Raw genomic sequence first — 72,089 nt, forward strand, 5'->3', positions numbered from 1 at the left:
CCACACATACATTATTTCCATATAATTTGCACTAGGCACAGCATTAATTGAAAAATTAGCTGTTTCTGCCAAACAAGTGTAATTTTTAAGCGTATTTATAAGGGAAATGTTTGCGTAAAATGTGTTGAAGATAAACTAATTTGTTGGCAAGCAGATACAAAAATTTAAATATAAAAATCTTGTTGATGGTAAATCATGATTTTCACTACAAAAACAAAAGAAATTTTGTTGTAAGTATAAAATATATAGATATACCGAATGACAACACACGATTTATTTTCACAATATTCAGCAATATTAGTGATGAATAAACTATTAGATTTGTTAACCAGTGTATAACACTTAGAATTTTACTTTAGAGATCCCATAAAGTATTTTTTATATATGTTGGGTCCTTATTAGCCCTTATCTCCCCCTTGTGTGGGAAACCACACAAAATTAATCTTGTTTTTGTAGATTTTTAATGAAATTTTATAAGCAATCTTAATGAAACATCTCTTAAGCTCAAAAAACTCATTAATTTATTAAAAAAAAAATCGAGATATTTAAAAAGTGACATTGCTTACCCTCTTGTGTGGTTTTCCACACATACGTAATTTCCATATATTTTGCACTAGGAACAACATTATTTGTGGACAAATGAGTTGTTTCTGCCGAAAAGGTGGAAAATATGCTAAATATAAACCAATTTGATGACAAATGAGCTGTTTCCACTCATAAATTTATCATCAAATGTTTGTCATCAACATTTGATTTATTATTGATGGTAGATCATGATTTTGACTACAAAAAAAAAAGAAATTATATTTGTAGTACCGTATGTGTGGAAAACAACACACGAGGGTAACGAAGAACAATTGGGTTTTTTGGTATATAGGCGAGATAGTTTCAGGCTCTGATAATTAGTTTCGGAGTTATAATAACAAATTGAAGCAAAAAATTTATATTTTTTCGTGTTTTAAAAAAGTCATGAAAATTCAAAAACGGTTCAAAAAACTAAAATTTTGTAAAAATGAGCAAATTCACTTAATTGTGAATAAATTGGAAAAGAATCAATCGTTTTTTATGATCGATATCATGTTTTGTTCCAATTACATGTGGCTTTACGATAAAGTAATAAATCTGAACCATTTCTGCCGTTTTCGATTTTTCATGATTTTTTTAAAACAAAAAAATTTGCTATTTTCACTTAAAAAATATATTTTTTGCTTCAATTTGTTATTAAACTCTGAATCTACTGAGCCGATTGAAACACAATATATATGTGAAAATTTGTACATAGCATGGGGAAAATGTTTTCAAAATTCAATCAATCGAAAGAAGAGCATTAACTACTCAATTTTATGTATATCAAACAAAAAACTAAAATATTGTGAAAATGAGCTAATTCACTTAATTGTGAATAAATTGGAAAAGAATCAATCGTTTTTTATGATCGATATCTTATTTTGTTTCTATTACATGTGGTTTTACGATAAAGCAATAAATCTGAACCTTTCCTGCCACTTTAGAATTTTTATAATTTTTTTAAAACAAAAAAAATAGCTATTTTCACTTAAAAAATGTATTTTTTGCTTCAATTTGTTATTGTAGCTCTGAATATACTGAGCCCATTGAAACACAATATATATGTGAAAATTTGTACATAACATGGGAAAAATGTTTTCAAATTTCAATCAATTGAAAGAAGAACATTAACTACTCAATTTTATGTATATCAAACAAAAAACTAAAATTTTGTAAAAATGAGCGAATTCACTTAATTGTGAATAAGTTCGAAAAGAATCATTCGATTTATATTATTGATATATCATTTTGTTCCTATTACATGTGGCTTTGCGATAAAGCAATAAATCTGACGTTTTCGATTTTTCATGATTTTTTTAAAACAAAAAAATTAGCTATTTTCACTTAAAAAATATATTTTTTGCTTCAATTTGTTATTATAACTCCGAAATTACTGAGCCGATTGAAAATCAATATATATGTGAAAATATGTACATAGCATGAGGAAAATGTTTTCAAAATTCAATTAATCGAAAGAAGAACATTAACTACTCAATTTTATGTATTTCAAACAAAAAACCAAAAATTTTGTGAAAATGAGTGAATTCACTTAATTGTGAATAAGTTCGAAAAGAATCAATCGATTTTTATGATCGATATCTTGTTTTGTTCCTATTACATGTGGTTTTCCGATGATGCAATAAATATGAACAATTTCTGCCGCTTTCAATTTTTCATGATTTTTTAAAAACAAAAAAATTTGCTATTTCCATGTAAAAAATATATTTTTGGCTTAAATTTGTTATTATAACTCCGAAACTACTGAGCCGATTGAAATGAAATATATAAAAAGATTAAAGGCTTTGTAAATCTAAACTTTAAGTTTATTTTAATAATAGTGGGTTAATACTTTTTGAGTTATCATTAATTATGTGGAGAAACGTCTAAAAAAACTATAATTTTACTTAAAAATTTAAAAAAAAAATGTCCATAGAATTTAAATTTTGGACTATATTTGTACTATTGGAACCACAATTAAAGTTTTTAATTTCCCGACCTTTTTTGATTCCCGGGAATCGGGAAATTTTTTTCTACATTCCCGGGTTCCCGGCTATTCCCGAAATATATAATGATACTGTAAATTAGGAATATAAAAACTTAGTGTTATAATTATTAAATATCAGAGCTTCGAATTAATTAATAAAATTTGAGCTTAATTCACTAAAATCTTAATCCGCAATTAAAGAATGTCAGCCTTTCATTCCATAAATCCATTCCTAATATTTAATTTAATTAATTTTAAAGTTAATTAACAATAGAATTTAATCAAACTTTGAATGATTAAATTTTTGTTAAATCAAATCATTTACAAAATTAATTGAACAAATTGTCTTAAGCCTTTTTGTACTAGATTTGAATTGAAGGAAAATTTTATCATTTAATACATTTTTGAAGCTATTTTGTTATGGATTTGAAAAAGAAATTAGAATGATTCAATAAGAAATAAATTCTATAAATAATGAATTCTCTTTTTAAATTTTCATACGAAAAACCCCAAATAAATAATAATAATAAGCGGTCTATTATTGCCGAGATATAAGCAAAAAATTGTAGAAAACTTTTCACTGTTTTTTGGTGACAAAAAATAGAGTTCTAACTTGTTTTCTATGTATTTTCGTCAATTTTTAATTCCCGAATCGGGTAGTGAAAAATTGGAAAAATTCCCGGGAAATTTGTACCGGGAATTCCCGGGATAAAAACCCTAACCACAATACATCAAAATTGTGTAGTGGCTTAAAAAGCCTTTAAAATTTTTTCGATTTTTTTGCCTTGAGTAATTATGAACAACAACAACATTTTTAATTGAAACTTTTTTAACATATAATTTTTATTTTAAATATTGCTACTTTGTCCCACACACCTCTAAATGTTAACCGATTTTGCTAAAATTTCCAGCATTTGGATTTTAGATGCTGGAGAATGATATTAGACCCTGGGAGCATCGAAAATCCATTATAAGAGCCACCCTATTGTACAAGCTCTTAACTCCCCCTTTAATAACTTTGTTTTTTAACATGAAGTATTTTTATTTCTGTTTTATTTCCATTTATAACATTTTAATTATTTATTTTTACAATTGAATTAATTTAAATTAAGTTTTTGTTTGCTATAAATAACAGTTGTTTTTGTTAGATTTTACTTTGATTTTTATTATAATTCCAATAAAATTTTTTAAAATTTGTTCATTTGTTGTTGTTACGAGAGAATTTTCACCGGTCTATTTGTTTTAAGCAGCCAGCACAAATTAGTGTTTATTTGTTGCCACAGTTCTTTTTTTATTTGGTTTTAACTTTGATGGCCAATTAAGTAAAAATAATTTAATTTTAAGCAGAGTGTTTCCAGCAAATGTTTTGCTCTCTATTAATTAAAATACTTAAATGTGTACATATATTTATATGTATCTATGTAAATATATAAATGTATATATAAATGCTTTGTTTATTATTATTTTCCTTAGTATTTGAGTGTGTGTGAAATTATGTTTGTGTTTGTTTTTATGTTTTCAATTAAAATTTATTAAAATTTAATTTCAATTTATGCATTTTATGGTTTTTATAATGACATAAACATACTACAAATTAAATAATACGTTTCCCCTTAGCAGCCAGCCAGCCAGCACACAGCTACATTTTGAACTAAATGGACTCTCCATCTAGTGTTTAAAAAAAACTTTTTGCCGTTTTACTCTGTTTCGTTGAAAGTGTATAAAAATCAGCTGGATGTGTTGAGTCTTCTTGTATTTTTAGCTGGAGTGTGTATTTTTTTATTTGTTTTTTTTTCTATATATTTTTTTGTCAATCCATCTATAACAACATGAAAATTCAATAAACATAAGAATTGTAAAATTATGACAAAATTTACAATAATGTCACTCTGTATGGCAGATTGGCATGCTTATGCAGCCGAAACTTCGTTTAGAATCCAAGTTCAAGTTTGAGTTGTTAAGATGTTTTTTGGAGTCTACAGTGAGTCTAATATGTTTGAGATACCCTACGGCATATCGCAAATTGATTTTAGGCGATTTTTTTAAAAAAATGTCCCGAGGTGTTCAAATTTAAGGAGCCACCCATTGGTCCGCATTCCGCCTTGGAAGCTGAACAACTGTAAATCAACTCGAATATCTCCAACAGTTCCCGAGATACCGAACGAATTATTTCCTAAAAAAAAAGTTTCAAAAACCACTGTACACCGTCTCACAGTGGTTTAGAAACAGTTTTTTTTGGAAATAATTCGGTATCTCGAGAACTATTGGATATATTGTTACGAAATTTCACATGGTTGGAGCTGAGGTGTTTTTGGCTTTCTAGCAATATATAAAAAACTTTAAAATTTTTGAAAGAGCTACAGGGTTGTGGTGCCTCTGAAGAGTAAATATGGGCTTTTTATATAAGTAATTGGTATCGGTGAAAACGTTAGGACTAGGAGATTGATATTTTAGTAAAATTAAATAATTTTATGAATTTTTCGGACGTCATTTACCATAAAAACTAAAAAAATTTTAATATGGTGATTTTTCATTTTCGAAGAAAAATATAAAATTTGAATTTATGTAAAATTTTAACGGTTAAAGATATCATAACAAAATTTGGAACTAATGTAGATCCAAGTGTATTTAAATCAATGGCATTTTAGCTTTTGACATTTTTTATTTTTACATACCGAAATTCCTAAAACGGGGAAAATATGTTCAAAAAACTGAGTTTTTTTTAGAAAATATCCTACTGTGAGGTTATTTACTGTGTGATAGTAAAAAAAAATTTGTAAGCATTTAAGAAACATATGGGGTTATACAAATATGGAGCTTTTTCGAGTATCGGTGCTTTGCCTTTTTAGAATTTTTTATTCAAACCTAAATTTTTTTTTTTAAATTGGTCATGTTTGGTGGGGACTAAGTCCCCTTAAGGGAGCCAAATTTAACTTTACACGCTTTTGCATTAAGTTCTCTTTCCGGATCATATAAAAATTGTATATAGTCCCGAAGAAAATTTGTTTCTACAAAAGAAAAAATATAAAAATACGGCCCTTTTTACATGTTCTAACTTTGGATGTGTGTAACTTTATATACGGACGAGATAACTGTTAGCAAGTTGTTTTCATTATATTTAGAATTCTATAGCCAATATAGCTGATATATTTAAAAATAAATTCACTGCCCCGCCATATATAAAAAACCATAAAAACATCAAGCAAAATTAAAAAAAAAATAAATCAATAAACCTAAATATATATTCAACTAATAGAGATGACATACACATGCAAATGGGTTTTTTGTAGATCTTCTCAATGACTATATATATATATTAAGTTTCAGCTCATTCGGATAATAAATGGATTTTTGGCGATTTTTATACCCTTCACCTTCGTGAGAAGGGTATATATAAGTTTGTCATTCCGTTTGTAATTCCTACATTTTTCATTTCCGACCCTATGAAGTATATATATTCTGGATCCTTGTAGATAGCGGAGTCGATTAAGCCATGTCCGTCTGTCTGTTAAAATCAATTTTCTGAAGACCCCAGATATCTTCGGGATCCAAATCTTCAATAATTCTGTCAGGCATGCTTTCGAGAAGTTTGCCATTTAAAATCAGCAAAATCGGTCCATAAATAACGGAGATATGAGCAAAAAACCGGGACAACCTCGATTTTTGACCTATTTTTGATCTATATCTGGATTACTAAGTCATTAATATAGACAATATGGATATCTAATGATAGATATTTCAAAGCCCATTGCAACGATGTAGATAAGGCTATAGTAAAATGGACCTAGAATGGGTCAAAATCGGGAAAAATATTTTTCGGGAAAAATATTTTTTTTAAATTTAAGACCCAAGGTGACCAACTTCGAGGGGACACGCACTGGCCCCCATTAGCGCTAGAGAGCTGAACAAACGTAAGTCAAATCGAGAACAGCTCAGCTCCAATCATGTTAAATTTCTTAACAATATATCCAATAATTCCCGAGATACCGAATTATTTCCAAAAAAAACAAATTTCTTAACCACTGTGCGTTTGGTTGAAAGCAAAAGTCGTTCACATCTCTGTTATCATGTCGCAAATTCCAGTAAATTTGAATCTTGTTAGAATGATATGACACATGCGATTATAAGAAATACTAGGTAGTCATTACTAAACAACTTCTAAGTAATGCAGACGGTATATAGTAGTCATTGACATGTAGGTGAGTCGGTAATTGCATGTCATTACCAACTGTTTTCTGGAAATTGTTTTGAAATTATAAATATTTAAAATATTGTAGGGTATCACTAAATCATAACAATTAGTACCTACTAGTTTTCTTTACTTTTTTCTTTCAAAACCCCTGTCAAAGTTGCCACATGCTGTTGATGTTGCATTAAGTCCGTATACAGTCTCCTGACAACTTGCTGCTGTTGCTGTTATTAGTATCGTACAATATATGTATGAACATTTGTGTATGTTGCCTTGAATGCTCAAACATTAATGCGTTTCTTTAATAAATTCCCATAAAAATTTGTCTTCTCCTGTGGGAAATGAGCCTGAGACTCATGAACTGTTGCAAACGCGGCACAAAAAAAAAAGCGGCAGTAATTTGTAGTGAAACCAAAGACAATAATGACGCTTCATTTTAAGTAATTTTTTTATTATTTTAGTTTCAAAACTGTGATCTTTACATGATGATTTTTATGAGTTCATATTTAAGATTATGAGGAAATTTTGTTTAAGATCGTGTTAAAACAAAATTCACAATTTAATGGTTTTTCAAATTAATATTACCAAATTTAAGGCTTTTTAGCTATATTTTGAAACTTTTTATCTAAATCTATTTAATAAACATACCTTTTTTTTAATATTTTGTGGACGTGGGTTTAAATTCTGGTTGCTGAAATTAAAAGAAAAATTAAAATTTTTATTAAATTTATTAAATAAAAATAAACTTTTATTTATAAAAATTATTTGCTAAATGTCATTATTAAAAGGAAATCATGAAATTGTGTTCATCTTGCTTTTTATTTCTTTATTTTGTTTTTTTTTTAAGATAAAAATCATCATAATTTTTTAAATTTATTTTATACCTGTTCCTTAACCAGTTGCTGCTGCTGCTGTCTTTGTATAATTTAGATACTGCTATCGTTTCGTTAATTAACTTAATATTTAATAAAATTAAAAATTATATGCATTTTTCTTGCCACCTTTTCTTCGTTTTTTTGCAGTGACTGTCTGTGTGCTGCCTCTTTTAAATTTATGGCTAAAGAAGTGCAAAATGTTTATTTCATTCTATGGCTCAGTTTGATTGCGGCATCTGTGTAATGTAATTTGAATGGTTTTAGAAGTTATGTGACAGTTATGGCCAAATATAGTTTACAATCAGTTTAGTTATTGAATGCAGTCATGCTTAATGGTAACTCTTTCCGGTGGACAGGTATATATGGCAAAGAGTAGAAATATTATAAATTGGTAACATTACGTTGGAATTGTTAATAGTTTTTCTGGCTGATTTTAACTGATATCCATATAACAGCATTTTGTAATAGATAAATACATAAAAAAGACTTGGTAATATTATGTTATTGCTGTTTACCCTAATTTCTAATGACTACTACATACCGTTTGCATTACTTAGAAGTAGTTTGGTAATGTCTGTCTCGTAATTTAATATAAAAGTATGTAGTTATTTATATGAGTATAATCGATAGATAATTCACAGTCTCAAGTCTTATTAAAAAGCATTACAAAAGTTTACAATAAAGGGTGGACCAACATTGATGCAGTATTTATAAAAAAACAGCTAAAACATATTTACTTTAGAAATTTATTTTTTGTGATTTCATTAATGCAGATTTGATTATCCTTCTTTAATGCACGGACTTGACTTCAAATAAGCCCATGAAAATATATCCAATAGTGTTAAATCACACGATCTAGGGGGCAAATACTGATCACAGAAACCTCTTTAAAGCTTATAACCAGGGCAACCAAAAATATGCTCTAAAAAATGAGTTTTATGCGCATAAAATATGCACTTAAAAACGAAAAATATGCTCTTAAAATATAAAAAATATGCACTTAAAAATAGTTGGTTATTGTTTGATTTCAAAATTTCATTAAAAATATATATATGAAGTAAATAAAATATTGAGCTCATAAATTAAAATTGGTTATTATAGGATTAAATATCGATTTTAGGGAATTTGGCACTACATGAAAATAGTTATATTGAATTCATTTTATTATATTTAGAAATAAATTACTTTGTGTTTACTTAAGTTCTAAAATTTTTTAACTAAATCTTTGTTTTAGATTTCCGAGTTTCTTAGACAATCATAATCAATTGATTTGTCTCATCTTTTAAACTGCTTAATACTTCAAACTTTTTTTTAGTAATTAGTGGCATAATATTTTACATTCTCAATCCATTCCCAATGTTTATAGGATCCCTACTGAGGATGTACCCAATAAGTTTCTCCAAATGCTTCTATTCTATATGAAGCTTTAAAAGCTTTTTTATCATTTGAATAATGTTTCAAAAACTCTGTGAATAGCGTGTAATTTTTTGGTAAAAAATTGCAAAGGATTTTGGAGCATTCATCATGTATCTAGATTAACATCTGAATTCGGCTTCTAAAATTTAAATAGAATTATAAAAGAGCCTTACAATAGTGGAATGATTAATTCTATTTAACACTGCGGCAATTAAAAAAACTTTTTGTTCAAGTTTTATCACTGGGACTCAAAATACCGTGACATTTCCTATGTTTCTTCCTTTCTCATCCATTGCATCGTTTATCGATATCCACGTATATTCTTTTTTAACGATTTCTTAATAATTTTTTTTACAAGTTGTGTAAATATATCAACGGGTTTTGAACGCGAGATTTTCGATAGATCTTAATATTCTCAACGTCTGTTGAATACTTGTTTTTTTTACATTAGTGGTAAACTATTAATGCCCAAACTGTCTCAAGCTGACTAAAATTCCTTCTTTTAAATGTATCCAACAATTTTTTAAGAAGTTGCCCATAATAACATACAATTTTGGAATTTTCTTTTAATTTTTTACGTATTTTTACTATTTGTTAAATTTTAATATTTGTGTATATATTTTTAATTTAATTGAAATATATGAAAACTAAGCTCCCTTAAATCAACGAAAACTCTGTGAATATAAGCGATTATGGGTACTCTATTTTTTATTTAAGTAACTTAGGCCAATTATCATTGGACCTTAACAAAATAGTAAAATATAGAAATGAAAAATTACAATACAAACAATAAAATTATATAAGGAAAATAAAATATTGAAAAATAAAAGAAAATATCCAACAAAAATATGCAGTTATGAGTTAAATATGCAAAAATATGCTATAAAACGCAAAATATGCCAAAATATGCAGTAAAGGGCAAAATATGCAAAAATATGCGCTAACAAATCGATGCCAAAATTCTTAAAATTGTCTGAAACGGATAAATACTAACTCATATGTTTATACGACGCACAGCAAAAAATATGATATTGCATATTTTTGGTTGCCCTGCTTATAACTATATATTTATTTATATTTTCTATAATGCTAAACTTTAATATTTTGTATAAGTATCTCAAGAAAACAATGAACTTTAAGCATTATCCAAATTTTACTCCAACAGCTTAAAAGCTTGAATTATTCTTAAACTAAGAGCTTTCTCTAAAAGCTTCCATAATCATTTAAACTTATTTTAATAACTTTATAAACATTCTTCTAATACTTCTTTAAAATTTAAACATTTTTAACTTTAAGCCAATGAAAAGCTTAAATCTAAATAAAGCTGTTTTTCTTTGCAACTAAATTGTGTAAAATGTATTAAAATTGTTGAAAATTCCTACAATTTACACAAAAAAAAAATTCCTTAAGACCTGAACAAAATACACTTACATACTTTCTTCACACACGTATGTATTGTTAACTAATGATGGTAGTAAAAAGATTTCCAACTCACTTGGCATAAAGAAAAACTATGAAAAGTTTATCACACTTAAACCACATGCAAATGACGCATAAAAATATAAATTTCAATTTTATGACATTCCTTGCTTTTTTTTCTTGTTGTTATTATTATTATTCTTATTGTTGTTGTTGTTCTTTTATATTTTTTTTTTTAAGAAGAAGACATTGTGTAAAAATTACAACATTATGTCAAATATTTTTATGGATAACTAGCAGACCCGGTGCGCTTCGCCACCCCAATTAGAAGAATGAAATAGTACTATTAAGTCTCCCTTTGTGAATCTAATTGTAAATGTCTGATTTCATATTTCTGGGTCCATTATTATAGAAAATGCAAAAGAAAGTTACCACTAAAGTCACCTTTTGTGAATTCAAATTCATTTAAAATCATGTGTGCCTAAAATTATTATAAAATATTCAAAAAGTACCATTGCAATAAACAAATAGTACCATTGATTATCACTTCTGAATTCGCATTCACTAAACCATAACCCGTCAATTTTGTTTCTATAACAATTAATATTTAAAAATTATCACAAAACCCAAAAAAAAAAAACGAAACCACGGTTTTGAAATTCTTTGGTTTTTTGGAAACGCTAGGTCCATTATTATAGTAAATTCACAAAAGTACGTATGAGAACAAAGAAAAAGTACCACTTGGGGCCATAGACGCCTAATTTCATATTTCTATGTCCATTATTACAGAAAATTCATAAAGTACCATTAGAATATATAAAAAGTACCAAAAAGCCCCCACTTGTGGTTTCCCACTCACTCCCATATAAGCTTAATTTCATGGCTTTAGGTTAATTGGTGAAGAAATTACAAAAAGTACCATTCGAATAAAGAAAAAGTACCAAAAAGTCTATCCCTAGAATTCTCATTCACTTTAGAACATATACGATTAATATCATGTTTCTAAGTTCATTGTTATAAAAAATTCAAAAAAGTACCATTAGAATAAAGAAAAAGTACCAAAAAGTCTCCCCCTGGAATTCTCACTCACTTTAGAACATATTCGATTAATTTCATATTTTTATGGCCATTATTACAGAAAATTCAAAAAGTACCGCTACAATATACAAAAAGTACCAAAAATCAGGCACTTGTGGATTCCCACTCACTCCGGTCCATATAAGCTTTACTTCATGTTTTTAGGTTCATTGGTGAAGAAATTACAAAAAGTACCATTCGAATAGAGAAAAGGTACCAAAAAGTCTCCCCCTAGAATTCTCACTGACTTAGGACCGTGTATGCTTAATTTCATGTTTCTAAGTCCATTGTTATACAAAATTAAAAAAAGTATCATTATAATAAAGAAAAAGTACCATGAAGTATCCGCTAAATTTTCAATCACATAGGACCATATACGCTTAATTACATATTTCTAGGTCCAAGTACCATTATAATATAGAAAAAGTACCAAAAAGCAGTCACTTGTAGATGCCCACCCACTCTGGCCCATGTAAGCTTTATTTCATGTTTCTAGGTTCATTGGTGAAGAAATTACAAAAAGTGCCATTCGATTAAAAAAAAGTACCAAAAATCTCTCCCTAGAATTCTCACCGACTTAGGACCGTGTATGCTTAATTTCATGTTTCTAAGTCCACTGTTATAGAAAATTAAACAAAAGTACCATTATAATAAAAAAAAGTACCATGAAGTATCCGCTTGAATTTTCTCTCACATAGGACCATATACGCTTAATTTCATGTTTCTAGGTCCTTTATTGTAGAAAATTCAAAAAGTACCATTATAATATAGAAAAAGTACCAAAAAGCAACCACGTGTGGATTCCCACCCACTCGGGCCCATGTAAGCTTTATTTCATGTTTCTAGGTTCATTGGTGAAGAAATTACAAAAAGTACCATTCGATTAAAGAAAAAGTACCAAAAAGTCTCCCCCTAGAATTCTCGCTTACTTAGGACCATATATGCTTAATTTCATGTTTCTAAGTTCATTGTTATAGAAAATTCAAAAAAGTACCATTAGAATAAACAAAAAGTACCAAAAACTCTCCCCTTAGAATTCTCACTCACTTAGAACCATATATGCTTAACTTCATATTTATATGTCCATTATTACTGAAAATTCAAAAAGTACCATTAGAATATAGAAAAAGTACCAAAAAGCAGTCACTTGTAGATTCCCACTCACTCCGGTCCGTATAAGCTTAATTTCATGTTTTTAGGTTCATTGGCGAAGAAATTACAAAAAGTACCATTCGAATAAAGAAAAAGTACCAAAAAGTCTCCCCCTAGAATTCTCACTCACTTAGGGCCATATATGCTTAATTTCATGTCTCTAAGTCCATTGTTATAGAAAATTCAAAAAAGTACCATTAGAATATAGAAAAAGTACCAAAAACCCCACAATTGTGGTTTCCCACTCACTCGGTTCCATATAAGCTTTATTTCATGTTTCTAGGTTCATTGGTGAAAAAATTACAAAAAGTACCAATCAAATAAAGAAAAAGTACCAAAAAGTCTCCCCATAGAATTCTCACTTACTTAGGACCATATATGCTTAATTTCATGTTTCTAAGTCCATAGTTATAGAAAATTCAAAAAAGTACCATTAGAATATAGAAAAAGTACCAAAAAACCCACACTTGTGGTTTCCCACTCACTCGGTTCCATATAAGCTTTATTTCATGTTTCTAGGTTCATTGGTGAAGAAATTACAAAAAGTACCATTCCAATAAAGAAAAAGTACCAAAAAGTCTCCCCCTAGAATTCTCACTCACTTAGGACCATATATGTTTAATTTCATGTTTCTAAGTCCATTGTTATAGAAATTTCAAAAAAGTACCATTAGAAGAACAAAAAAGTACCTATAGTTCTGTTCACACATTTTGGTACCTAAATATTATACCCTATGCCTAACACAAACTTCACTCAGATACAAATCAGCTAACTTTAATGTCGATAAGTGCAATAATTTAAAATATTAAAAAAGTACCATTAGGAGAAAAGTACCAATTTCCCTTTTCTTCCTCGAACACCCCTCAAGTTCGACCTTTAAAAATATTCCATTTTGCCAAAATTGTTTATGCTACAGACATGTCTCAAAATATTAAAATCTGTGTTAATGTGCCCAAGAAAAAATATGTTTTAAAAAAGTACCAAACTGTATACCCGGATTTGGCCCAATATACACCTTGGCACTCGAGTTACAAATAACACCCCGTTAGTTAATTATTGTATGAACCCAGGAACCAGTGTTAAAAAAATGATCAAAATTGGCTTAATAATTTCAATAAAATGTATTTTTCCGATTTTATCCCCTTTTTGGTACCTTTTAAATTTCTGTATCGTGGTGGGAGCTCATAATAAAATATTCGTATGCCTATGTCAAATTATAGAAAAACATATTTTATGAAAAAGTACCAAAAATAAACACAATTTTTATCCCTTAAGGGTTCGAATTTCCAAAAAGTACCAAACTTATATTTTTTATTTTTTGATAAGTAAAGAATGCGATTTAAAATTTGTTTCTATGTTTATTGGTTTAAAAGATACATAGGGTGCAAAAAAAGTACCAAAATACAGTTTTTACCCGTTTTCTCCCCTAAATGTTTCGAATTTCGAAAAAGTACGAAACACCTGTCAGCTTATTTTTTAAATGGAGTAACATGCAATTTTAAGTTTTTTTGTATCTTTATTAGTTTTGAAGATATAAGGTTACCGAATTTACCCGTTTTTACCCTTTTTTACCCCCTAAACGTTCGAATTTCCAAAAATCCCTTCTTATCGGATCGTTTTGGGGAGGGAGGAACCCACAGTTAAAATTTCGTGATTCTAGCTTCAGCCGTTTGGGCTGTGCGATGATGAATCAGTCAGTCAGTCAGTCAGTCAGTCAGTCAGTCAGTCAGTCAGTCAGTAACGTTACTCTTTTATATATATAGATGTTCTTAAATAAATTGCATAGTTTAGAAGAAAAAAAATAAAAGATATGTAGGAAAATGCATACAATGGACAAATAAAGATTTTAAACAAATACAGTGGCATATTGACAGATGTACGAAAAGACCTATTAATAATTAGGCGAATTTTCTATAGAAAATATAGTTATATAACTAATTTTCTATAGACAAAACTGTTACATAAAAATTTGTGTATAAAAAAACTGTTCTAGAAAAATGTTTCTATAGAAAAAACTGTTAAACTTAATATAGACAAAACACAATTTTTTTATAAAAAAATGTTAAATTCAAATTTTTCTATAGAAAAAAACTGTTATACAAAAATTCTTATGTCGAAAAAACTGTTATTCACAAAATTTTTATATAGAAAAACCTGTTATACAAAATTTTTTATTTTAAAAGCTATTACATACTATTTTTTCTACAGAAAAAACTATTATACACAATTTTTTCTATATGAAAAACTGTTATACACAAAATTTTTATTTGAAAAACTATTATTTTTTCTACAGAAAAAACTATTATACACAATTTTTTCTATATGAAAAACTGTTATATACAATTTTTCTATACGAAAAACTGTTATACACAATTTTTTTATAATAAAAAAAGCTACATACAAATTTTGCAACAGAAAAAACTTTTGTACACAAACTTTTCTATAGGAAAAACTGTTATACGCAAATTTTTCTATAGAAAAAAACTGTTATACACAATTTGTTTTAAAAATAAAAATTTTTCTATAGAAAAAACTGTTACATAAAATTTGTTCTACAGATAAAACTGTTCAAAGTTCAAATTTTTCTATGGGAAAAACTGTTATACACAAATTTTTCTATAGAAAAAAACTGTTATACACAATTTCTTTTATAAAAAAAACTGTTAAATTAAAATTTTTCTTTAGTAAAAAACTGTTATACACAAATTTTTATATCGAAAAAAATATTATACAAAATTTTTTTAAAAAAAAAACTATTACATACTATTTTTTCTACAGAAAAAACTGTTATACACAATTTTTTTATAAGAAAAATGCTACATCCAAATTTTTCAACAGACAAAAATTTTATACATAAATTTTTCTATAGGAAAAACTGTTATACGGAAATGTTTCTATAGAAAAAAACTGTTATACACAATTTTTTTTTAAAAATACAAATTTTTCTATAGAAAAAACTATATGGGAAAAACTGTTATACGCAAATTTTTCTATAGAAAAAAACTGTTATACACAATTTTTTTATAAAAAAACTGTTAAATTAAAATTTTTACACAAATTTTTATATCGAAAAAACTGTTATACAAAATTTAAAAAAAAAAAAACTATTACATACAATTTTTTCTACAGAAAAAACTGTTATACACAATTTCTATAGGAAAGACTGTTATACACAATTTTTTTTATAAAAAAAATGCTACATCCAAATTTTTCAACAGAAAAAACTTTTATACATACATTTTTCTATAGGAAAAACTGTTATACGGAAATTTTTCTATAGAAAAAAACTGTTATACACAATTTTTTTTAAAAATATATACATATTTTTCTATAGAAAAAACTGTTACAAAAAAATTTTTCTACAAATAAAACTGTTCAAAATTCAAATTTTTCTATGGGAAAAACTGTTATACGCAAATTTTTCTATAGAAAAAAACTGTTATACACAAATTTGTTTTATAAAAAAAATGTTGGCCACTTAGTTGTGAATAAATTCGTATAGAATCCATCGCTTTTTATGATCGATATCTAATTTTTTTCCTATTACATGTGGCTTTGCTACAATGTAATAAATCTGAACAATTTCTGCCACTTTCGATTTTTCATTAATTGTTTTTAGCAAAAAAATTTGCTATTTTCACGTAAAAAATATATTTTTTGCTTTAATTTGTTATTATAACTCCGAAACTACTGAACCAATTGAAACGCAATATATTTGTAAAAATTTGTAAATAGCACGCGGAAAATGTTTTCAAAATTCAATCAATCGAAGGAAGAGCATTAACTACTCAATTTTATGTATATCAAACAAAAAACTAAAATTTTGTGAAAATGAGCAAATTCACTTAATTGTTAATAAATTCGAAAGGAATCAATCGATTTTTATTATTGATATCTCATTTTTTTGCTATTATATGTGGCTTTGCGACAAAGCAATAAATCTGTACAATTTCAGCCACTTTCGATTTTTCATTAATTTTTAAAAAAAAAAATATGCTATTTTCACATAAAAAATAAATTTTTTACTTCAATTTCTTAATATAACTCCGAAACTACTGAGCCGATTGAAACTTAATATATACGTGAAAATTTGTACTTAGCATGGGGAAAATGTTTTCAAAATTCAATCAATCGAAGGAAGAACATTAACTACTCAATTTTATGTATTTCAAACAAAAAACTAAAATTTTGTGAAAATGAGCAAATTCACTTAATTTTGAATAAATTCGAAAGTAATCAGTTAATATTTATGGCCGATATCTCATTTTGTTCATACCATATGTGGCTTTACCATAAAGTAATAACTCTGAATAATTTCTGCCGTTTTCGATTTTTCATGATTTTTTTAAAACAAAAAATTGCTTTTTTCACATAAAAAATATATTTTTTGCTTCAATTTGTTATTATAACTCCGAAACTACAGAGCCGATTGAAACCTAACATATAAATGAATTAAAGGTTATGTAAATCTGAGTTTTTCTATGTTTATTTTATTAACATTGGACTAACACTTTTTGAGTTATTATTAATTATGTGGAGAAACGTCTAACAAAATTTATAATTTTATTTAAAAATTTAAAAATAAATCTATCCATAGAATTTAAAAATTTTAGCATTTTTGTACTTAGGTAGTCACGATGCATCAAATTTATATAGTGGTTATTCAAGCCTGTAATTAGCCTACATTTTATATGATCGTTCGAGATAACATTCGATAGAATTTGCATATAAATCCGTCCCCTAATAATGAATTAGGTTAGTTTTAACTATAATTTATTTCCTATTTGCTACAAATTTTTATTCGAATAATAAAAAACCGGTTTCGATAAATCGCTTTATAAAAACCGTTTAAAAGTTGTTTAGAAGAAAAAATAAAAATAAATGTGTATATTTTTGTATTTAATGCTTTCGAATAATTTGAAACCTGGTTTTTATTATACGATTAAATAGATATATTTTTAATAGCCGTATAACTGAGTTATGTATAATGAATTGTTTCTGTCTTAAAAATATTTTTTTTAATATTTTTCAAAAAAAATTTTAATCGAATAATAAAAATCCGGATTTTGTTAATCGATTAATCACTTAATAAAAATCGTTAGCAGTTTCTAAAGAATAATACAGTAATTTAAAAAATAAATGTATACTTTTGATATAATTTTATTCGAATAATTTGAATACCGTTTTTAATATTATACGATTAATCGTTATTTAAATTTAAGGCACAGAATTTTTCAAAACCGAAACTCTTATATAAAAAATGTTGGGATTTGAAATTAATTAATTCACATTTCAAATCCCAATATATTACATTTTGCTAAATTTTTTTAAACTAAATTTAAAAAAAAAAAATCAAATGTTGTATTCGATTCTTATAATTACTAAATAAGGATTAATAGCAATATCTATTATGGATTAGCTTGGGGACCGGGCCAAATTGGTGGAATTATAGGAAATTCTGGTTTTGATCACAACTTTATAAAAAAAGTTCGATTGTTTCAATTTTGTCTTGTCCTCACTGAATCCTACAACTCTTAAGACACTCGATATTCTACTGTTGCACATCATACAACACATGCACTTGCACAAATCACTCAAACACTTGACAAAACATAAAAACTCCATCATCCATTCACAGACTAACTGGCTGCCTTAATGAATGACTGACAATCTAACTGAATGCAGCACAGTCTTAGCGAGAGAGGATGTGGTATACAGACAACCAGCTTCCATAAAACATATTTTTATATTTTTGGGAGTAGGTGGACGGCATGTACAACAACATACTACGTCTTTATTGTATTGTTTGTATAGAGAGAGAAAAAAAAGGGAAGTGGAAAACTAAAAAAAAACCTATAAAAATTAAATAAGTTTAGAAATGGATAAACTCACACATACATTCACACATAAATATTTTTAATGGGAAACCTACACAGCAAGAAAAAAACTAAGAGAAAACTAAATTTTAAATTAATATCTAAACAAAATTTTAATAAATAAAAATCTTTACTGTATTTTATTTTAGACATTGCAGGAGTGTAATTTTTTTCCGCGTGTACCTTTCAATTCTCTAAAAAATACCAGGAAAACAAAACCAAATTAGCAAATAACTTTACGAACAAAAAAATCAAATGAAATAAAAAAATTATATATAAAAGAATATACACAACTCATTTTATGGTAAATGTCAAAATAAAATGTCAGCTTTAACAGCGCGCAAATGTTTTACGAGCACATTTGGCAACACTTACAACCCAGGGCGCTTATGAATAGATTGTATGAACAAATTTTTATGAATAGAAATATTTAAAGCCATAGAAAAGCAACAACAACAAAAATGGAGCACAGTAATAAATGCAATAAAAAATATCTTTTTGGACTTAACCTCACCCAACACAGTCAACAAAATAGAAATTGTTTACTGAAGTAAATTTTGCCAAGTTATTTAAAAAGCTGAGTATTTGTTGGCAGTAGTTTTTCGAAAAAGGTCTTATATGCAAGGAATCAGCAGAAAATAAGCTCAAATAAGTTAATAGATATAGATATAAGACGAAATATATGAATTATTTGAGTATAAATTCTGTTTTTTTGTATTTCTGAACAAATTTATTCGAATAATAAAAAACCGGGTTTGAATAATCGATTAATATTTTCTAAAAACTGTTTGAAAGCAGATAATTAATGCCTTTAGAAAAAGTATTTAATTTTATGCGAATAATCCAAAAACCCGGATAATCATGTCTACATGATTTATTTTAATTTTAAATTCAATATTTCCCAGTTTAACATTTTTTTTATTCGAATAATCTGAAACCTGATTTTAAGTTATTTGATTAATCGTCTTTATTTTAAAATATATATTTTCAATAGTTATAAAAAACTCGTGACCACAATTATTTTATTCGAATAATCGATTATTATTAATCGATTAAAAGTTATATAAACCCGTTCTCAAATTAGTTTAGAAGAAAAATATAAATTTTATTACCCAAGTTGTATGTGTAAAGTTAAATTTAAGTTGTATTTGTATAAACTTAAACTCGGTTCCAATTACTCAATTAATCGTGTTTCTAAAGTTATAATATTTACCCCCATTATGCCTTAACTAATAATTAATAGCTGTCGGTTAAAATTATTTTTGTATAAAAACCGTCAGTATAACTGTTAGTTAAAACATAACCAGCCTTCATATTACTGGGGGTTATAATTTATATTGATTTATTTTAGTGTTAAACATAGTTTTTTCTTTTTCTAAAAAAAAAAAAACATTTCGAATAACCCCAACCCGGATTTTGTTAATCGATTTTTCGTGAATTATTTCAGTTTTAAAAATTATTTTTCGTACTTGCAAAACAAATTTATTCGAATAATATAAAACAGGGTTTAGTCAATTGATTAATACTTTTTTAGAAGTAAAAATAATTTAAAACATAAATGTTTAAAACCGGCTTTGGTACGATTAATGAAAATATTAGAGTTATTTTCAATATCTTCTTAAAGTTATTCGAATAATCTAAATTTTGCATATGGATAATCGATTCATTGTTTCTTAAAAACCGTTAAAACTAAAATTTTAGTTAAATTTGTATTCGAATAATCTTAAACCACGGCTTTTATTATTCGATTAATCGTGTTTATAAACCATATAACTGAGTAATTTATAACGATTTATTTCAAACAAAAGTTTTCCCTCTCTTTATAAAATTATTTTATTCGAATAAAATGCTCGGTTTAGGGTAACCAATTGATAGCTTTTTAAAAACAATTAAAAAGCAGTATTGGAAGAAAATGAAAAATTTACTACAAAAATAAATTTTGAAAATTTTATTTAAATTTTATTCAAATAATTTGAAACCAGGTTTTACGGTTAATCATGTTCCTCAATCATGTTTATATGAAATTTATTCGAATAATCGAATAATTTATTCGAATAATCGAATAATTTATTCGAATAATCGAATAATTTATTCGAATAATTGAATAATTTTTTCGAATATTCGAATAATTTAGTCGAACAAATCATTGATTTATCATGATTTTAAAGCACTCAACTCATTTTATACGAATTTTTACAAACCCTGGCTTAGTTGAACGATTAATCGGCCTTTATGTGTAGTAAGACAAATAAATAAAACAGATGCAATATTAAAGCAATTAAAGATACAGTACTTTTTTTATTCGAATATTTAAAACATCGGTTCAGGATTATTCGATTAATTTTTATGCCCTGTTAGCAACAATGTCTAAAGAAAATAATTCGGCTTTTTTTAAATAACACAAAAAGTCATTGTTTTAAAATGTTTATTCGAATAATCGAATAATTTATTCGATTAATCGAAAAAACCGTTTTTATTTTTCGAATATTTAGGTGTTTATAACACAATCGAAAACCAGTATTTTGAATATTGAAAAAATTAATTGATTGTGTCATTCACTAATTATTCGATTAATAATGTTATTTTACTAAATTAATTAATTAATATTATTCTATTATCAAATCGTTTTTATTCGAATATTTACTAACCCGGTTTTTATTATTATTTATGTGTAGTAAGAAAAATAAATCTGATGTAATATTAAAGAAAATTAATAGAATTTAAATTTAAAGTAATATTTTTATTCGAATATTTTAAAAAAAATCGGTTGATGATTAATCGATTGATTTGTTAGTAACAATTTATAAAGAAAATAATTCGGGTTTTACACAAAGTTTATTCGATTAATTATTCGAAAAACCGGTTTTATTATTCGAATAATCGGCTGTTAATAACAGAATCAAAAACAAGTATTTTTCCTAAAATCATAATTATTTAGTTGATTATTGAAAAAATTCATGTTCATAATTTATTCGAATAATCGAACATTCAACAGAATTATAAGATAAAATTATTTTATTATGAATTTGTTTTATTCGAATATTTAGAAACCCGGTCTATGTTCAAAGATTAATCAGCTTTTATGCATGGTAAAACAAATAAAATATTAAAGAAAATAATCACAATTTAATTATACAGTAATTTTTTTATTCGAACATTTAAAAAAAATCTCTTGAACATTAATCGATTAATTTGTATGCCCTGTTATTAACAATTTCTAACGAAAATAATTCGGCTTTTTTTAAATAATATAAAAAATCATTGTTTTAAAACTTTTACTTAATGTTTATTCGATTAATCGAAAAACCGATTTTATTGTTCGAATAATCTGGTGTTTATAACAGAATCAAAAACTAGTATTTTTACTAAAATCATAATTATTTAATTCAATATTGAAAAAATTAATCGTTTGTGCCATACAAATTTGTTTCAAATTCGAATAATCTTTAAACCTTGATTTTGTTCATCAGTTATTCAACTTTTATACAAAAAACATACAATGAGAAAAATAAAATATAAAATGTTTATTTTTATACTTTTATCGAATAATCGGAATACTTAAACTTATTATTCTACTAATCGTGTTTTTGATAAAAACCTTTAATTTCATTACTATAATTTTGTATTCAAATAACAGAAAATCCTATTTTTAATCGATTAATCGATTCTTATACCGTCTAAAACTAATTTATAAGGAAACATAATAATATTTAATTAATCAGGGTAATCAAATTTTGTATTTCATAACTAGATTTGATTTTGCAAAATTTTGTTTACCTTCTCAATTTTTTTTATTCGAATAACAGAAAATCAGTTTTTTTGGAAAAACATTTGCAAAGAAAACTTATTAATTAAATATCATAAAAAATCAAATAAATTTATTGTTATATAAATTTTATTCGAATAATCGAAAACCCGGTTTTAGTTATTCGATTAATCGATTGCTTATAAAATATAATATAAAATTGTATATTGAAAAATTTCAATTGGAATAAATAAATTCTACTCGAATAATCGAAAACCCGGTTTTAGTTATTCGATTAATTATAAAATATATTCTAAAATGAAATGTTTTTTTATTCGAATAATCATTATTTATTGCTACAACAAATTGATTTAAGCAGAATTTCCTCTACAATTTTCCTACTTATGTGCTTTTTCACATACTCCAAATTTATTCGAATAATCTAAAAACTGGTTTTAGTTATTCGATTGCTTATAAAATATATGCTGAAAAATTTCAATTGTAATACATAAATTCCTTTTGAATAAACGAAAAACCGGGTTTAGTTATTCGAATAATCGATTGCATATAAAATAAATTCTAAAATTAAGTGTTTTTTTTATTCGAATAATCATTATTTATTGCTAGAAATTTTCCTATTTAAGTCCTTTTCCACTTACACCCAAAACAATTTAACATTTCAGTTTCTAAATAATGTTTACTCACACTACTCCAGTTTACCTGATGATGTGTTCTCTGTGTTGCATTTAGGATTTTGTTTAAGTAAATGTCTGTGTCTATAAAAATGCATTTTGTTTTTGTGTGTTGAGTGGAGAGTGGAGAGTGCTACACAACCAAACAACCGCCTGGTCAAATGAGCTGAATGACTGCCATAAAAATGACATTTCAACTTGTTTGTTTGGCATAATTTACGGCTAGAATTTCAAATTTAAAGCCCATTGAATACAGTTTTTTCTTTTAGTAGTTGATGTTTTTGGTTTTAACTCATCGTTTGTGTTTTTTTGTTGCAGGTCTTTATTTTTGTTGTAGCTGCTGCATTTGACCATAGTCCGTGTGTCCTGTCTATATTTATATTAACATTTTCAATCGTAAAATAGTGGGTTCAAAATGTCGTTAAAAAAGGGGGCGTAGGCAGAAAGGGGGGGCTACTAAGGTTTAGAAGAATGTGAGACGATTAATGATAATATTTAAATGAACAATATAACCAAAGTTATATATAGCGAATAACCGGTTATTCGAATAATAAAAGTAGTTAATCGAATAAAGTAAAGATATCGAATAATCGCTTTTTATTCGAGGTTTTATTCTATCAAACAGATTTTTATTTGTCCGCAATTTTAAATAAAGTATTTTTTCTTTCTATATGACTTATTTCAAAATTTCTATGTTGAAAAAAAATTTCAAAATTCTGAAAAGATTTCGGAATTTTTTGTTTACTACTTTTTACTACCCCTCTGTAAAACTAGTTAATATATTTTAATTTTAAGTATGTGCGGTTAAAATTTGTTTGTGTGTTTTTGCATGATTTTACGTTCAATACCCAGAGACAGACGGACGGACGGACAGACACTAAACAGCAAAACATTTCGCTTGTTTACTCCCCAAATGAGCATGATGACGACTGACAAGAGCATGTGGTTTTTTGTAGTTGGTTACTTTTATTTTTTTTTGTTTAGTTTGTTGCTGCATTCAAACATGTGAAATTAAAAATGCGTTTTTATGGAAACTCGTAATTTTCTGCATGTGGTCTTTACTGTGTGTCTGAACGGGAATAAAAACAGGAACGAGTACTGGGGACTGGGAATATATTTCGGTTTTGTCATTATTAGACTCCAAAAAAAACACTTAAACGCACTCACAAACATTTCACTAAACAGCCAACCTGGTTGGCAAACATTAAACACAAAATTTGTTTGCCAACGACGGACTGATGATAGTTAGACTTTAACATAGAAAATCATATTTAGCTGTGATGAGGAAGGTGGTGGAGGTGGGATGATATGCTGTGGAGTTGGGAAAATAATACAGTTTATATAGCAAACATTAAAATAATCAGCAGATGGTGGGGAAATGCATAGAGAGAATATGTTAGTGCACTATGGGCACATTTGGAAATATAAATATAAATTTTGATTTATGTTAACAAAAATCTGTATTTTTTGCACTGAAAACCCAGAGCCACTCAAGCAGTAATTTCAAAACGTTTGCGTGCAACAGGATCCATCCAAAAGTAGGGAAATTGGGTACCATACGAGAGACCTTGAAATATGATTTTGCATGTCCGAAATGCTGCTTGAACGCTATAAAAGAAAATACTTTTGCAGCAAAAAATGGATCAATTACAATAACCCGAAGCGTACACAGAGAACACAGATTCGTGATAGCAACCGAATTCGTTGCCAATCGAATAATTCTACCTTTATGACCGAATTTTACAGTCGTGATTACAAAACTTTAAAAGGGGTAACAAAATTATGGTTGCTTCAAGCGAAATTCTTCTTTATCAACTGACTTTCTATTGATAGAACCGAAAAATTCTATGTGTGCAACCGAATCATTCGATTGGCAACAAATTCGGTTGCTACTACACAGAGAAAACAGATTCGTGATAGCAACCGAATTTGTTGCCAATCGAATGAGTCGGTTGCACACATAGAATTTTTCGGTTCTATCAACAGAAAGTCAGTTGATAAAGAAGAATTTCGGTTGAAGCAACCAAACTTTTGTTATCCCTTCTAAAATTTTGTAGCCACAACTGTAAAATTCGGTCACTAAGGTAGAATCGTTCGATTGGCAACAAATTCGGTTGCTATGACGAATCTGTTTTCTCTGTGTATGAATCTGTTTTCTGTGTGTAAGAGATCGTATGTGAAGCCCGGCTAACCAACCGAATCAAAGCCAAATTTCCATGGCGCTATGAATACAGAGCATTAGTATTTGGTGGGAACTAAAAGGTCCCATCTAGTATGAGCTGTTGAAATCTGGTCAGATACGTTTGAAGCGATCATTAGCCGAAAAACTCTTTTTTCCTTTAAGTTTCCCATAGTGCAGTGTTATTTCTAAACCATGTGTGTATGTTCAAATAAGAACACAACGCTAGAGAATTGAAAACTGCATATAACTTTACAAAAACTGAATTGAAAAAACGAACAAAATTAACTACAAAAATTAACCTGGTTGAGAGCAAGCGAGCGCACTGGAAATAAATGCGTGTTTAATGTCGGCAATTAATGTCAGTTGGTGGGCGTAATGAGTATTTTTTGTTGTTTGTTCCTTATATAAGAGCGAACGGACTCAAGGCAATATGATTTATGATGTTGAACAAACTAATGAAAAACTATTTTGCATAAAATATTCATTTCAATTTGCCAAAGCAGCTAAAAGAAAAAAACAGACTAAAGTCTAGGGAAAAAATTGAATTAAAACTATTAAAGAAAAAAAATTTAAAATAAAATGTAGAAAAAAAGGATCTGTGTGGAAAAAAACTTACCGCCAAATTAAACACTTAAATCGCCAAGAGTTGTCGGCTGAGCCAATATGAATTAAACGAATGAACGAGCGATCGAATCAATGAGTGATAAACATGATGTTTAGAATATTAAATAAGTTCTATAAGCCAGACCCCACTATTTAATGCAATTAAATTAATACAATTTTCCTAAGAAGTAGCAGAAATTAAAACATACAGGCAGTTTTTTAAGAGGTTACAAAAAGAATTGAATGTGATGTGACTGCTCGTCATCAGCAGCATGTAGTAGCTGGTGGCTGCTGATGCTGCTGCATTATGATCATCATCAAGTTTTATAAGACTGCCATCATAGTCATACACGCACAGTGTGCTCAACTTTAGCAGCTTCATCTGGCTGCCACAATTAAGTACTAAGAGCCCAAGAAAGCAAAGTTGCAAGAAATTAAAAAAAGTAGCCGCAAACAAAAAAGAAGCACAAGACATCAAAGTACTGGTACCCACTCACTCAGTCACTTATGTACTACACACTTCACTTGCCAAAAGAGTTTGTGTGTTTTTGTATATTCTTTTCTTTCTTTTTATTAAATTTTTTTTTTTAATTTAACTTTATTTTGAAAGACGAAAAGCGAAGAATAGCTGACAAAAGAAGCGCCTGCGAAAAAAAAGGACTGAATTGAAAAAGAAGACAACACCATCGTTTAATACAAAGTGAATGAACATGCCGCCGGGTGCGTGTATTACCGCCACCGCGTACTCACTTTTAATATTGCGTATGTTTAGTTCATACGCTACGTTATAAGCTTACAAATAAGCTGTTGAAGTGCTATAGTTTCGGCCAGACGTGGTCAGTTTTTGTAAATCAAAAGCACGGTGGAGAAAATGTCTTAAAAAAAAACTTTAAAAAATTTTTGAAATTTTATATAGTTGTGGTACTAAAACATATTTTTGTGTGTTCAATTTCCTTAAAAGTACTTTTTATAAAAACAAATTTTATATTTTCTTGCATATTTTCAATGAATTTTACAAAAAAATAATGTTATTATGAAGAAAAATATAAAATTTTATAAAAAGTACTTTCTTCCAAAAAAAGTTCTTTTTTAAGTTATGTATGCAAAAAGTACTTTTTATGATTTTTTTACATATTTTCCATAAATTCATTGGAAAATTAGATTATTTTGAAAAAAAACACACAAAAATATAAAAAGTACTTTTTTAGGCAATGTTTGAAAAAAGTACTTTTTATATTTTTCTAACATATTTTTTTCATAAATTCATTATTCATATTATTTTGAAAAACATACCTAAAAAATCTCAAATTTCATAAGAAGTATGTTTTTAGGTGATGTTTGAAAAAAGTACTTTTTAGGTTTTCCTTGCATATTTTTCATAAATTTATTGGAAAAATCTATTATTTACAAAAATATATATAAAAGGTGATGTTTGAAAAAAGTACTCTTCATGCATATTTTCAATGAATTTTACAACAAATTATAATATTATGAAGAAACACAAAAATATAAAATTTTATAAAAAGTACTTTTTTCTAAAAAAAAATACTTTTTTAAGTCATGTATGCAAAAAGTACTTTTTACGTTTTTCTTACTTATTTTCCATTAATTTATTGGAAAATTATATTATTTTGAAAAACATACAAAAATATCAAATTTCATAAAAAGTACTATTTTAGATGATGTTTTAAAGAAAGTACTTTTTATGTTTTTCTTATATATTTTTCACAAATTCATTGGAAAATTAGATTATTTTGAAAAAACACACAAAAATTCAATATTTCAAAAAAAGTACTTTTTAGGTGATGTTTGAAAATAGTACTTTTTATATTTGTCTAACATATTTTTTCATAAATTTATTGGAAAATTATATTATTTTGAAAAACATACACAAATATAAAATTTCATAAAAATTACTTTTTTAGGTGTTGTTTGAAGTAGTTTGCAGTAAAAGAAATCTTTATACTGGGAGTTTTTTTAATTTTTCCCTTTGGTAGTTACTACACTTTTTAAGGTTGGGAATTAGTTTAATTTTGTTAAGATTAATTCCATTGGGATATATTTTATGGTACCATGCAAAAGGACTATGTTTCATAAAAAGTACTTTTTATGTTTTTCTTGCATATTTTCAATAAATTTTATAAAAATCATAATAAATTGTCAAAATTATAAAATTTGATTAAAAGTACTAAATTTTTTTGCCATTTTCTTACATATTTTCTTTTTGCTTTTTAAAAAGTACTTTGATGTTTTTCCATATTTGCCATAAATTTATTGGAAAATGGCATTGACATGAAAAACTATACAAAGGCATCAGTTTAATAAAAAGTACTTTTTGTGTACGTTTGCAAAACGTAAATTTTAACACATTCTTGTATATTTTAAATAAGTTTTATGAAAAATTACATTAATTTGAAAAAGTATACAGAAATATAAAATTCCATAAAAGTACCTATATGTAGGTCTTGTTGCAAAAAGTACTTTTAATGTATTTCTTACAAATTTTTTAAAAAATTTAAATTTGACTGATAAATTTTACAAAAAATATAAGATTTCATAAAAAGTACTTTTTAGTTCCTGTTTTCAAAAAAGTACTTTTAACGTTTTTTTTTACAATTATTTTATAAATTTATCAAAAAAATAATTTTAACTCGAAAAAAATTCGTAATTACAAAATTTCATAAAAAGTACTTTTTATGTACTTTTGGAAAAAGTCCTTTTAACTATTTTCATAGATATTTTCTATAAGTTTTATGAAAAATTACATTAATTTGGCTAAATATATAAGAATGTAACATTTTATAAGAATTACCTTTAGGTGGTGTTGCAAGAAGTACTTTTAATGTATTTCTTATAAATGTTTTCTTACAAAAATTAGAATGATAAAATTTACAAAAATATTATATTTCATAAAAAGTATTTTTGTGGTCCTGTTTGCAAAAGGTACTTTTAAAGTTTTCCTTATAAATTTTTTACAAATTAAACAAAAATAATTTTAACTCGAAAAAAAATCATTGTATTAAATTTCAGAAAAAGCACATTTTAGGTACTTTTGGCAAAAAGTACATTTTATCATTTTCATTATAAATTATATTAATTTAAAAAAAAATTAAAAATTTCATAAAAAGTACTTTTATTAAAAAACTAATATTATAATGAAAAACTAAGAAATTTCACAAAAAAGTACTTTTTTTAGTTCCTGTTTGCAAAAATAACGTTTGTTTCAATTACCTCACTGTATCTTAAAACTAGCATACAAGTTAGCTAAAGCAACTGCATTTTATATTCACATATTTACAACAAATAGCAGAAGCCGCATAACAACAACTTCTTAAACTGCAAAACAAAAATATGTACTGCAAAGTAACAAAATTGCAAATGAATTTTTACATTCAAAATGTTTCATAGTTTTAGGATAAAGAAAATTAAATGAAACACACACAAAAAAAAGAACGAAAAAAAAACATTGCGGGAGCGTTTAAAATGATGAATTACAATTTAGCTTGCAACATTGGCGGCATATTTAATACAGACATATTAACACACTCATACGTATGGCAAACACACTGGCAAAAAGACCCATTCACGCACATAGTTTCTCAAGCACGCATTCGCCATACAAACATTTGGACGAGTTTGGCCATTTACTACTCCACGTAACAGAGCAACAGACAGAATAATATGGTTCATATCAATGTTGTCCATTTAGCCGGCTTAAATTGTTTTAATACATACAGATACAGATACATATATTTACTTTGTGTTAGTCTGTCCCTCTGTCTATCTATCCATTTGTTAGTTGGGTGATGTCTGTTTTTTTTTTTTTTTGTTTAGCTGTTTCCTTTTTTGACAGCAACAGCTGCTGCTAATAATTGCTTTTGTAACTGCATCAAAAGGAAAAAAAATATAACAGCAGCAACATTTGAAACAACACACACACTCGGCATCAGCAACAATCTTTCACATGAAATATTTTTGCAAAAATAAAGAAATAAAATTAAACAATTTATTTTAAACTAGTTTTGATGCTTTTTTTCTTTAGAAAATTGTTTTAAAATTTAGAAAAATAGTGGAAAAACTGTTGCAAATTAATATTAAAAGTTATTACTTATGTTAGAGTTTTTCCTTTCCCGGGAAATCGGGATTATTTTTTAAATTTCCCGGGATTCCGGGAATTCGTCCTAGTAAGTAGGCTTCGTTAAAATAAAAACAATCTAACAAAAATTTAATATAAAACGATAAACTGACTCGATTTCTAATTTTGGTTATATACAAACCTATCACCATTTGTCATTTCCATTAGATTTTGTTCCATATATAAATTATATGCTTATTAAATCAAAACAAGTAAGAGAGCTATATTCGGGTGTGCCGAATTCACCAAATTATACTTCAAAATAAAAATTTTAAATATTTTTAGGTAAACTAATTTTTTTTCCAAAGTTGGTTTTTTAATTTTTTGTAAAAAAAAATTTTCGAATTATTTTTTTAATTTTTTTTTTAAATTTGAAAATTTTTTTTTAATTTAAAATTATTTTTTTTTGTACATTTTTTCCGATTGGTCTTACGTCGTTGCAAAGGCAATATTGTCTATATTAATGACTTAGGAATCCAGATATAGGTCAAAAATCGAGGTTCTCCTGGTTTTTTCCTTATATCTCAGCCATTTTTTCGATTTTAAATAGCAACCGAGCCGGAAGAATTCCGGAGTTATCGATGTATGAATCGTGTATGTAAGTTATTTGGGGGCTTCGGAAAGTTGATTTCAATAGACAGACAGACGGACATGGTTAATCGACTCCGCTATCTATAAGGATCCTGAATATATATACTTTATAGGGTCGGAAAATTATATTATGGAAATTACAAGCGGAATAACAAACTTATATATAGCCTTCTCACGAAGATGAAGGGTATAAAAAGATGTTAATTAAAACTTGAAGAAACTCAAATAATATTAAACAAAGTTCAATTCGACTGAAGGGTATTTTATTCCAAAAATTTTCGTTTTACTTTTTGTGAAAAAGCTAAATACTAAAATAATTCTTCTTTCGATCGGCATAGAATTCTGTGACAGCCCTGAACATTCACGAGTTTTTGGAATAATTTGAATAATGAACTTGTTATTGGTCTATTTGGGTTAAATTTTTGTTGTTGTATGAATCTTCTGCAATCTTTAAGAAAAAGTCACGTTGAAAAAACTAAGGAAAATAATTCACGGGAATTCTCGCGCGGGATTTCGGGATTGGTCAACTCTAGTCAATAGGCCACACTGACTTTAGAATGCTTTGAAATAATCTCGATTTAATTCACCCCATTTGGAGATTGTTGTAAGTTCACGATTTATCGAGTAATCCATATTCATTCCTGAGAGTTTAATCACAGAAAGAGTTGGTCTATGGTCAAATGAATATGACAGACAGATATTACAGTCATCCGCGAAAGAATAAATTGGATTGTTAGTAAATCATTCATGGAAATTAAAAAAAAAAATTAAAAGAGGAATGGAGAAAGAACAGACAAAGCCTTTGGGGACTCCAGATCTCAATATGAAGTTCTTGGAGCATAACTACACTTATAGTATGTCACAGATACCCAGATAAGAAACCATTGACAGCTATCAAAATAGTAAAATCGAATTGTATGGTTTTATTTACATTTTTTGTTTACCATTTTTTCAATTCCACCATTAAGGGAGATCTAGAGCGAGAGAAAAAATAAAATGTAGTAAAAAATCGATGAGTGTGTGAGACGAGATATAGAAAGATAAATTTATATGTTTGTCCCTCTTTTAAATCTACCGTGGTTTATTATACATTTTCTTTTGTTAATTTTTCGTAAATTTTTTTTGTTTGCCTCCGCCATATTGCTAAAAACAGCTGATTCGGGTCTATGTTAGTCTATGTATTATGTACACGAAGAAAACTAGAAAACAAATGAGAAAATTATACCCCGACACCAAACGAGATCAATTTCGAAACTAGTTCATCATGCCATCCCCAGTCAAATGTTCGAAACCTTACACTCTCCCATGCGGTGTATTGATTGATTGTCCTCAGTTGAGCGATTAATGCGGAATCCATATTGTCTGTCATTCAGAAGTCTATTAGATTCCAAATAATTGACATGCTCTCCATAACCTTCGAAGGCGCCGAACAAAAAGCGATTGGGGTCGCCTTTTTTGGGGATTGGCTGGATGTTGGCAACATTCCAATCATGGGGAAAAATCGGCCAAAAGACGGCTATTTATTTTTTATTACCCAGAGCAGACGTAAAATCAAATAATTCTGGACATAATAGAAATATGGTAAAAAATCTATTATAAATGTCCTTTTAAATTCTGTCTATATTCCTATATGAGATAATTTTTACTAAAGATATTTAAGGTCTTAAGTGAGTTAGTTCCCAAATATGTATGAGACAAATAAAAAATCTTTATAAATTGGCTAATAATGTTGTTTAACAGGAAACATTTTCTTTTGGGCCAGCCATTGAACATTATTTATACCCCCTTCCACACCTCAAAAGGTTAAATAATGACAAATTTATTTTTATCCTCTCTTTACTTGAACTCATCAATCAATTAGTTCTCATTATAACCTCAACCAATTAACATTGAAGAAATAATAGTAAAATTTTAAAGTCGTTTTAAATCAAATAAATCTTAATAATAATTAGTTTTTTATTATAAAAATTACATCAAAATAAAGTTAAAAATGTGTACTATAATATTAATAAAAAATTAATTCGACAAATCTTTAAAAATCAAGTGAAAAATGTGTGTAAATAGTTTTTGAAATGAAATTTTTGCAAAGATTTTCAGCCAGCATTAAAAAATGCAGAAGAAGACAAGCCGTTATTGGTTTTGTTGTTGTGAGAAAAAAAATAAAGAAAACAAAAAGCAGAGCAAAATGTTTGTTATTGTTTTTGCAAGTGCATTTATGGTTTGCTTTGTTGTTGGTGTTTTTTATATTTTATGAGAATATTATGTAAATGAGCAAGTGGGGGAGTTAATTAGCATGCTAATTAATATGCAATGATCATTAAAATGTTAAAGTGAGGTGAGTCGTTGTTTTGTTATGATTATTTGTTTTTGTATTCTTACATATTTTGTTGGTAGGTACATATTTATTGTTGTTAAATTGGTACTTTTGAAGGAGTATTAATATTGTTTCGCTTAATATAATTGTTTGTTCTCCGGATTTCACATATTTAGGGAATTTTTGGGCAAAATGAAATGACTAATTTATTTATCTTTTGGTTAATCAAATACATACATGTTATTCTACCTAAAATTATTAGTATGTCTTATATAAATATTCAGCGTAATTATGAATAAAAAATTCCGCGGGAATTTGTTCCCCGGGAGTTTTTTTCCATTGAATTTGAATAGGAAAAATGAGAAAAGGGGAAAAACTCCCGGGGAATTTTTATTCATAATTGGGCTGATTACAAATATATCTGCTAATACAAAAATGTCAATAATAAATTTCGCTCCCTGTGTTTTTAAATTCCTTTACCAGACTCCAATTTTACAAAATACCCCATAATCGTTAAATTTTAATTTCAAATGCAAACTGAAACCGCTCATAAAGAAAATTAACTTTGAAAATAAGACCAAAAAAAAAAATTAAAAACAATGTTGTGGCATTACAAATTGTTGCATGTTATTTGTAACATAAAATACACAAAGACAAATTGATTAATTGCATAATGTGCATACATGACAGAGACAACAACGTCAAAGTCTAAACTCAAAATGACAATATTTCACATGCGGTACTGCTACTAGACGAGCTTAGCAGCAACCTTCAAACGAAACTCAGCTAAATTGCAACACAATCCAGCAGAGAAAACAAACAAAAAAATAAAGGAACGCAAAAACTACAAAAAAAAAATCGTACTACTTCTTGTAAGACAACATAGAGCAGCATTTATAAAAGAAACAAAAGGCTTTTATAACAAAGACGGTCTTAAGGCTTTTGTAGTTCTTGTTGTTTCATAGTTGTGGTAAAAAGTCTAGTGTCTGCATCAACACCAGTGAGTGTCATTTTTGGGTCTAAGCTGTCTATTTAAATTACTGATCATACATCTTGTTTCCAAGTCATTCACACTCCATCCACTCATACTTCAGTCTGCCAGCCAACCAACCAACCAATCACTCTGTTTCAGCGTCTTGGTTTGTTTACAGCAAAATGTTTTGACATACGAAATCGAAACAAATAGTTTTGAAAAGACACGACCAAAAAGCGTAAATTTTGTGATGGATATTGGACTGAATGTGAACTGCTAAATAAAACAAAAGTTTTTTTTTCCTCAATTCATCGGCAAAGGCGGTAAAAAAATGACACATTAAAGGAAATTTATGCTTAAAACGTTTTAACAACTTGATTTCTTAATGGCTTAAAATAAGAAATATTAATGGGCAAATTTTTTCCCTTTGAAGGGTTTATTCAAGTGAATTATAAGCAAACATAAAGTTGTTTTTGATAGAATTATAATGCAAATGTTTTGTTAGCAATTTTAAACAAACATTTTTTTAAAGTTTAACTTAAAATTCATTGTCCGCTACAAATTAACGCTGACAACTTAATTATAAAATTAAAACCTAAGGTGAACAAGTCACATTAAAATTTATAACTTCTAATAAACTAGTTTTTTGTTTGTCTTCAAATTACCACAGCTAATAAAAAACACTTTTTTTTAAAATAATGAACTCTTAAAATGACTAAATCAAAGCAAAAGGCCTGATCTTTCCAACTAAACACCAACAAAAAAATGATTAAAAGAATGGAACAAATAAAACAGCTCATCACAAAGCAAAACAAGAAAAAAATTGTTAACAAAAACCCCAACAAAAAAGGAAAAACACCCAAACAGTGCAAAAAAGTCAGCCAGCCGCAGCCAGAGTATTATGATGACCACTCAGTTAGAAAACTTGTGGCTTAAACTACATTACAAAGCAGCAAAAGGCAACAAAAAAATCACTGTTTGTAAGTAGTTTTTTTTTTCGTTGTCGTTCAACCTGGAATACAAAAAACCCCAACAAACGCATATCAAAAAAAAAAAACAAAATAATACAATACAGGAACGACGACGACAACAACCATTACCGACAAGTTGGTCAGTCATACAGTCTCTCCCTCCCTGATGGCAACAGCAAGCAGCAACAGCAGCGGCAGCATGTTTGGCGCGAGTGTCACTCGTTGCTGACAAGTTACATGCGAGAATTTGACGAGTGTTAAAATGTGGCAGTCGAACATTTTGTAGCAGCAGCCACAGAAACCAACCAACCACTCACTCAGTAACCAGATGGAGCAGGAAAACACCAACAAAAAAAAACACAATCCTACTCCACCAAAATAAGATTTTCAAATGATAGACAGCTTGTGGCTCAGACACTCACACACATATATCACGCACACACACACACTCACTTATACATCTAGTACAACCGAGATCAGTTGGGATTATTTTTTGTTTTTATCTAAAGAACATACTGCGCTGGAGGAATATTCAATGCAAAGGAAATCCCAACACAAACAATAATAAAAAAATAAAATAAAAACTAGCAACAAATGTTGTTACTAAAGATGTTAAAAATATTGATATGTTGGCTGAAAAGTGTTGTTGGCAAAGTAGACTATTTGCCAAACTTAGTAAGATCATTATTTTTCCAAACACTTGGTAATATCTGCATTACCTTTCGCCAATAACATCGCTAGTGCAATATTTACATAGAGTGGTTGACAATGACCTCCAAAGAACTTCAGGAGGATTATATATGTAACTTTCATTATATTTATATAACTTTCTAACAATCCTTGCATCTTCCTTAGCTGTTGTAGCTGAAGTTTGATAAGAAAAACATTTTTCAGTTTTTGAAAACCATATCCTTATCTAAACTGAACTATCATGTGTCTCAGATCACATGAATAGGAAAATCAACTGAATTTTTACTCAGTTCGAAAAATAATGTACACATCACCCTGGTCAAAGAAAGCAGTTTGGATTTTCTAGAAAGTTAACGAAATATTGGGCTGTTTGACTTAAACGGGGTTTTTGTTATTAATAACTTATATGTCATTTATTTTCACTTAGTTATAGAACATTATATTGTAAGCAACAAAGTTTTTTTTTGCGACATATGCGGGATCTTTAGCTTACTTCTTTAATTTGAAAAAAAGTGCCGAGATTGTTTCTGCTGTTCAGAAGTGGTGATTTTGACACGGAAGACAAAGATTGCCAAGGCCAGCCAAAGATTATGGTGAATGTGTTCCATTGATTTCAACGGAAGTGGTGATTTTGACACGGAAGACAAAGATTGCCCACGCCAGCCAAGAAATTTTTAAGACCAAAAATTGGTACATTACTGCATAAGAATTATTGTCAAATTCAACAAGAGCTAGCAAAATTATTGGGAGTTACTCAAACAGCAATTTCAAAACGTTTTCGAGCAGCAGGATTCATCCAAACGCAGGGAAGTTGGTTACCATACGAATTGAAGTCGATTTTGCATATCCAATATGAAGCTTGAATGTTCTAAAGGAAAATAATTTTTACACCGAATCATTACTTGCGATGAAAAAAGGATCCATTACAATTATGTGAAGCCATTTTAATCAGAATAATCGAAACCAAATATCCATGGCGGTAAGGTTATTCTCTGTATTTGGTGGGAGCTTTTTATACCCTAATACCACCATAGTGGGGAGGGTATTATGCGTTTGTGCAGATGTGTGTAACGCCCAAAAATATTAGTCTAACACCCACCTTAAAGTATACCGATCGACTTAGAATCACTTTCTGAGTCGATTAAACGATGTCCGTCAGGCTGGTTGGCTGGCTGTCCATATAAACCTTGTGCGCAGAGTACAGGTCGCAATTTTGAAGATATTTCGATAAAATTTGGTACATATAATTTTTTTAGCCCAAGGACGAAGCCTATTAAAACTGGCCCATACAAATGTCCTCCCGAAATTGGACTTTATCGGTCATAAATGTTTAATTTATACATGTATCTACACAAGTTTCTCTCCAAATGAGTTGTATATATACAAAATTCATGTCACCAAATTTTGTTACGATCCGTCCATAATTAGTCATAGCTCCCATATAGACCCCCTTCCGAAAATCACTTTAACGTGCTTAAATCACTTAAAAATGTTGGTATATACACAAAATTCAACGTAAAGAACTTTCATATAGACATAAATCACAGGACCTAATTTCATGTTGATCGGTCCATAATTGGTCATAGCTCCCATATAAGGCCCACTTCCGAAAATCACTCACGAATATAAAATAATTGATATTTTAAAAGAAAAATCTTTTTGCTCATTTACTCGGTGTAGGGTATTATATTGTCGGGCTTGACCGACCATACTTTCTTACTTGTTTTAGCTTTAAGTTTATTCAAACTAGCCAAAATTAGCTACGAATTTTTCCCATATGGACTCATGCCATATGCCAGAGTTCTGCATCGATCGAAACAAATAGTAGTCGGACGTGGCAAGATATGGACTTTAAGGCGAGTGAGCAAAATCATAATGGAATATTACGTTTTCATGTGTGGCCGCTCCGCCATTGCTCGCTTCAAACGAATCAGTTTTATTTCATAAAGATTACCTGTGATGGTTTGGTCAAACTTCAGCACCTCATAATAGATAGGACCCTTATGCTACCACCAAATACAGAGAATTACCTTAGTGCAATGGATATTTGGCTTTGGTGTCAATTCGGTTGGTTGTTCGCGCTTCACATACTTATGCTTTTGGTTATTGTAATGGATCCATTTTTCATCGCAAGAAATGATTCGGTGCAAAAATGATTTTCTTTTATAGCGTTCAAGCATCATTTCGGACATGAAAAATAGTCTTTCATGGTCTCTCAGCTTCTATTCGAAAGGTACCCAATTTCCCTGCTTTTGGATAAATCCTGCTGCTTGCAAATATTTTGAAATTGTTGCTTGAGTAGCTCCCAATGATTTTGCAAGCTTTTGTTTAGTTTTACAACAGTCTTCATGGAGTAATGCATCCAAATCTTGGTCTTAAAACTTTGTTGGCTGGCGACCTTTGACTTCCGCTTCAAAATCACCACTTCTGAACTGCACAAACCATCTCTCGCTCGTTGAAATCAATGAAACACAGTCACCATAATCTTTGGTGAGCAAGCGGCACTTTTATTTCAAATTAAAGAAGTAATGCAAAACATCCCGCATATGACTCTTTGTTGGTAAAAAAATTCCACATTTTCGAAGCAAAAAAAACCTTTGTTTTTTACACTATAATGTTCAATAACTAAGTTGGAATAAATGGCAGACATGTATCCTTCAAAATGACATTTAAAAGATACGCCATCTATTGTAAATCCCTTATTTTTAACTCATACACCCAATATATTAAGTAAGTTTACTTTAAGTGCCGTTTTTTTAGATTTATTATTAGGAGAAAGAACGTAGTATGGATCGATTCAATGCAAGGAACACAAAGCAGATTCCAGCATCCAGGGCATATTTGAGGGATATGACTTTTGGAAGACCTTTAATGGTTTTTTTCAGATGTAGAAATAGGGCAAAGCGGATTATGCATAATGTGTCGAGGAAATTTGAAAACAATGATGCAGGGGAGATATGCAACCATTTAAAGACATCTAGTTAGGATCCAGTGGACTCACAGATGACAAATTTGATGTTAAGCAGACTAATGACTATTTCTGTGATATTTTGGGTTTTAATTCTAATATTGAACTTGACGTCGAGAGCGGATAGTATTGAATATTGAGTCACTTGAAAAGCATTGAAAAATATTAAGACACTTCTCTAAAAAAAGCTTAACAAGCAATATCAATTATTGAAATGTATCGAAACTTTACAATACTAGAGCTTCTAAATGGTGACCACAAATTACAATTACAATGAATATGTGTTTTTAAAAGGCATCAAAATTTATTATATTTTAAACACGTAAGGAGTGAGATCGAAAAATTCTTAACATACATATATGTTTATAAAAAAGAAACCACTAAACTTACAGCTTTAATTTTTTTTTTATTTGATTGAAATTATTATTACAATTTACAAAAAAAATTATTTTTATAGTTTTAATCACTAGTGATGAAATTTTGAACCTTTTTCGGAAACCCTTCCATTAACGTTTTTATAGTGCTTTCTGTCACTTTGCTCGAACATGTAGTCCATCTCCGTTTAAAATCTACCACACTTTTGGACACCTTTTTTGTACTCTTCAATTCTCTTTTAACAAGAGCCCAATATCTCTCCACTGGCCTTAGCTCCGGGCAGTTTGGAGGATTTGCCTCTCTTGGTACAAATACCACATTATTGTTCTTGTACCACTCAAGGGCTTGTTTGCCATAGTGACAGGATGCCAAGTCAGGCCAAAAATAAGTGGACACATTATGAAGTCTTATGAATGGAAGCAGCCTTTTTTGTAAACATTCCTTGATGTAAATTTCGGTATTTATAGAGCCCGTTGTAACAAATGAGTGGCTTCTTTTGCCGCAACTGCATATTGCTTGCCATACCAAGAACTTTCTGGGAAATTTTGTCTGCTTTTGGGTCCTAAACTTTTCTTCAACATTCCCTCGAGCATCAGCAACATAAAATTTTTGACCTGGAAGTTGCGAAAAATCTGCCAGAACATACGTTTCGTCATCCATTATGCAGCAAGAATATTTTTTTATAAAACTTGACTTCAATTTCCGTGCTCTGTTTTTGGCCTCTAAATTTTTAGTAGCGTTCCTGTCAGGAACTTTTTGAGCCTTGTATGTTTTTAAACCTGCATTAGCTTTAACTTTTCGTACCAAATAGTCCGAGCACTGAGCTAACCGGGCTGCTTTCCTACCGGATGTGTTGGGAGCTCTTTTGAAAATGCGTTCTATTTTTTTGGCTTTAGAAACATCATGTGGACCATTCCTTCTACCTGAACCAGGTTTTCTATCAACTGACAAGTTCTCCCGGTACTGTTTAATAACATTGGAAACAGTTTGACGGCAGACCTTTGTATGCTTGGCCAACTTTTTGTAAGACCAAGTTGGGTTTTGTTGAAAATATTTAATAATTTCAGTACGCACTTTTTTCTGGTCACTCATTTTAATCAGATTAACAAAAAAATTAATATAATTGACATTACACATAATAACTGACATGTTTTTCAAAGGTAACTTGATCAAAAAAAAATTCAAATAATACTTGGGTTAAAAAATGTAATGAAAAACGTGTGTTAAGAATTTTTCGATCTCACTCCTTAATACATGAAAGTCAAGTTAAACTTACTACATTCTCCACACTAAGTCCCATTTTCTCAATCTCCGCTTATTTTTTTTTTGTAGTGACGATATACTGACAGTTTTCATACAAAAATTATATTAATTGGAAGTATGTAATGAAAAATGATAACAAGAGATTGAGAAAATGGTATTAAGTGTATTTATTTTAAAGACATAAAAAAAAGTACTCAAGAATAAATATTTCAACGCCCTGATAAAATATTTTCTTTAGAAAATAATGTCCAAGTTTTTACAAACTTAATAAACATTTGCTTTTATACTACACATCTTATACAATATATATGTATGTACATTGTATACATTGCATATATACTTAAACAGTTTATCTCGACTTTAACCCCTTTTAACCTTCTGCAGTTGCTAATAAAAAACAACAAAAAAAAAACAAATTGCGGTTAAACTAAAGTTTCATCAACTTGTTGTTGCTGCTGCTGCTGCTGTAGACGTTGAGGTTTTTGCATATTTAAACTAATTGCTATAATAGTTTGACTTCTTTTTCCAAAAAAACACACACAAAAACTTTAACTTTTTTGAACTTGTAGTTAAAATAATTTTCACAACAAAATCTTAAAAAAAAGAAAACTAACCGCAACAACAAAAATATGAGGTTAAATATTGCAACTGCTACAAAAACTATGGCAACAATAATAATATTGACTTATTGACATAAAATGAAATGAAGACCGAAAAAAGCAGAGAGCTGGGAAGAGTAGAGTGACTGGCTGACTGTCTACTGTTTGGGTTTTATTGTTTTTAGTTTAATCATGAAAAGACCACCTTGTAATACAAGGCCACTAGTAGCAGCTATTCATAGCAGCAGCAACTAAAAATCATAACAAATAATTGTGGCAACATAAAACAAAATCAACAACAGTAACATGGCCAACATCATCGTCATCATCATCGTTTTATGGTAGAGAACAATACAATTATGAGTTAAGTTTTTTTGTTTTTATTTTTCTACTCCTTTTTATCGCTGTCATTTTTATAGTTGCTGATTATTTGGCCACTTTCAAAAGTGGAAGGCTGGCTGACAATGTGTATGTCAATTCTCGGATATCAGAGTAGCAACCCAGCAGTTCTAGGAGACAGTACCGAACTAGTGATTTTACCCATCATTTAGGGTGGGAGCTAGTTACTTCAATAGCCACGTGACTAGTCATTTTAACACGGGCATGTCCTAGGCAGGGGGTCAATTGTCTCTTTTTGATTACAATGGGACTGTCTAATAGCTGGTCCAAAGTAGGCAACGCATTGGATTCACAAACTGGTTACCTTGCTAGCTTAGTAACTGGTTACTTGATCAGCTACTTGACTAGTTATTTTAACACGTGCATGTCCAAAGCAGGGGGTCAATTGACTCTTTTGATTACAATGTGACTATCGGATAGCTGATCGTAGTCAACGCTTCTGGTGGGTAAAATAAACTGCAGTACAAAAAAAAGTTTGAAGAGACTTCTCCATAGGTTACTAAGAGACACTAAAGTGACTATTGACTTCATGCTATGTTACATGCGATATCAGTATACTTAAGCAAAAATAAAAATAAACTGTATGAGAATTATATTAACACAATTTGTAAAAAACTAGTTTGTACGAATTACTCACAAAACGTTTAAAGTGACTACACTCTCGATTACTTAGAGACACTTAAGTGACAATTGTCTTCACGCTAGATTACTTGGGATGCATAAAGTAACCAATTGTCTTCTATCTGCACTACAAAGTGCACACACGTGTCAATTGACCAAAATATATAAAATGGAGTCAGCCAAGTGATAAGACATTTGTGATAATTACTGTCTTTAAGGGATACATTGACTACTTGCTTAACTGCTGGGAATGGTTTGGTTATAAATAAAAATGTGTAAATATTTGTGCGCATTTTATTGGGAAATCAGGTTGAGATTTTTTTTATTTACGTAATTGTGTTAAATGGATATGGGTTAAATGGAGAGTGGCCAGTTTAAGGAAAATTAAGGGAAAATAGGATATACAGTAATTGCGTATTTAAAAAATAGATTAAGATTTATTGGTGCTGCACTGGAAGTTTGGTAGTGGGATCCTATTATATGTAATTAACTTCTGTCTGAACAACAGCTTCCACTGAACGGATTTAGTTGATTTTCAATACCAAAAAGCGTAGGATAATGATAAAAAGTTTCGTGTGAATCTCATTAAGTTTGGTTGTGTATTTTGGACGTGAGCGTGTTTTACAGAGATATAGGGATGATTATAACTAAATCGACTTAATCGAATTTCAGATTTGCTCTTTATCAACTAATACTGAGAGAAATAAAATGGAAAGTAATCAGATCAAAGCTAGGAAAACGCTGCATAATTTAAATAATACAATTTCAGAATATTATGAACTAGATCAAAAGTAATAGAAGTTTAATGCCTGACCTACATATATAGGGCATGTCTTAATATGTGTCATCCAGGGCCAAAAATTAAATAAATATTTGCTTTTTTGTTACCAAAATATAACGAAATATTATGTGTTTTTTGTGAGAAAAATGTCATCTGAGTTTTAAAGATGAAATTGTCAAAGAAATTAACCCAAAAGTGTATTCGGGGTCAAAATGAGTATTATATTTAGATTTCTTAAAAATCTCACATGGATTGAAAAGTTTTGCAAAGGAAAACTTTTATATTTCTAGAAAAAAAAATTATACAACGTTTTATTTAAGCTCATTTTGGTCCCACTGACAGGTTTTCAGTATTTATGTATTTCCTACAATGTTTTAAAAAACCTAGACACTTGAATGTTTCTTACGACACATGTTTAGGTCAGCGGACATCACACCCAGAAAAAAAATGTAGTTGTACATGTTTACCGTAACCATTTCAACATTTTTATTCTAATTATGCATATGATTGCGGTAACCATAATATGTTTAAGTTGCCATTCACATGATTATAACAATCATAAATATCATGATTTGTCGTACGCTTGTGTGTTAACATAGATATCCGGTTGAGGCAAAACTTCCCAACCTAAATTGTTTTTAACATGTAATGTATAATGTGGCACAGCGTTGTCATGATGGAATATTAAAGTTTCATGTCCGGCCGCAATTCTGCGCGTTTTTCGGCAAATGCTTTCTTCAATTAAATCTGGCCAGATTTCAGCAGTTCGTAATAGATAATAGAGCACCCTTTTGGTCCCACCAAATATAATTACCTTAGCTCAATGGATATTTGGCTTTGTTGTCGATTTGGCTGGTTGGTCTGGCTTCACGTACGATCTCTTACGATTCGGGTTATAGTAATGGATGAATTTTTCATCGCAAGTAATGATTCGGTGCAAAAATGTTCTCTAAACATCGTTTCGGACATGCAAAATCGTCTTTCAAGGTCTCTCGGCTTCAATTCGTATGGTATCCAATTTCCATGTCTTGGATGATTCCTGCTGCAAGCTCTTGTTAAGTTTTACAACCATCTATTCTTGGTCTGGAAAAATTTTTAGCTGGCCTGGGTGATCTTTGGCTTCCGTGTCAATATCACTACTTCTGAACAGCACAAATCATCTCTCGCACGTTGAAAGCCGTGGAACACAAGCATTCGCACTGTGGTTCCAAAAATTGTTTCAAAAGATCAATATAAACATTTTTTCAAGTTCCAGTAGGGTCTAGATATATAAAATTGGTTAATAAAAAAAATAAAAAAAATTCGTTTTCATGTTTATCTGAAACTAAATTTTTAAAAAGATCTGTATTTACTATATTTCAAGCTACAGTAGGGTCTCGATATATAAAAATCAACAATAAAAACAAGTAAGAAAGTATGGTCGGTCAAGCCCGACCATATAATACCCTACACCAAGTAAATGAGTAAAAATATTTTTCTTTTAAAATTTCAATAATTTATATTTTTGAGTGATTTTTCGAAGGGGCCTTATATGGGAGCTATGACCAATTATGGACCGATCACCATAAAATTAGGTCGTGCGATTTATGTCTATATGAAAGTTATTTATGTTGAATTTTGTGTGTATACCAACATTTTTAAGTGATTTATGCACGTTAAAGTGATTTTCGGAAGCGGGTCTATATGGGAGCTACGACTAATTATGGACCGATCGTAACAAAATTTGGTGACATGAATTTTGTATATATAAAACTTATTTGGAGCGAAATTTGTGTAGATACATAGATAAATTAAACATTTATGACCGATAAAATCCAATTTCGAGGGGACATTTGTATGGGGGCTAGGTGAAATAAAGGACCGATTTCAGCCAGTTTCAATAGACTTGGTCCTTGGGCCGAAAAAGTAATATGTACTAAATTTAATCGAAATATCTTCAAAATTGCGACCTGTACTCTGCGCACAAGGTTTACATGGACACCCAGCCAACCAGACGGACGGACGGACGGACATCGTTTAATCGACTCAGAAAGTGATTCTAAGTCGATCGGTATACTTTAAGGTGGGTGTTAGACTTACAAACATCTGCACAAATGCATAATACCCTCCCCACTATGGTGGTGTAGGGTACAAATATTTCTAAAAATTCCATTCCGTAAAAATTAAAAAAAAGTATTTCGGGGGGTGCTGGCTAAAATTTTTTTACAAAGACATTCCCCAGAAGTTTCTTTAAATGACGGTCTTTTTTTTGGCAAGCTTTTTAAACTTTTTAAGAAAAAAAATATCAGTATATTTGAGACCGAAGTTTGGAGGACTATAACAGGAAAATGGAGAAGCCCATAAATATAAGATATACACTTAACAAAAGCCTATATCAATGTTTATCTATTTTTTGAAGTATGAATTTCTATATGGTAAAACAATTGTGATATATGTAATTTAGTAAAGCAGTAAAATATTAAAAAAAATTAACGAAAATATGATTCTAAATTTTTTGAACTTCTGGCGCTTCTGTCGAAAAAACGCAATGTGCAATTGAAAAACCCATTTGTATTGGAGGAGAGCAGATTGTCAGCTTCCGAAAAAACTTCGTTTTTCCAAACTCTGAAGATACCGATTTTCATAATTTTGTCCAGTTAGATTTTGATTTGGAACCACAGTGAATCGGTGTGCTTCAGCGTCACTTTTTTGCAAATTAAAGAAGTAAAGCAAAACTTCCCTCTCATGACGCTTTGTTGGCACAAAATTCACGACATTTTCGAAGCAAAAACAAACTTCGATATTTTGTTGTAATACCCGCATTTTTAAGTCATACATTTATACAATTTTAGCAATTAATTTATTATTACGCAATTTGAAGAAAGTAAACCAAAATTACACGAATGTCTCAAATTAGTAGGCGGAAAGAAACGCACAAAGAACTAGTTAATTGACTGATTATTAGCAGTAGCACCCAGTTCTTCCAAAGAAACTAAAACATGATGGGGGCGTTAAATTTCCGGCTGGAAATTGGGAATAAACCTAAAAATATGGCCACTCTAAGCCATAATTGCTTTTAAGTTTAAGAGTGAAATAACCATGTTCACACATAAAATACAATAATTTATTAATATGTGTGTGGCTGTGTGTTACCAATATTTAATGATAAATTGCTGTGATGTTGCACTTAATTATAAACAACTGACTTATTAGTTTCATACATTTAAAAATGCTGTTTATTAATAATATTTTTTTTTAAAACAATTTGGGTTTTGTTTTTTCTTCTTAAATTAATGAAAAATTAATAAAACGTTTATAAAGTGGCAAATTATGTGCATGAAACTGTTAAAAAAAATTGCATAGATACCGCAAATGCTGTTTTTAATTAATTTTATGTTTCTGCTAATTGGTTACGTAAGGTTTTTTAAACTTTTGTTTAACAAAAAAGTTATTAAAATAATTTTTATTAATATGTAGTTAAATGAGATTCATTAAAATGCTGGGTCACGGTTATTTTTAGCTTGTTGTGCTTCAGCGGATTTAAACAAATTAATGTTTCCTTAAAGTTTTTAGAAATGGCTAACAAAGAAAAAAAAGAAGTTATTTGAATAATAAATGTAGCTTCTATTAACAATAAAGTGTTAATCATAGATTTTGGTAATGAAAATGTTGTCTCTCTAAAATTTCACATTATTTTTTAGTTTCAAGTTAAAGGTAAATTTTAAAATAAACTTTATTTTTGTTAAATTTTTAACTGATAATTTAGAAACTTGAGACCTATGATTAGTGCTAACTGCAGTTTAGGTTTTTATTGTTAATGGAGGTTAGAATGTTTTCGCTAGCTCAATTTTTAAGTGAGATCTGAAGAATGTTAGGAGATTCCATTCCTTCATATCATTTGTTTCTTGAACTAATTAATTTATTTAATATCTGACTTGCAAACCACGAATTGCTGCATAAGCGCAAGCTACAGCTAATTATTTGACTAAAACTGTCTGTCTAAAAGTCAACCTAAGTTTTAATTCTTTAATTAAGCAGTTTTTTAGAATTTTTGCTTCAAATACAACCCCTACCACATACTGCCTGCCACTTACTATATCCATGCAACTCTTGATTAATTTAAATATTTTTTTTGATTCGTTCCTTTTGCTCGCAAATGACTGTATTTGTTGCTATAGCCTTTTAGTTGTTATCGCTATTGTTGTTGTGTTGTGTTGCCGTGTTACTGCTGATGCATTTTGTTGGTAATTGACAAATGTCAAGTAAATAATTACGACTCAATTAGTGCAATGTCTACATTAAACAACTAACTAATGCAACGACGGCTGCAGTAACTAACAAACAATACCAACAACTATGACAACTCAGTAATTACTCACAAAAAACAGCAAAAAAAAAAAGACAACAAAATCGGCTTAAACCAAACTGCACTACTTAGAAAATCAACACAGTAGCAAATTGCATAAAAATAAAAGAATAAATAAAGAAATAGTACATAAAAAAAGCATTTAGACAGAAATAAATTAATCACAGCAAATCAATTTAAATATTTCAAAAAGCAACAACAACAACTACAAAAAACAACCATTCAAAAGTAAAAGAAATTAAACAACAACAAAAATCACTAAACAAACTGCATAAAAATACAGACGTCAATTTCTAATAGACAGTTGGACAGACGTATCGAGTTAAAGGAACTTTGCTGTGGTTTTAATACCCTACTGTCGATTATAATAAATAATACTTTGGCTCAAATATTTGAAACGTTCAATGAATAATGAGCAAACAGTATACCGAAAGGTGGTCCCTATTTCGCACTTTTGCGATTTTTTTCTTCTTGGAGTAACACTCAGGGATGACGCCTTTTCATGTAAAGCATTGTGTTGGAATTAGGAAAATTTATTATGGGAGGGAGGAAGAAGGGCATCCGATTTGAGCTTTCCTACACAGAAAAAACTGGAGCTCTAAAATTGCCAACAATTTTATTTGTATTTTGATTAAAAATTTTGTCAAGTTGATAAAATAATTAGTCAAAAGTTGACTTAGGGAAAATAGCAACCGATAAATTCATTTAATAAAATAATTAAATTTTAATTTTTATAAATTTTCTTAATGTGTCTGAGTCAGAACCAATAACTGTTGAATAAAATATTAAGAAAAATTATAAAAAATTTTTAGTATGAAAAAGTGAAAAAATTTTGAAGGACGGAGATTTAAAGTGACATATTTCTGAATCTAATTGAGATATTGACTTGAAATTTTTTTTGTAAGACCAAAAATTAACTTATCTAAATATAGCCCGGCATAAATGTGGATCAAATTGTTCCTAATATTTGCAATCCTATTAAAATTTTGATATAAATTTTAATTTTAGTAACTCAATGAATATGTAATAAAATCTTTATTTATTAATGAAACTCAATGAAATTTTCTACGATTTTTAAGTTTGTCATTCTAAATAACAAGGTGTAAAAAAACTTGGTAAATGGTCAAAAGGAATCTCGCAATTCCTAAAAATTGGAGCGAAAATCCCAAAAATTATATTTTTACAATTTTGCCTATAGGGTCCACATTTCCTTTGGGGCTGGGAAAATACTTTGGCGATAAATAAGGAACAAATCAAGGCTTCCAAAGCTGCTTTTTGTTTTTTGATCCCAGCTTTGGGATTTTAGAACATGTGGCCCAAATTTGAATTTTTGATAAAAAAATAGGTAAAATTCCGAAGGGCGTAGGGGCGACATAATTGAAAAATTTGACATGTTTTTAATAGCAAAATGTTCTCCGTAAAGATACCTTACAGAAAAACAAAAAATTGTTATATGTTCTTAAAGAAAGTTTTTTTTTATAAAAAAAAGATTTAGGTCACCTTTTCGCCCAAAAAACAGCAAAAATCTACTATTTTTTTAATATTTAAATTGAAAATCGTTTATTTTTGGATCCATAATAGATATTGATCTCAAATCTTTTGTATATTATTGCTAAAATTACGCCCTATATTTTTAAAATAGCGGGTCAAGGTATGGCCAAATTTTAAAATTTAAATTTTAAAATGCCTATAACTCGAAAATTAGAAGAGACACGCAAGCATGTTTTTTCAAGACCTAGCCATTTTTTTTTGTTTCGGATGGGAAACAAAAAATGGCACGTGTTTAAAAATTGTACATGTCGAAGGTACCCCACTTTTAGCCGCCTTATCGACGCCCCTGGAGCATTTGTATGGCCCATTTTAATAACTTAAACTCGAATGCTCCTTGGCTACGCCCATGTAAAACTTTATCCCGATCGGACCAGCCGTTTAGAAATGCCAGATTTATTTCCAAAAAGTTTCGATTCTGCCCCACTGTACAGCGGACATTACATTATATTCTCATACCATGAACATCAAGAGCGTCTGATTCCATAACACTGAGTCTTGTGAGCGTTAAAAGCGACCCTGTTCGCACGACCATAATCAGGGATTGTCAGAAGGTCCCGATTAAGGGAATCATTCAGGTTTTGCCTCATTTCCCCAATCTCCGACAGGATTGGTCTATAACTGATTGAATATGAAGGGCAAATGTTGATGTCATCTGCATAAGAATAGATAGGGTTCTAAGTTTGGCGTAGCAGGTCGTTTAGAAAAATAAGGGATAGAGTAGGAGAATGAACGAATAAAAAATTATAGGCTGAATTTTACAAAATAGCAATACAAGCAAATGTTGTCAGGCCCATTCGTTAAATCGCATAATTCGTTATATCAAGATTTATTTCTTGAATAAGTTTTTTAGTTTTTAATTTTAGTTTTTCGGAAGTTGATTTGGGGCATTTAACAACAACACTTCGTTACGAAACAAACGGGGTTACTTTGCCTTTCCAGGAAGGAAAGATTTAATCTTCTTCGCTCCAAATGCAAATGCACTTTCTTCCTGGAGCACTAGGTAGAACATAATTCTTTAGATATCGATGACTTTTTTAGACATTCATGATATATTCCAGTCGTTCCTACAAGAAGCAAAGTCTTTCCATCTGGATCTGTTCATCGCGATGTTTTGTTTTTCATTCCATTGGAATAAGCTTCCTCCTGAAGTTTTTCTTGTCACTTTCAATATACATAGGAAAATTCAAATCAAATGTCCACAAACACTACTCCCTCTATCCTCCCTCCTATAACCTATTTTCCTAGTTCCAACACAATGCTTTGCATGAGTAGGGGTTATCCGCTGAGTGCTGGTCCAAGAAAAAAATGTATCTACGCCACGTGTGAACCGGAAGTCTTCTTCTGCGGCTGCCTTTCGGGTTTCGATCAATATCTGAGCTTGGCTTTCGTATGGTTACCTATAACCTATACCTGGTCAGGTAGATGCCATGCTGTGGCCAAAAATCTTGAAGCATTCTTCTAAGGCATTTGTTTGAACAAACATGCAGGGTATTCATAACGCGAGGGGCAGTATTCCAAGTTTCTCAGCCATAATGTAATATAGATCGAACTGTGAGAAGTTGCAATTTGATGGTCATATCGAGAGAGACGGCAGATATCATCAGCATATTCCTTATCATCTAACAGGTCACGAAATTCCCATACAATTCCTCTATTATCCGACATAGCATGGGTCATAACAATATCTAATACAATATTAAATGACAGTGTTGACATCACACAACCTTGTCGTACCCCTGGACCAACGTTAATATTTCTGCTTAGCTTTCCTTCGTGCTACATGCTCTTTATGAGCTGAATAATTTTTTGTGGGACTCCTTTACTTTCAAGGGCTTTCCAAATCACATTATGAATTGCAGCGCCTTAATTTCACAAAAATAATGTAGAGTACATAAGATTCGTTACAGCCGAAAGCAGTACACAGTGTAACTTTTGAAATGCACTTTTTTCATCTTCACAATAAACATAAGAAAAAACCAACAACTAAAACAAAAACATCATCATTAAATGTTGTTTGTGATTGTTGTCAATGTTGGTGGCAATACAGCAGCCTAGAAGTTGGTATTTTTCTATGCAGTTTGTTGGTTTTGTTGTTATTGCTGTTCCTACATCTACAATATATTGATGACAACTGTAATGACGAAGTTGTAGTGGCTGTTGTAGTTGTTGTTGTTGAATGAATGATTGAAAAGTACTACAAATGTCATCATATTGACAAACCATACCCATCATCAACATCAGGCCAATAGCTCAACATCATCATCTTCATCATCATGCTTTTACTTGTTTTATTACAACGCTGTCATTACAAACAGTCAGTTGATGTTGTTTTTGCTTTTGTGGCTGGTTGTTATTTATTTGAAACGATTGGAATAAATGCAATTTCACCCAATAAACTCAAATACACATACGTACATCGTCATCATCATTGCCGTCATGAGCAGCAATAATATAAATATGCTAGAGTATTTGCGGAGAATTTGCGAAAAGTTACTTGTACTTTTGCAACTTCATTGCTTGCAGTCATCGTAGTTGTCATTTGTAACAACCATCAACAACATACCCATCATCATCAACACCATCACCATCATCATCGTCATCGTCACATCACTTTGTGAATATTGTACAACAAATTACAAAATCAAATTGACAGACAGTCGTCACTCAATTCATGCAAACTGTATTTGATTATCGCGTTAGTAACATCGAACAAAATTCTTTATTTCATTAGATTTTTTGGATTTTTTTTTATTTCAACTATTTTTTTCTTAATCATGGTAAAATAAAAGAAATCAAATTAAGAACACGATTGAAATTAAATTATATACATACATACATAATAATATTACAATATTCGGTTGTGACGAATCTAAAATTATCTACTTTATAGAAAAATCTCCCGATTTCCATCCTGACTTGAAAAAAAATTATCAAAGTATTTAACAAATCTTTATGACAATCCTACAAGAACTGAAATCTTTTCTCCATAGACTTGCTGCACACATTGTGATCCTTCTTTAGACTTTTTAAGATTTCAATCCGTCAACTTTGTATCAAACTCAAATCGTATCGTACAATTTTATATCCCTAGACCAGTGCTTGGCATAAAGAGAAAATTGATCAAGCTTTCTTTCTCTGTTGTAGTCTGATCAGCAATTGATGGTGATCTTTGCTTCATAATGGATAATTTTTGTGAACTGCAGTGTTAACTTATATTCGGCATTGGAAGTTATGATGGTCCACCAATATCCTAGATGGAAGAAATCCGACAAAGAACTGGCTTGGTTCCTCAGGGGTATCAACCCACTCTAGTGCTAACACTCTATATGAAAGGGACCTGTCCAATCCAATCGTATATAAATCTACACCAATACCTCGGTTGCGTCTTTTTAAAATTTCTGTGAAGTTGCTACTGAAACAAAAAGTTTCAGTTTGCGTCGCATGGCTTCGAAGGTGCGTCGTTAGTGCTTCGATTTGCATCGTTTTTATTTTAGTTTGCGTCGAATGGCTTCGAAATTACGTCGATAGTGCTTCGATTTGCGTCGTTTTTGTTTAGATTGAGAAAATCGGTCCTAAAAAATCCGCGACTACATCGAAATATCTTTCATTTATTTTCAACAAAGTTTTTTTTGCTTCGAAAATATTGAATCTTATACCAACAAAGCGTTATTGCATTACCTCTTTAATTTGAAAAAAAGTGCCGCTGAAGAACACCGATTGCTCACCAAAGCTTATGGCCAATGTGCTCCATTGATTTTCCATATCCGAAATGCTGCTTGAACGATTTAAAAGAATGTATTTCTTGCACCGAATCATTACATGCGATGAAAAATGGATCCATTACAATAACCCGCAGCGTAAGAGATCGCATGTGAAGCCCGGCCAAATCGACACCAAAGCCAAATATTCATGGCGGTAAAATAATGCTACGTATTTAGTGGGAGCAATAGGGTCGTATCTGTTATGAGCTACTGAAATCTGACCAGATCGTCACAGTACCGAACGCAACTGATTCGTTTGAATCAAGCATTGGCCGAAAAGCGCCCAGATTATGCATCCAGACATGAAACCGTAATATTCCAGCATGACAAGGCTTCGTCCACATGTTGCAATACCTGTTAACTCTCTGTGCTTTAGTGGTCACTTTTCTAACCACCTTTTCCGGAGTCTTTAAAACATTTTTTAGAGGCATCGATTGGTATCTTGCTAAACAATTACATTTTTTGAAGTCGTAGTTTATGTTTTTTGCACAACTTTGCCGTCTGTGTGTTCTGATTAGTTTAATATATTAATTTGAAAATATTGTGTTTCTCTAAGGGGCTTTCCGGCATTCCCGAATCGAATTCGGAGTTACTCTGTTATTTTGTGTTTCTTTGGTTTTCTTGTGGATCTCCGTGACATACTTTCGGAGCTCCAGTCAAAATTTAATGGTGATTTTGATTCGGATGATGACATTCTTGACTTATCTACCCAAACTGCTGAGGTGGATACAAAATGGAGAACAAATTTTCGATTGGTAGAGCTGATCACACAGGAGGTGTGATATAAAGAATTGGTGAATGTCCGATTACTATTTGTTGCGATCACAGCAGAACGCTGTCTCTGGGATACGCCTCACTTTGGAACAGAGTATCCGATATTGGCTTGATTCGTTCTTGACCTCAAAAGATGAGCAGTTCTATTGGCTCGGAAAGTTGGGAAAAGTTTATAGCTAACAAAGGGCAATACTTTGAATAAATTTATATTGTTTTTTTTTGGTATCAAAACAAAAGCTAAACAATTTTAGAAATCCAGCATTTTTAAGTCACACTCCCAATATTATTTCTATTGCAAACAAAAATTTAATTTTCCTTGCCTGATTATAATCCTGTACTTTCATTATGCTGGTGTTCCTATGACGAACTAATCATCTCTACATTACATACATACTTACATTCCGTAAACATTCACACATACATACATACCTAAGCGTACAAAATTAATAAATTTCTTTAAAACATATTTCCGGTTTAAAAGAAGAAAATGAAAAACATCATAAATAGTATCCGTTATTTCTAACATAAGATTTAGCCGGTTTAAATACGAACACGTGCTTAAAGTAACGCATTTTCCTCATAATCATTTTCTGCCCTAATCTCAATTAACTTTTGTTGCACGCGTTTCTTAGCAGCCGCAATAAATGCAACCAAACCACCAGTTCAACATCGAACAACTCTCATGAAACAGAAAACCGCCTGCCAGGCTGACTGGCTTCGTCTGTGGATTTAAAAAGTTTTTTTTGTTGTTCATGTGAATCTTCTACTACTATGTACGACTTTGTCTTCATCTTCTGTTTCCACCTTTGCGCCGCTGTATGCTGAATTGCAGTTCAACAATCTCATGATAAGTTTAAGAGCTTGTGCACTTCACACACACACACAAACACACTATGCGCTACAATTTCAAATATGAATTGTATTTAAAAATTGTTAACAATACGCGCGTTTCCATGATGATGTGACCTAGACCGACCCTACATTAAAACACTCTTTTGGATTGTATGGATAGATAGATATTCGCTCGTACTTATTGCCATATTGTTGTTGTTGTTTTGAGTTATAAACTTTGTGTACTTACAAATATGTAGAAACAGGCAGGGATGCGTAATGGTAAATTGTACAATACGTTACAAAGTTGTTCTGAAAGTACTGAAAAAAGTACTTCCAAGGAAGCCGAAAAGAAGCTTTACAAAAAGCTAAAAATTTTATAGTAACTTATGAAATAAACACATTTCCTATTTGAAATATGATTTCTGAAGCCCTCAGATATCTAAAGGATTGCTCATATGGCTAGTAGACAATGTATCCCTTAAAGACAGTAATTGTCACAAATGTTTTAACACTTGGCTGACTCCAATTTATATATTTTTTTGTTATTTGACACGTATGTGCTCTTTGTAGTGCAGATAGAAGTCAATTGGTTACTTTATACATCCCAGGTAATCTAGCGTGAAGACATTTGTCACTTAAGTGTCCCTAAGTAATCAGGAGTGTAGTCACTTTAAACGTTTTGTGAGTAATTCGTACAAACTGGTTTTTTACAAATTGTGTTAATATAATTCTCATACAGTTTATTTTTGCTTAACTATACTGATATCCCATGTAACACATGAAGTCAGTAGTCACTTTAGTGTCTCTTAGTAACCTAAAGTGAAGTCACTTTAAACGTTTATTTTGTACTGCACTTTAGAAAGCAATCCATTGGAGAGTTGTTGGAGGAAGTTTTGTTTACAAGCAATCCTTTATTTGACTGTCTATATTATAGACTCTATAATATGTCTTCTTAGCTGACTATTTGAGGTCAATTAGCACCCGTATATATTAAAATAACTAGTTATGTAGCTGATCAAGTAACAAGTTTGGTAGCGCTATTTAACCAGAATGTGAATTCAGTGCGTTGTCTACTTTGGACTAGCTATTAGACAGTCTCATTATAATCAAAAAGGTACAATAAAATAACTAGTCACGTAGCTATTGGATAAAATCACTAGTTCGGGATTGTCTGTCTCATTATAATCAAAAAGGGTCAAGTGTGTTCAAGATTTTCATGCGTACCTGTCCAGAGGGCCTCATCGGTGATCCAAACACCAGATAGAAGTCAATGCGTCTATCACCGCCAATGCATAACTTAATGTACACACATTTTGCAACTTTTCGTACATTGAATGCACGGATCAATGAAGAAGCAACCTGCTCGAGAGCTTGGGCTATCTAATTCCTGTCATCTCATAGCTCAGCTAGTCAACAAGATAGGAGACAATTGCCAGATTAAGCCACGCATGCTCTGGTTAATACCAGCGTAGCACACGACCAGAACCTATAACCCCAAGCCGCTACTATCAAGATGCGCCCCTATAACGCTCCACTAACAACGACCTGAGGCCAAGCCATAGCCAATGTACCACGTACGAAGCCCAATCCAACATATTTCTCAAATCAAGCCAACCAACCTTACTACTACATGGCTATGTTGTACTCAGCAACATCACCTAGTAGATTGGTTGTCCGAAATTCATATAAGGTCAAACATCAGACATTAACCAACCTCCACCCGCTTTGGGTTTTAAACCACAGCCAGCTCGTCATCACCCAAAGTGACCTCACCAACGGGACCGGAGTCCTGGGGCCTAGGATCCCCGAGCTACTTGATAAGACTCAAGTCAGCTAAATCCTACCCAGGAAAGAGGTCCATGCACCTCGGAGCCCCGGTTTCGCTCCATATTTCCCCTCGAAGCACAACACCAAGGTCTGGAGCTAACCAAGATGTATTTCTGTGCCCCGAGGGGTTTCAAAAAGGGTCAATAAAATAACTAGTCACGTAGCTATTGGATAAAATCACTAGTTCGGGACTGTCTCCTAGAACTGTTGGTACGTAATGCAACATGCGCTATTAAAAATCGGAAAAATTGGTTTATAAATTGAAAGATAAATTTGGTTTTAAATTTTTTTTTTTCCAAAACTGCAATTTTAGAAGCTCTCAGATAACTATGGATCGAATACATACTAAAATTACTGTTACCCACCCGACCTGAGTTTCGAAAATAAAGATTATTCACTAAAATGAAGAAATTTCGAAATAAAAATGTTCGAGAAAACATCGAAAATTTCAAAAAAATTTTAATAATCTATAATTTGTCGATATCACGTTTTTTTCGTTAAAATTTCGAAACAAAAATGTTCGAGAAATTATCTATGCTTCAAAATTTCTCGAAAGTTCTTTTTACAAAAAAATGACAAACTTATATATACCCTTGCCACTCATGGTGAAGGGTATAAAAACTGAGCTACAGTTGAGCTCTATGAGCACATTCTCTTGTCGCTTTCGATAGCCGTTTTCGAATGTCTTACCCGAGAAATTATTGAGAAAACTTCGAAGGTGATTTCATTATCGACAGCCGTGGTCAAGTGGTTATGAAGACTTTGGAAGTATGATATAAAACCACAATTCCTAGTTGGTACTTCTTGGTAGAACTCTAACCATAAAGTACCAACGCGCCACCTGAATTAAGTACTTTTACAAGTACTAATTCAACTTGTACTATTTACTAATATGAAGTAGTGTTAGTGTGTAAACTAAACCATCATCATCATCATCACCATGGCAGCATAATCATTAACATTATTACAACAATGCCGGTTTTAGATTGCATGCGTTAAAAGTAGTTGTGGTAATCTTGTGTCTTCTAGTTCCTCCAGCTCCCTTCTATCACATCACCACGGCCACTTTGCCATACCTCTTATTTCCCAACAGACCAAATAATTGCAAAATTAGAAAAGCTTAAAAAACATTACGAAGGAAAATATTCGCAAAAGTATCGAGAACTTTTAAAAAATAGGAGTAATTCTCGATAATTTTTCAAAATTTGTAAAAAATCTGAGAAATTGTTAAAGAATTTTACTTATTCTGGCTATTGCTAATGATTCGTTACTGAGATTGTTCTCGAACCTTTAAGAATGAAAGTGTTGCAGCCACAAACTGAGAGAAATTGTTAAAGAATTTTACTTATTCTGGCTATTGCTAATGATTCGTTACTGAGATTGTTCTCGAACCTTCCAGAATGAAAGTTTTGCAGCCACAAACTGAGCGACAGCTTCGAAAACATTCGCATAAATTTCATTAATTATACAATTTGTTAATGCTGTGGTCAGATGGGTTCATACACAGAGTAGTTGCTTATTGTATATTTTTATTTAGTTGTTGAACTCTGTACCATCATCATCATCATCGTCCGCATCAACATCATTATATTTATTCCTAAGAACTAAATAACAATTTCTATAGTTTGCATGAGTGTAAGAGAGTATAAATTTGTATCTGCGTAGCTGCTTATCTAAGTATCCGTACATATTGCTGTTGGTTTTGTGTTGTGTAGGTTTTGTTTTTAATTGCAAAAGTTAATCAAGTGTTGTTAAACAATTATCAAGTAATGCAAAAAAGTTCATAATTGCAACAAGACTTGGGTTGCACTTTTTACGCTGCACTTTGGCTTTTTTTGTAATTTCCATTAGTGAAATTTTTACCCTACAACGGAGCTAAAAGAGTATTTTGAGAAAATAGTGTTAAAATAATAAGTAAGAATGTTTTATTTAACTGACCTTCAAAAATACTAACAAAAATATTCACAACCTTTTATACATTTTTCTTTTGCGACCTCACAAAGCATATACATATTTTCATTATTGTTATATATAGCGGATTCATGTATGTTGAAATCAACTTTCCGTAGCTCCCAAATAACTTACATACATGATTCATACATCAGTATATTCGCTATAGACCCGGTTCGGGTCTGTTTAAAATCCAGAAAATCGGCCCAGAAATGGCTGAGATATAAGCAAAAAACCATGAGAGCAAGGGTATATATAACATGAGTGGCAAGGGTATATATAAGTTTGTCATTCCGTTTGTAATTTCTACATTTATCATTTGCGACCCCACAAAGTATATATATTCTGAATCGTTATAGATAGCGTCGATATAGCCATTTACAGACGGAGTCTGTCCGTCTGTGTGTTGAAATCAACATTCTGAAGCCCCCAAATAACTTACATACACGAATGATACATCAATATCTCCGAAATTCTTCTGGCTCGGTTGCTATTTAAAATCGAGAAAATCGGTCCACAAATGGCTGAGATATAAGGAAAGAACCAGCACAACCTCGATTTTTGACCTATTTTTGACCCATATCTATATTACTAAATCATTAATATAGACAATATGGATATCTAATGATAAATATTTCAAAGACCTGTGCAACGACGTATATAAGACCATAATAAGTTGGACCTACAATGGGTCAAAATCGGAAAAAATATTTTTTAAACCGAATTTTTTTTTTCACCAACATTTTTTTTCACTAAATATTAAAAAAAAAATTTAAAAACTAAAAAAAAAAATTTTTAAATTAAAAAAAAAAATAAAAAAAATTTTATAAAACAATTTCGAAAAACAAATGGAAAAAAATTTAATTTTGTTTACCTAAAAATATTTAAAATTTTTATTTTAAAGTATATTTTGGTGAAGGGTATATAAAATTCGGCACAGCCGAATATAGCTCTCTTACTTGTTTTTATCTATATCTGAGATACTAAGCCATTAATATAGACAATGTGGATGTCTAATGATAGATATTTTGCAATGACGTATTTAGCTCCATCGTAAGTCGGACATACAATGGGTCAAAATCGAAAAAAAAACAAATTTTTTATTCACAAATAAATTTAAAAAAAAAAATTAAAAAAAAAAGTTCACCCTGGTGTGAAATGAATGTTAAAAATTAACATTTTCAGAAAGTTAATTTAAGGATAATGATATATTTAAAAAGTGACTTTGCTTATTATGGTGTGTGGTTTTGCACACATATTTAATTTGTATATATTTTGCACTAGTAAAGCTTTGTTCAGACGGTTATCAGCTCTGAAAATATTGTCAGACCTACATATGCAAAATTGCAACCACAATGTAGATTGTTTACCTTTCTTTGCTTATGTTTTTTTTTATCTGGCAATGATGCTGTTGTCAGATGTTAAAAACTCGCACATTTGACAATATAAAATGATCTGACAATGATGTTATGTTCAAACGATTGTCTTATACATATCTGACAATATTCCCAGCAAAAACTTTTCTTACAAATAAGCCGAAAAATAAGGGGAATTTGACGATTCAACTACTTATTTTTCTACTGTAAGAAGTCATTATTTTTGTTCGCGATGTCCCAAAAGTAATCCTTTATATTTTGGCCAGAAATAAGTTGTTTTGTTAGTAGAGTTATTTATAGAATTTTTATTTACTCAAAAAAATAAAAATAAAAAAAAATAAATCGCAGACCCGATTCGAACCTGCAACCTTCTGTTTGTTAGTCTGCCGTTGTGCTCATTACACCGCTGCTTAGTTATTTCATAGTGCATCAAATAATGGTTTTCACACAGTAATGCAATATTCTTTTCTGTTTTTCTAAAAATAAACATGCGATAAAAAAATGGGCAAATTGAAAAAAGTAACAGTTTTTTTGTTTTGTTTGTTTTTTTAGACTTTACTACTTAAAAAGTAAGTTATTAAAAAATACATTATTAAAATTACATTGTAGCCTTTGTAAGCGAAGTTTTTGCTGGGTTGTTATCAACTAGCAGTCGGCATTGGTCAACAATGCTCCGTCTGACAATATTGCCAGACAAAAATTGTATGTTCACACTATTGTAATCATTTATCTGACATATTGTTAGATCTGACAAGATATAGATAAACTAATTTGATCTAACAGGTAACAAAATATCAAAATAGTTTGTAATTGTGACTACTAAAAGGAAATTATGTTGCTAGTGCAAAATATTCAGACTTGTGTGGAAAACAACACACGAGGGTAAACAATGTAAGATTTTAGAGGGTGAGATGTAGGTTTAGAATACTATGGTGGGTCAAAATGAATGAAACACAGGTTTTTTGATAAAAAATTATTTTATTTATCAACATAGTCTCCTTTGAACTTTATTCAAAGTGTAACTTTTTCAAATTTGTGTATGCCTTCCAAAAAAAAATAAGATTTGTCGAGGTCATCAAAATATGTATTTTATATCATTCCGCCGAGGCATTACTACAAAGTTTGGAAACCGGAAATATTCACTCGGAGCTAAATCTGGAGAATAGGGCGGAGGAGCGAGCATTTCGTAGCCTAATAATGGATGTTTGTCATACCCAAGTAATCATTCAAAAGTGAAACCACTGAACCATGTGAGATGCCTTTGGCTTCCACAAGCTCTCGCACTTTCAATCTCCGATCTGCCAACACAATATCGTGATTTTTATACCCTTCACCATGAGTGGCAAGGGTATATATAAGTTTGTCATTCCGTTTGTAATTTCCACATTTTTCATTTGCGACCTCATAAAGTATATATATTCTGGATCTTTATAGATAGCGGAATCGATATAGCCATGTCCATCTGTGGGTTGAAATCAACTTTCCGAAGCCCCCAAATACCTTACATACACGATTCATACATCAATATCTCCGAAATTCTTCCGGCTCGGTCGCTATTCAAAATCGAGAAAATCGGTCCACAAATGGGATATAAGGAAAAAACTAGGACAACCGACAATCGATTTTTTACCTATTTGTGACCTATATCTGGATTACTAAGTCATTAATATAAACAATATGGATATCTAATGATAGATATTTCAAAGACCTTTGCAACGACGTATATAAGACCATAGTAAGTTGGACATACAATGGGTCAAAATCGGAAAAACTTATTTTTTAACCCGAATTTTTTTTTCATCAAAAAATTTTTTTTTGTCATGAATTCTTTTTCCAAAAAAATTAATTAAAGAAATTTGAAAAACCTTTTTTTAAAAAAAATTAAAAAACAAATTTTTTTTAAAAATTTTAAAACATTAAAAAAAAAATGTTTATTTTGTTTAAATAAAAATATTTAAAACAAAAATATTTTTAAGTATAATTTGGTGAAGGGTATATAAGATTCGGCACAGCCGAATATAGCTCTCTTACTAGTTTTGTGTGTAGAGATCTCAAGTGGGCGGCAAGAAGTTCGACATCTTCCTTTCTTGTGCGGCCACATCGAAATTCAGTAAACCATTTTTTTTTTACCAAATTGATGGTGTAGAGAAAGTTCCCAAGTTACCAAGCAGTTTTTTCTGCAAAAAATAATGCTTAATGATCTGACGAAATTCATTTTTTTCAATTTCTCCTTGAGTCACGAGGTAGTCTGCTATCAATGGATTTCAAACACAAACTAAATGACGCAGCTTTTTTATATTTTGACAGGAGTCAACTGACAGATGGGTGTTTGACGGAGCAGTGTTGTCGCAAACTTATTGATTTGGCAAGTAAATATTAATTGATAAAAATCAAAACAATTTGAAGAAAAAAAAATTTTGCATATCTGAGACCCCACAGCGCCGCTCCTGAGGGATCTGGGGGGCTCGTCATCTCATCTGATATGCCATTCCAGTGTGGTATTTGAATAGGGGAGAAATCTAGAAGTGAATAAAAAATGTATCTTCAACAACACGATCCAAATATATTTGCAAGATGATGAGCCTCCAGATTTATTTCCGAAATATTTTGATTGTGCCTTCTGAATTGATAATTTGGATTTGATAATTCCATCATCAGTGAAGAGCGTAATTATAAATAAAAAAATAACTAGTAATTCCTTTAAGTTTTACTCTCTTTGCCTCCCCTTCTCTTGCATTTAATTAATTTCTAAAGTTCTCATTATTCCGATCTTTATCATTATTAAGCATTCGGAATTAAAGTTCTTGTATTATTTAACTACTTATTTGGTATTTTAAATTAAATTTTATATATTTTAATTTATTTTGATGCTTATAAAGTCAGTTTGTAAGTAACATTTTAAAACACAATGCACATAATTCGCATAATTATCGCAAGTTATTTATGGCTGGTATAGAAAATTTACATGTCACAAGACATATTGGTGGATTAATGGCGACATTTAATTAAAATCAATTAAATAAATATTTGCAATTAAGGCAAAAACTATGAAATGAAAACAAATAATGACAAGTGAATGAGCTGAGAAAAGAAAATCTAATATGTATGTATGAGTATAAAAGTATGGCTAGAAAACCTTTTAAGGCAAGTGTTTCAAGAATTTTCTGCTTGTTGGCTTTTTATAATTCAAAGCAGAGCTGGGAAATATTTAATTATGGAGTTTAATTAATAGTGAAAACTTAAGGGCAATTGCAGTTTTGTAATGAGTAAAGGAATTTGTAAATGTTAGGCAACATTGTATAGAATAGTTTATTTTAGAGATTGTCACAAGCATTTTACCAAATACTAGAAAATTATTTGGATTTTGGAAACATTTAAACTTCAATGACAATTGCTCTTTAGTTTACAAAATATTTTACTACAAAGTGGTTGTGGAATTGTTTTAAAATTTGATATATTTAAAAAATTTCTTTTAAAAAACCTACAAAAATTTCTTACTAATAGACCTATAACTAACTATAGAATATACAGAAATTGAGTAATGAATTCTTGCCAAAGATAACCATAAATTTAAAGATTTCCTGTTAAAAAAATAACTTCCTTAAAAAAAACCAGCAACAACACAGGTGCAATTGAAATTTTTATACAGGTTTTCTTTAGATACCAGCAAAAACTTTATACTAAAACTCAACAACCCAACAAATCAGCACAGAAATGAGGCAACTTATAATCTACATTAAAACGCAACTTGCTGTTGCAAGAAGGCAGCAATTTTACAACAACAACACCAACAGCAGCAGCAGCAATAAAAAATACAAAAAACACTCAACAAAAACTAAAAACAGAAATAAACTGTGCAATGACAACAAAAGTTGTTGACATTAAAGAAAACATTTCGCAGAAAAACCAACTAAAAATTATTACTAATTCATTTATCACTTTATAACTTTAGAAAGGAGCAACAAACACAAAAAACAGTCTCCCAGTTTTTTGTTTTGTTTTTGTATTGTAGAAAAGGGATAAAAACTTAAATCTATAGAAAACTAGAACAGCAAAGGAATATCGATCGCACTAACATATAAATAAATAAATTCTCTGTTTATCTTCTGTTTTGTGAACAAAATTATTGACGACGACATTAAAAGTAAGTTCAAAATACGTTTTACACAATATCGCAAACACACACAGTTAGTAAACATCATCATTATGATGATTATCTAGATGATCATGATCATGATCGTCATCTTTATCATTATAATAATAATCATACATTATGCGTTAGCGTTTGCGTACTTGCCACATTTGTAGGGATTCTTTGGTAGTTACCACGTACATATGTGTTTGAGCAAGTGGTTTAAACTGGCTGACTGGCTGGCCACTAAGTGGCCTCTGTCTCAATGTGGCTTTAGACGGTCATTTAATACCAAATAGGGCTTGGAAACAAGATCTATTTCTTGTTTGCCTTATGTGATTGTTAAAATATTTGCAATTGTCTTGTTTTTCTTTTCTTCACTTCACTTCATCGAAAAACTAAATGTTAAGTGAAAAAAAGCTAACTAACAAACAAACGTCTTTTACCATTGAATTGAAAATAGATTTTGTACAGGTTGAGTACGACAGAAAATGTAAAATTCATAAAATTCCAATACTTAACATAAATCCAAGTCCTTGGTTTCCTCTGTATTCCTGAAGCGGTTGCTCGACATGTTGACTGAAATAATGTTGATGGAACAGTTCTGGACTTAATCATGAAAGAAGTGCTCGGATAGTTTTGCCCAATGCTAACAACATTGACGTAATTCATCGGCGAAAAGTTGTAACTTGTGTCCAGTAGAATTCAAGTTGTGGTCTACAGTTCGGACTTTCTTCAACCCGAGGAAGTATCATTATAATTCCTGTCGCTCTTGAGTTATAGGGCCCATACACAACACCATCATGATTGTGCAATCAAGTGATTGTGCCAACTGATTGATCGTGTATGAGCTTGTGGTGTGATTGTACCAGCTGCTGGTGCTTTATCAAAAATAGTTTGATATTTTTTTGATTGAACCAGCATGATTGAATCGTGTGTTGTAAAATTATATCATAAAATTTAAATCGTCAAGACATAAACATCAAAAAATAAAAAAAAATAAATATGAATGCCAAAGAAAAAAATATTTTGGGGAGAATTTTTCGAAGTTTATAAAACAATGCCTTGCCTATGAATTAAAAAACCGATGCTACAATAAAATGGTAGAACAATTGAAAGAGGTGGGCCAAGAGCAAGAATGGTAAAAAAAATCATCGTTTTACATCATCGAATACAGCAGGAACAGCTGATGTTTTGGAGTCTTCGTTGTGGTATTACGATAAACTCCATTTTTGGAAGATCAGGAATGTTCCAGAGAAGAAAAATGTACCATCTTCTTTTAGAAGTTTAGTGTGTCCTAGTTCTCCTTTGTTTTCTTCATGCAAACACGTTTGTTTTTATCATTTTTCGTTTTTGTTTATCATTATTCATTACAATCTTTTCCACATAATTTTTGGTAAAAAATTAATTTTGTACCAGCATGCTGGAGTAATAATTGCTTCAAGCTTAATTGCACAATCACTTTCTTGCTCAATAATGATGGTGTTGTGTATGGGCCCTATTAGTCTATATAGACACTGGTGCAATCTGATTGAGCATAGCTATCTATACACGCCAACTAAAGTTACATTATTTTTTGCGGAGAGAAATCATGATTCAAACCAAGGCTGAGCTTAATAAATATATTGGGAACTCTGCATCATCAATTTCAATTTTTAAAAAGTGGTTTACTGAATTTCGTTTTGAACGTTCTGGACGCCCAGTTGAGGTCTCTGCACCCGAAACAATTGAAAAAAATTCATGATATTTTCATTGAAAGTGCGAGTGATTGTATTTCAAATGGCTCTGTGGTTTCAATTTTAAATGAACACTTGGGTATGAAAAAAGATGGGTCCCGCATTTGCTCACAATCGATTGCAATAGAGTTGGGCATAATCGTTCTTTTTACTGATTGGTCGTTTTTGTCCAGAACAAATAAATGAACAAGCTCGTTCTTTTTGTTCAGTTGTTCACTTCTATTCTGTGGTGTTTGACTGAACTAAGTGAATGAACAATTGCTCTCTTAATATTTTTGCAGTGAACAAAACGAACAGGACACTTCTGCTTTTGGAAAAATAAATTTGATTTTAATAATAAAGAAAAGAAGGAATTATATAAAATTCAAACAACATAAATCACATTTAAAAGCATTTTCAAAACATAAGTTTCAAACATATACAGTAATGGCAGATGTCCAAAAGGAATGAAGTGAATAAAAAGAACAAGATGATTGAACAACTTCACATTGTTCATTTGACTGAATTGTTCAATTGAACTTGTTCGTTCATGAACAACCCAACTCTAGATTGCAATCGTGTGACAACTTCGCAGAAGTGTTTGGCGTTGTTCAACCAAAATATCGACGATTGTTTGCGCCGTTTTGTAACCGTCAGCGAAACGTGGATCCACCAGAACACACCAGATACCTAACAGCATTCAAATATCTATTTTGATGACCTCGACAAATCTTATTTTTTGGAAGGCATAACCAAAGTGGAGAAACATTTGACAAAGTGTATAGAGCTAAAAGGAGACTATGTTGACAAATAAAATGATCTTTTATCCAAAAACCTGTGTTTCAATCATAAAGTCATGGAGTTTTTTATCCGACCTCGTGCATCAATCTCATATCCATTGCCAAAAAGACTATTAAGGCTCTTCTCCCCCAGCTGTCCGAGACGGCCGCAGTATGGATTCCTTTAAAAATACAGCCATTGTATTTAAACAACTCACAGGCAGAGGCCTGTGAATTGTTGAAGACCTTCGGCACTGGCATGAAGAAATGAAACGTAAATTATCAGCGTCAGCCAGTAGTTCGTGAATTTTGGAGACAAATGCTCAAAGCCTCGTTTCTCGGGTTCTTGTCGCTACTATATTTAGTGTCTCAACTACTTCATTGCTATACAAATTACCCTGCATCGGACAAAACCGTATAATGTCTCTATGGTCTCGAGAATCTATTTTGATCAACGATGCTGTAGTGAGGACTGTTAATGAAAACGATTTCATACTTATCAAAGCTTCAAAATAACGTGAACTAATCGATCCATATTTTTGGTGGTTTGAGATTTTGCACCGTGAATCACCAGGCTTACAATAACTCATAGAACAGTTTATTATGCCAACATCAAGAAAGGTGTATTTGTCAGGCTAAATTTAAAAGTATCTATGAAGGCCGACAACTTCAACAAATTATAACTAGCAACGGAAACAGCATCAAGGGAATTGGTAAAGAGTATTTTCCGGAATATTAGCGACTGCAAGCGATATGTTGCAAATATATTTGGATTGTGTTGTCGAAGATACATTTTTTATTCACTTCTTGACTTCTCCCCTAACGAACAAGAAAAACGAACATCCGGATTTATGGAGAATCGAAAATTATGATAATTAGAGAATTGATAGTCTTCACGATTGTTATGTTCTAAAAACTATTGTAAAGATTTCTATCACGATATAATTTTCGATCACTTTGATTTAAAGTTAAATCCTATAAAAGTAACGAGTTCATTGAATTTATAAAATTATCAATTTACTAAATACCTGTTGCTGGTGTCTACACCCTGTATTTGTGTTTTCAATTGTATTTAATCTAAAACTACTTTATATTTATACTGATTGTAATACTTATAGACACGTTTATACAACCTTATACTTCACATTCGCATACATTTATTGTATTGTATTGGATATATGCAAGTATGTACTAACTCTAAGTATTGTTTTTTACTTCTTACCCCCCTTATTTTTCATTTCAATAAATTTTCTTAGAAACTCTTGGTCATGTTATGCGTGCCAATATAAAATCTATACCAACCAAGTCTATCTGCAACAACATATATACTTTACCATTCTTTCATTTATTTTATTTTATTTTTTTTTGCAAATGTCAAAAGTATAGAAAATAAATAGAAAAAATAAACCAAACAAAACAAAAATCGAAACTCTTATAATAAGAAATAGAAAATATTTATGGGATAAAGAAGAAAAAGTAAAACTTGTTGCAAATCATAAATACTTAGAGCAAGTTGTTTATCTTTTCAATTTTATGTGCTGGAGAAAAAAATAGAATAAAATGATTCAAGAACTTTGCAAACTACTACAAATATGAAATAGTCCAGTCCAATGTCCATAAATATTATAGATACGAAATGTTGTACGATATGCCCTCAAGCTAAACTTAACAAACATTAAATGCAAAAATGCACTTAGATATGTTAAACTTAATAAAAACATATTGACAAGAATATTTTAAATATTTAATAATGTTACAAATTGTGAATGATAAAGTCAGCAAAATTAGCAAAATTAAATAAGTGATTGGTTTTAAGAATTTTCAATATTTTTTTTTATCATATAGAGAATATTTGCTTTTAATATTTAGTAATTGATATTAAGTAGCTACTTATACATAATTTCCCTATTAATTGCATACTATGTTATTATTTACTTGTCAGATTTCTTTAATTTGCCAAGAAATATTAACAAAGTTTTATGATGACGATAATATTACTTTTGGAAGTGGGCTTTCACAAACATATTTTTCATTACTGTTATTACTATTTAAAAACGAGGTTTGTTTCAAAAGTAAACACTTCCATGATTCAATGTTATCAGTTAAACATATTGTTACGAAATTGTACTTGAATTCAAATATAACGATTTTAAGGGCTGATTTAAAAGTAGCATAATGCTTTCAAATAACAGTGCTGTAATAGCAAACTGTAACATTTGATTTGATCGTAAGTTGGCAACGCTGTATTTGAATTCGAATATTCAGTTAAAGAACATTGTAGAAAGTACACCACAGATGGTGTATGTATTAGTAAGATCTAGAATATTCGAGTGCAGATGGCAGTGTTATAAATAGTGGCAGAGGTTGCAGTCGTGAGTGAGTTTATCAGAGACGCTTTTCGAATAAACATCAAATGCGTGCCTTAAAGTGTATTGTGTTTTGCAAGTAAATTCGTGTACATTATAAATTGTGTCTGTATTTCTGAGAATTTATAAACGTGTATAAAAAAAACATTGAGTGGCTATTTAATTCTGTTGTTGTACATTTTAAAGAAATAAAGAGTTGTTACAATTTTCAAACTACTAAACGGCTTTTATTTGCACTCAAAAGTATCCGGTTTATTTAAAGGAAATAAACCAGCGTTTTGAAAAGGTTAAAACGTAACCATATACATATTTTAGTTTTGGAAACAGGCGAATTCAGTAAACATGTTGCCAACAGCCCTGCTAGTTTAAATCAGTTGAGTTAATCGGTTGAAAGAAAATCTATAAGCTTTCAAATAATGTATAGTTGCTGGTATATATATAATATTGGGTGTACGACTTAAAAATGCAGAATATTTTAAAATTTTTAGCTTTTATATTGAATCATTTGTACAATATAAATTTATTCAAAGTATTGGCCATTGTTAGCTATGACATTTTCCCATCTTTCTGGCAACATATGAATAAGAAAGGCTCATCTTTTGCGACCAAGAACGAATCAAGCCAATTTCGGATAGTCTGTTCTGAAGTGAAGCGTATCCCAGAGAGCGATCTGCATCTATCGAAAGAAATACTACTCCGGCGTGCCAAAGTATGGACAATAAATCGAGGCAAAACTTCACAACCACTTCTTCTAAATAGTCTTTAACAGGTATATGTAGCCTGGCGTAGTTATGATGTAATATTACGGTCTATCATGTCTGGCCTCATATTCTGGGCGCTTTTTAGCCATCAGTTGTGTTCGGAACAGGTTTCCTGTACAATAGATAGTACTCTTTTGCTCTCACCAAATACAGACCATTACCTTAGCGCAATGGATATTTGGTTTTGGTGGCGATTCAGCTGGTTTGTCGGTCGTCACATACTATCTCTTACGCTTTGGGTTATCGCAAGTAATGATTCGGTGCAATAATGATTTTCAGTTATAGCGTTCAAGCATATTTTGGAAATTCATCTTTCAAGGACTCTCGACATCAATTAGTATGGTAACCAATATATTGCTGCTGCAAACGCAAATAATGATTCGGTGCAAAAATGATTTTCTTTTATAGCATTCAAGCATCATTTCGGATTTGCAAAATCGTCTTTCAAGGTCTCTCGTATGGTAGCCAATTTCCAAGCTTATGGGTGAAACCTGCTGCTTGCAAATGTTTTGAAACTCCTGATGAGTAGCTCTCAATGATTCTACAAGCTCTTGTTGAGTTTGACAATCTTCAGGTAGTAATATCTCCAATTCTTGGTCTTCAAACTTTTTTCGCTGGCCTGGGCGATCTTTGCCTTCCATGTCAAAATCACCACTTCTGGATCGCTTAAACCATCTCCATTCATTGAGACACATTCACCATAAGCTTCGGTGAGCCATCGGGTTTCTTCAGCGTCAGTTATTTCAAATTAAAGATGTAAAGAAAAACTTCCTGCATATGGCAATTCGTTGGTACGAACTTCGACATTTTAATTTGTAAAAAGTACCGCTGAAGCACACCGATTGCTCAGCAAACCGTATGGTGAATGTGTTTCAACGTGGGAGAGATGGTTTGTCCGGATCGGAAGTGGTGATTTTGACACGGTAGACAAAGATCGCCCAGGCCAGCCAAAAAAGTTTGAAAACCAAGAATTGGAGGCATTACTCCATGAAGATTGTTGTAGAACTCAACAAGGGCTCGCAAAATTTGTTTGAGCTACCCAAGCAGCAATTTCAAAACGCAGCAGAATTCATCCAAAAGCAGGGAAATTGGGTACCATACGAATTGAAGCCGAAACACCTTGAATGATGATTCTGTATGTCCGAAATGCTGCTTGAACGCTATAAAAGAAAATAATTTTTACACCGAATCCTTACTTGCGATGAAACATTTGTTCATTATGATAACCCGAAGCATAAGAGATCGTATGTGAAACCCGGCCAACGAGCCAAATCTAAACCAAAGCCAAATATCCATGGCGCTAAGGTAATTCTCTGTATTTTTTGTGAGCTTCTAAGATCTAACCAGACTATCACAACTGATTCATTTGAAGGGAGCATTGATCCAAAAAGCCCCTGAATATGAGGAATAAAAAGAATTAAGAATGGAGTTGTTGGGAAGTTTTGCCTCACCCGCCTTATAGTCCAGACCTTACTCAGTCCGAGTACTATTTGTTTTGATCGATGGAGAACGCTGTCTCTGGCATACGCTTCATTTGGGAACAGAGTATCCGAATTTGTTCTTGACCTCAAAAGATCAGCAGTTGTTTTGGCTCGGAATCCATATGTTTCCAGAAAGATGGAAAAAGGTCATAGCTAACAATGGCTAATACATACTAGGAATAAATTTATATTGTACAAATGTTTTAATACAAAAACTTAAAACTAGAAAAATTCCCGCATTTATAAGAAGTAGTCCTGCGATTGATTCATGTCTTGTCTCTTTAACTTTCTTTTGTTCTAGGAGATAGAAATTGGTATCTTTGAAAAACTTTGTGACAGACAAAGAAATGTGTTTAAAATAAAACGATATCTTTAACCAAATTCGTAATATTCATTGCTGAATTGTTAACATTTGAAAACATTAATGGCGATTTCTTTTCTAACATAAAAGATGCCTTTATTCTGACTTTTGGAATACTAACCTCGTACTTTAAATAATTATTTATTTTTCCCAACTTGCCTAAAATGAAAACTCCAAAATCCATTAAGTACAATTCTTTACTAACAAAACATGTATTCTTTCAGTTGTCTTTCAAATACATATGTACATACTGGCATACTCGTACTTTTAAAGTGCATTTTTAGCAAAATTAATCTTTTTTTTTTTGCCACATCTTGCCAAAAGGATTCTATGTAGAGTAAGTACTCTTGTAGTACAAATGTCGCTACATAAACTTTAAAATGCTGTCCTTTTCTTGGCTTCTGCCATGTTTGTTTGTTTTGTTTAGCTTGTGCTCTTATGTCCAGTTCCTTCTTTTTCCATATTTCATAATTTTTTGTCCTTGTAGTTTTCATTTCTTTTGTTTTTTTCTTTTTTTGCAGCTTTTAGTAGTTTTTACTGGTTCTTTAGTATTTCAATGTTCATTGAATCGTTTTAAGAGGAATGAGTACTGGGTCTAGTACAGAAAAAACAGAGAAAAAATCAGTTCAGCATGAGTGTGTTGTAGTTTGTATCGATGTTTGATGATGTGTTCGAGTATATAATGGCTGCTGGCCAAGCAGTTAATAATTTCTCATGTTTGCTTGTAGTTTTTAAGGTTTTTTTTCCTTTTATTGCAACTACTACTTGCGTTTGTTTTTTCGTTTTCTGGTCTGTTCTGTTCTGTTTGTTGCAACTTTGTTTGTTGCCATTGTAATGTTAAGTTGCTGCCTCTCATACTCGTATATTTGTAAATTGTAGGTTTGTTTGTGTATTTATGTCCGTACAACTCATATGAACGTGTTTTACAATACAATACAACGTACTATCGTTGTTGTTTTACTTTATTGCTTTTGTTTACATAAAAGAATACCCTACGGTCATTGTAGGGCTATTGAAATCAGCAAGCATTAGTAACTTTATAACTTTCTATAGGCGATTTGAATATCTTCAAAACTAAACTATACAAATCAATTATTCGGGTCAATACTGGTTCCGTAATAAAAGCTTTTAGAGGATCATTATAGAAATATAACTTTCATGAAGCTACTGGAAGGAAGATGGCGCTGTGTATAAATGATGGCAGCGCTTGCATCCAAACATATGTATATAAACTGGAGACAGCCAAGTTATTAGGATTCTTCCTCAGTGTAAACCGCTGGGGGAGATAAGTTACACGTTGTTGGCCAACTTTGTAAAAGAGGTTTAGCAATATTTGAATTACTCTTTAAATAGGAAGGAAGTAAATCTATAAACACTCATGTTTCGTAATAAATTAAAAATGATTTCAAATCAAATGTATTTTTATATAATCTTAATAATTAATAAAAATGTTTACCCATGACTTCGATACCCAATTTAATGTCATGGTTTAATTAGTCGGTATCTATCCGCCTTTAAATATTCTCACTTTTAGCATTTTTCATTACCATGTTGTGTAAAATGGTTTCATTTTTATTTCAGTTGTTTTTTTGCAGCTTTTTTTTTTTTTTTGACTGGAC

This window comes from Calliphora vicina, chromosome 3 (assembly GCF_958450345.1).
Source record: "Calliphora vicina chromosome 3, idCalVici1.1, whole genome shotgun sequence".
NCBI lineage: Eukaryota > Metazoa > Arthropoda > Insecta > Diptera > Calliphoridae > Calliphora > Calliphora vicina.